The sequence below is a fragment of the Citrus sinensis genome, chromosome 5 (assembly GCF_022201045.2).
Source record: "Citrus sinensis cultivar Valencia sweet orange chromosome 5, DVS_A1.0, whole genome shotgun sequence".
Taxonomy (NCBI): Eukaryota; Viridiplantae; Streptophyta; class Magnoliopsida; order Sapindales; family Rutaceae; genus Citrus; species Citrus sinensis.
This window is the reverse complement of record NC_068560.1, coordinates 19,922,672-19,986,244: the sequence shown is the minus strand read 5'-3', so window position 1 is coordinate 19,986,244 and position 63,573 is coordinate 19,922,672. Positions and strand designations below refer to the sequence as shown.

At 33.9% G+C, this 63,573-nt stretch overlaps 4 protein-coding genes across 11 annotated transcripts; 2 read left to right on the top strand and 2 right to left on the bottom strand.

The window, feature by feature from the left end:
• The first annotated feature begins 19,888 nt into the window (after positions 1-19,888).
• LOC102617931 (extra-large guanine nucleotide-binding protein 3) lies at positions 19,889-28,665 on the top strand. 6 transcript variants are annotated; one of them, XM_006471407.3, is made up of 9 exons: positions 19,889-20,108; positions 20,671-21,843; positions 21,958-22,095; positions 22,863-22,967; positions 23,061-23,240; positions 24,831-25,008; positions 26,200-26,447; positions 27,375-27,547; positions 27,899-28,665. In XM_006471407.3, the coding sequence occupies exons 2-9, from the start codon at positions 20,860-20,862 to the stop codon at positions 28,491-28,493; spliced, it is 2,601 nt and encodes an 866-aa protein (XP_006471470.2). In that variant the 5' UTR covers positions 19,889-20,108; positions 20,671-20,859; the 3' UTR covers positions 28,494-28,665. The 6 variants fall into 6 exon arrangements, with proteins under 6 accessions (XP_006471470.2, XP_006471472.2, XP_052297356.1 ...); XM_006471409.4 differs by lacking the exon at positions 19,889-20,108 and adding an exon at positions 20,136-20,225; XM_052441396.1 differs by lacking the exon at positions 19,889-20,108 and adding an exon at positions 20,239-20,253.
• Positions 28,666-30,616: 1,951 nt separating this feature from the next.
• LOC102617648 (26S proteasome non-ATPase regulatory subunit 13 homolog B) lies at positions 30,617-36,586 on the bottom strand. The gene is made up of 6 exons (XM_006471405.4): positions 36,291-36,586; positions 34,482-34,928; positions 32,880-32,960; positions 32,021-32,217; positions 31,834-31,933; positions 30,617-31,142 (listed from the first exon to the last, which is right to left on the bottom strand). Exons 1-6 carry the CDS (start codon positions 36,438-36,440, stop codon positions 30,957-30,959), a joined length of 1,161 nt encoding a protein of 386 aa, XP_006471468.1. The 5' UTR covers positions 36,441-36,586; the 3' UTR covers positions 30,617-30,956.
• Positions 36,587-41,935: 5,349 nt separating this feature from the next.
• On the bottom strand, positions 41,936-44,967 carry LOC102617355 (uncharacterized). The gene is made up of 3 exons (XM_006471404.3): positions 44,696-44,967; positions 44,404-44,595; positions 41,936-42,344 (listed from the first exon to the last, which is right to left on the bottom strand). The coding sequence occupies exons 1-3, from the start codon at positions 44,759-44,761 to the stop codon at positions 42,135-42,137; spliced, it is 468 nt and encodes a 155-aa protein (XP_006471467.2). The 5' UTR covers positions 44,762-44,967; the 3' UTR covers positions 41,936-42,134.
• Positions 44,968-53,087: 8,120 nt separating this feature from the next.
• LOC102616853 (protein SENSITIVE TO UV 2) lies at positions 53,088-62,869 on the top strand. Of its 3 annotated transcripts, XM_006471402.4 has the most exons (12): positions 53,088-53,716; positions 53,823-53,861; positions 53,968-54,053; positions 55,159-55,253; positions 55,343-55,656; positions 56,584-56,652; positions 57,500-57,582; positions 59,548-59,889; positions 59,983-60,089; positions 60,689-60,828; positions 61,997-62,193; positions 62,279-62,869. In XM_006471402.4, exons 1-12 carry the CDS (start codon positions 53,453-53,455, stop codon positions 62,541-62,543), a joined length of 2,001 nt encoding a protein of 666 aa, XP_006471465.2. In that variant the 5' UTR covers positions 53,088-53,452; the 3' UTR covers positions 62,544-62,869. The 3 variants fall into 3 exon arrangements, with proteins under 3 accessions (XP_006471465.2, XP_024952246.2, XP_006471466.2); XM_025096478.2 differs by lacking the exon at positions 56,584-56,652; XM_006471403.4 differs by lacking the exon at positions 57,500-57,582 and having other exon boundaries at positions 59,534-59,889.
• Positions 62,870-63,573: the final 704 nt, after the last annotated feature.

Here is a 63,573-nt window from a genome sequence, read left to right as displayed (position 1 = left end):
AGAAGTCTTTGAAGCTTTCAAGAAGTTTAAAGCTGCAGTTGAAAAAGAAAGTGGATACCAGATTAAAGCCATGAGATCTGATCGAGGTGGAGAGTTCACTTCCAAAGAATTTTTAGAGTTTTGTAAAGCAAATGGAATTCGACGCCCTTTGACAGTTCCAAGATCCCCCCAACAAAATGGTGTTGCAGAAAGGAAGAACAGAACCATCCTCGACATGGCAAGAAGCATGCTTAAGAGTAAGAGGCTACTTAAAGAATTTTGGGCTGAAGCAGTTGCATGTGTAATCTACTTATCCAATCGATCTCCAACAAGAAGCGTGTGGGGCAAGACGCCACAAGAAGCTTGGAGTGGAAGAAAACCTGGCATCACCCATCTAAGAGTTTTCGGAAGCATTGCCCATGTACATGTACCAGAAGAAAGTAGAGCCAAGCTGGATGACAAAAGTGAGCAGTTCATCTTCATCGGCTACGACAACAACTCCAAAGAATACAAGCTTTACAATCCAAACAACGGAAAGATCGTGATCAGTCGAGATGTAATTTTTGATGAAGAAGGAGAATGGGATTTTGGCTCTGGTGTGGATGACTTCAACTTCTTTCTCATTGAAGAAGATGATCATACACAGGTAAAACAAGTAGACGAACAACAAGAGCCTGCCACTCCACCTATCTCACCAGCACCAACCACATACGGAGATTCACCGTTGTCTTTCTTAAATGAAAGAACCGAAGAACGTACAAGGAGTCTTCAAGATCTCTATGAGGTAACTGAGAGACATGATAATCTCACTCTCTTTTGCCTCTTTGCTGATTGTGAGCCAGTCAACTTCCAAGAAGCTGCACTAGATGAGAAGTGGAGAATTACAATGGATGAAGAAATCAAAGCCATTGTGAAGAATGATACTTGGGAGCTTACTACTCTTCCAAAAGGTCACAAGGCGATCGGTGTCAAATGGGTGTATAAAACAAAAAGAAATGCGAAGAGAGAAATTGAAAGGCACAAGGCGAGGCTAGTTGCAAAAGGCTATAGTCAAAAGGCTGGCATAGACTATGACGAGGTATTTGCTCTTGTAGCTCGACTTGAAACTATTAGACTTATTATTTCTTTGGCTGCTCAGAACAAATGGAAGATTTTTCAAATGGATGTGAAGTCTGCTTTCTTGAATGGATTCCTTGAAGAAGAAGTTTACATCGAACAACCATTAGGCTATATGGTGAAAGGACACGAGGACAAAGTTTTGAGATTGAAGAAAGCTCTTTATGGGTTAAAGCAAGCACCAAGGGCATGGAATAGCAGAATTGAGAAGTATTTTCAAGAGAAAGGCTTCACCAAATGCCCATATGAACATGCTCTCTACGTCAAAGAAAAATATGGAGATATTTTGATTGTGTGCCTGTATGTGGATGATCTCATCTTCACTGGAAGTAATCCAAGCTTGTTTGAAGAGTTCAAGAGAGTGATGATCAAAGAGTTCGAGATGACTGACATCGGACTGATGGCATATTACCTCGGCATTGAAGTCAAGCAAAAGGAAGAAGGCATATTTATCTCCCAAGAAAGCTATGCAGAGGAGATTCTCAAGAAGTTCAAGATGAATGATTGTAAGCCTATAAGCACGCCAGTGGAATGCGGAGTCAAGTTATCCAAACATGATGAAGGCGAAGATATAGATCCAACATTATTTAAAAGTTTGGTTGGAAGCCTACGTTATTTGACATGCACAAGACCAGATATCCTTTATGCCGTTGGACTTGTGAGCCGATACATGGAGAATCCAAAGACCACCCATTTTAAAACTGCAAAAAGAATCCTTCGCTACATCAAAGGTACAACTAATTTCGGCTTGCTATACTCATTTTCTAATGACTACAAGCTTGTTGGATATAGCGATAGCGATTGGGGTGGAGATGTAGATGATCGAAAGAGCACCACGGGATTTGTGTTCTTCATAGGAGATACTGCTTTCACATGGATGTCAAAGAAGCAACCAATTGTCACGCTATCCACTTGTGAAGCTGAATATGTAGCTGCCACATCAAGTGTTTGTCATGCAATTTGGCTCAGAAATTTGCTAAAGGAGTTGAGTTTGGCACAAGAAGAGCCAACTGAGAATTGTGTTGATAACAAATCAGCAATTGCCCTATCCAAGAATCCAGTCTTTCATGATCGAAGTAAACACATAGACACTCGCTATCATTTCATAAGAGAGTGTATTGCAAGAAAAGAAGTGCAAATCAAGTATGTAAAATCACAAGATCAAGCAGCTGATATCTTCACTAAACCACTCAAACAAGAAGACTTTGTAAGATTCAGAAGTTTGCTTGGTGTCACAGGATCAAGTTTAAAGGGAGGTGTTGGATCATAAACTTGACCCAAGATGAATAAATCAAGCCCAACTCATGGAAGGTTCCATGAGTAGGTATGGTTGGTGAGGTTTGAATTATTTGTGTTAGGTGTGTTAGGTGTGGTTGGTGAAGTAGGTGAGTGGTAGGTTTTAATGGATGGTGAGGATGTGTTTATTAGTTGAATAAATGAATGGTTGTGATTAGTTTGTTTCATGTATAAATACCCCCTCTCCCCTTTGGTTTAAACATCAAGTGAAGCAGCAAAATCTCTAAGGTGTAGAGAGTGAAAAATAAGAGTTGTAATTGGTGAGGAGTGTTGTTGAAGAAATAAAATTGTGTGTTTTTTGTGTGTTTTAATTGTTAATCCTCCAACAGTTTTCTCTAGTCAAAGGAGACATAAAAGACTTTTAAAGAACAACCTCTATGACATCTACTTCTATCTTTTGTTTCCTTTATAATTTTTTCTTTTGTTATTCTACATTATTGTTTGGAGTATAACCTCACAACAGTAGCATCATTAAATCTTAGAGATCAATCTGCATTATTTGTGTTCTTATTGCATTAGAAAATTTTTCTAGAGGAGCGGAAATTGACCTTAAGGATAGCACACTACGCACGCCTTAACGAACTTATGACTGTTGCCGGATGAACAGTTCCATCAATAATGCCATGAACATTGTGGAGTGAATAATGCTATAAATAGTATCATATGAACAATGCCTGCGAACAATACCTGCAATAACTATTCATGGAGTTTCTAGTAATTATTTTTAATAAATTAAAAAAAATACAAATTAAAAAGGATTATCTAATATATAATAGGATAGCTACCGTTAACATCATATAAAAATAATAAAAAGTTAATGTAATTATACAAAATTAAAGCATGTAACATAATACAATAATGTAACATAACATATAATAACTAAAACCAAAAGTCTTCGAAGAGTTGTGATTCAGTTGTCCTATATTTATTTTTTTTTTAATTGGGTGACAGATGCATAGGTCATCTTTATTTGTACATGGAAACTTCTCCCACACCTAATCTCAACAACCAATTGTTTGTCAAATAGGGACATTTTGACTCAATAATCTCAGAATTTCTACAAAAAGGAAAGAAAATAAAGCTCGCTTGAGTTGAGGTAAAGTTGATGACGGTTTGTTGCTAGTTTGGGTCACATGGGTGCTGGTTCGGGTAGCATGGATTCGTTGCTGCTATGGTGGGTTTGTTGCATTCGCGTGCTGAGTTCGCTGCTGCTACTTCGCGTGCTGAGTTCGCTGCTATTACTTTGCAACTTCACGCGTTAGTTTGCTGCTGCTTCTTTGTGTCCTAAGTTCATTGTTGCTACTTCGCTTGTTGTTTCGCGTTACTGGATTCGCTCGCTGGTGGTGCTAGCTTCTGAATCGGCAATGGCTCCACTTGTTGGGTGGGTGAATGGTGAATTTGTGATGGCTGCAATTGTTGGGTGGTGTCGGCAGCCTTTGGCTTTTGCTTACTTGCTTCGTTGGTTTGTTTAATTTAGAGTTTGTTTTTCTTGTGACTTGGTTTTTGAAATTTGTTCTTTTATTTTAATTTTTTTAAAATTAAAGCCCAGGCTTAAGTAGAGGTGGTAAAAATACTCGCCCGGTCCGGACCCGGACCATACCTGAGCGTTGCGGGCTGGGTATTGTATGAAGCCGAGTCGGTCTTGGGCATCACTTGATAAACCCGGACTTGGATTTTATTAAAAAAATTATAAAATATATATTATTTTAAATATTTTATATTTATTTGACTCATTTATTATACATATATAAAGTTTTAAACACTTAAGTTTATATTTTCATGTCAAATTTTATTGAAATAAATTTAAAACTTATAAAATTACCAAAAAATAAAAATATATATACATAAAATATTAAAAAATATAAAATTCGGGTACCCGGATTAAAACCCGGCCCGGACCCGGACCCAGACCGGTTGCATCCGGGCAGGGTCCGGTCATGGCAATACCTAGACCCGACCTGAGGTTTTGCCATCTCTAGGCTTAAGCCTGGACTTTATGTAAAAGCCCATGACTAGGCCCATTAGTTGAGGGCTTTAATTTTTTAAGCCCATATTCAGGATTTTATGTTGAGGGCAGGATTTACAACCCTTAAGTTTGAGCTGGGCCAACCCGAGCTTTTTGCCAACTCTAAATGAGAGGATTTCATATACTATCTAGTTTGAGCTTGTCAGATGACAAATGTGATACATGTGTGGAATAAAAAATCCTAGAAGAAAGATATGTAAACTAGTTCTAAATAGAGGAACTGAATTTCTCAGTTTAGTTCACAATGACCTTGATGATTTAAAATAAACCATGAATTAAAGAGGTGAATATGATTCAAGCATATTCAATGTTTATTGTGAGAATCATGGTATCATCTATGAAGTGACACATCTTTATTCACCTTAATCATTTAATGTAGCTCGAAGGAAAATAGAACATTGAAGAACATGATAAATGACATGGTAATCATTTTTTAAGAATTGCTGAATTTGTGGGGGGAAGCTATATTGTTAGCTAACCACATTCAGAATAGAATATCTTATAAGAAAACAAGAAAGACACCCTATGAGTTATAGAGAGGATATAAGCCTAATTCTTCATACCTCAAAGTGTGGGGTGCCTTGCAAAGGTTCTTATACATGATCCCAAAAAAAGACTAGGTCAAAACCTTAAATTGTTGACTATTTATATATAGGATTTCCAAAACAGTGCTACTTATAGATTCTTGGTACTTCAAAATTAAAGACATCCATCATTAAGTCCAAGAATATTGAACTCTTTGATTCTATTTTCTTAAGAAAGTTAACGTTGGTTACTTACCCCTCAAAGAGTCAATTAAATAATCCTCCTAAGAGTTCAGACTTTGAACATAAGAAAAGTAAGAGGACGAGAACGACCATTAGTTTTAGTGGAGTCTTATATGTTTTTCTTATTGAGAATGATCCCTAAACTTTCAATGAAGCTATGGCTTCATGAGATGCACCTTGGTGGAGAAAAGTAGTCAATAATGAGTTAGATTTTGTCATGAGCAATCATATATGAAAGTTGGTTGTTTTGCCTTTAGATACAAAACTTATTGGGTGCAAATGAAATTTTCAAAGAAATTGAAAGTTGATGGATTATTTTGATACTTATGCTCCTGTGATGCAGATTGCATCCATTAAAGTTTCGATTGCATAATTGCAATTCATAACTGACATATTTATTTGATGGATGTCAAAACTACTTATCTAAAAGTCAACTTGAATGTAAAAATCTACATAAGACAATCAGAGGGTTATGCAGTTCCAACTATTGAGCAAAAAGGTATGCAAATTGGTTAAATCATTAAATGGCTTAAAAGAAATACCAAAATAGTATAATGAAAAGTTTAATAAAGTATTAATATCTAATGGATATGCAAGTGAGACTAAGGGAATGCTTGCTTTTATCTTCGATTTAAAGAATATAGGAGAGCCATATGTTATATTAAGGATCAAAATCACTAAGACTATCGATGGTCTCATGTTGTCTCAAGAACACTATGTTGAGAAGGTTTGGGTATTACGATAGGAAATCAGTTACTATATCATATCATACAAATATCCACCTTAAGAAAAATGTAGAACATAGTGTTGATAAATTGAGATATGCCCAAATCATTGTAGCCTAATATACTGGATGAATAGTACAAGTCTAATGTTAGATATGCCGTAGGCAGATTAAGTAGTTATGCTCAAAATCTCAGTGAGATTTGACTGCTATAGACAAACTTGTAAAATATTTGAGAGGCACCATTGATCTTTAATTAACTATAGTAGCTCTCCATAGGTTGTAGGGGTATAGTAGTAAGGCGAATTTAATTTTAGGATAAGATAAAATCTAATTCACTAGTTGTTATATATTCATCCTTGATTGAGGAGTTGTGTCTTGAAATTCTTCTAAACCAGTGTGTTTAGCTCGTTCTACCATAGAGCCTAAGCTAGTTGCTTTAGAGAAAGCATGTGTTGAGACTAAATGGTTAAGAAACCTCTTAAGAAATCTTCTCATTCATGTTTATTCTTCTATTTCTGTGTAAGTATATTGTGATTGCCACACTATTATTGCCATGGGCAAAAAGATAAGATATATAATGAGAAAATCAGATAAATTCATCTGAGATATAATAGTTTTGAGCAACTGCTAGTATCTAAGTTTGTGAGCCTAGATTGTGATGTCAGAAACACATTTGGCCAATTCTCTAATAAACTACTACCTAAGGTTAGTGGTAATTATGTTAAGGGGATGAGACTTCTGTTTATAACCAAAGACAAAATAATGGTAACCTTATCTATGGAATTAAAGATCCCATGAAGTAATTTCATAAGGGTGATAAAAAGTCACTTGTTGTTTTGTGGCCCTATTGTTGAGTGTTAGAAAGTATATATTTATAAAGGAGAAAATCGTCATTTTACACTCGAAGTTTCACTAACATCCCTACTTTTATGTATTTAAGTCTCTTGTAATTTAATTATGTGTGTTGTATTATAATTAAGTATTTTATGTATTTTAGGGGTATCATGGTCATTTCACAATGAACGAGAGATTAGACAGCAAAACGGACATCACTTTTGAATTCAGGATAGTCGAAAACCTTAGGAGGAGTATAAAAGAAAAAATGGCATTATTCATATGTACGGTACTGTCTATGTAACTATTCACGACACTGTTCACATATACGGAACGATGACGTGGCATTGACGTGACATTGACTAATGAGGTGTCACGATCCTATTAGACTAAAATTTTTATGTACTGTTGATCGGTGACGTAGTAGCATGTGAGTGGACCAAAAATCATGCGTATTGTACATGCATATACACGGAATTATTTATAACCAAACGGCGTCACTATTCAAGCCGCATCACTGTTCATACTGCATCACTATGCAAACCACGTGGTCAAACCACGTACTATTGACACATGGTGCAATCCTGAGCATCCAAATTATTTTTAATTCGATGGCCATGATTTACTCAGTGTATCTATAAAAAGGGGATTCCTCCCTAATTTGACACCTCTAAATTCATTTTTGAACTTCATTTTCTGTAATTCCTTCTCCATCTTGTATTTTCTATGTATTTTAATAAATTTCTATTTTACCTCTAATTCAATTATGAGTAGCTAATTTTCTTTTAAGCTTAGGTTAAAGGTGAAGTCTCAACATGTTCCATGGGCTTTATTTGGTAAAATTACTTTATCTTCCCCTCTGATTTTTGTGAATGTTTTGACTTTTTGTCGAAAGATAATAATAATCTTGTCTAGATACTGCACTGGTTTAACCGGCTCTCTAATGTAAGGTTATTACTATTTGACACGATAAATCATTTGTACCATATTGATTAGAGTGTGGTTCATGAGGAGTGGAAACCCCCCCCTCATGATTTAATTGATATTAATAAGGAATATTTAGCTCATGGTGCATGTTGATGCAGATCTAGATACCCAAGTGCTTCATTTCAATAGATTTAGCTTAAGTTATTCCCACCATTCTAATTTAAATTTTAGAATATTCCAAATTATTTTCACCAAAAATCTAATTACCCTCATAGAAAATTGATTCTGCACATAGTTAAAATCAACTCCTTATGGGATCGACACTCGTCACTATTGATATATTCTACAATAGATTCGTGTATTTATAAGTTCAATAAAATTTACACAACACCTATCAATCTATTTATTTGAGTCCTCCCTATTGTGAGATAGTTGCCTATAGGCAGTGATTTAGGTTGAGCAATTGAGCTCTTAACGAACTCCATAGCCCACATTTTGTGTATGGTGGTGTGTCAAAATTGTATGACACACTTGATAGAAATTCACTTATATGAGTGTGGAATTGGGTCGATTCCTATAAGAGTTATACATGCTTCTCTAGAGCACTTGAATCTAGGGGCATAGGGCCATTAAAGTGCCAGACCACAAAACAATAAAAGACTAAAAGAGTTTAATGTGAGCTTCTAATCCTCTACTTTACATAAAAGGCATATTAATTCATAGAAACTATAAGTTTCACCAAGTTCTTGTGATACACGATTAGTTGTTCAATGGCTAGTTCATAGCCCAAAAGGCACTAGTTCACATGCATTAAGACTTTATGATGAATAAAATTGAAGTATTTCAAAATATGTGGAGGATTGTCAGAATTTTATTGATATTTCAAAATACTAAGTTCCCATATTGGAGAGATGTGAGAGCAATCAATTTTATGTTTGATTTGAAATTAGTCATGTGTTTAATTTAATTATAAATTAGAATTGAATAAGTCAAATTTAGACGAGATTTGGATTATTCAAATTGAATTAAATTATGAGACACATGAATGACTAATTCAAATTGAATTAGGAAAAGGATTATAGGGAGTTTTTCTATATAAAGAAGACATAAAAGGCTTTAAAGAACAACTTCTATGACCTCTCCATCTATCTTATGTTGCCTTCATAATTTTTTTCTTTTAGTGTTCTACACTGTTGTTTGGAGTGCAACCTCACAACAATAGTATCATTGAATCCTAGAGATCAATATGCATTATTTGTGTCCTTATTACATTGGGAAATCTTTCTAGAGGACCAGAAATTAGTCTTAAGGACAGTGCATTGCGCACGCCTTGATGAACTTATGACTGCTATCAAATGAACAGTAGTGCCATAAATAGTGCCGCGTTAACAATATCGGAGTACCTGTCAACATTACATGAACAGTATCCACACAAAAAAAAAAAGATGTGGATCTGAATGTTGGTAATATCTACAACGGATACGGGCATATATTATGAATATCTGGATCCGCAAAAATTAAAATTCAATAATTTAATATATATTTTTAAAATAATTCAACATGAATAATATACAATAATCTCATAAATCTACAAATAAATTTTAATTTTTTAATTTTTATTTCATTTTTTATTTAATTTTTAATTTAAAAGAAAATTCAATAATTTACTTAATAATATTAAATATGATTCAATCATAATCCAACAATTAACAATTCAACATGAATAATATACAACATCATAAATCCACAAATCAAATTTATTTTTTTAATTTTCATTTAATTTAATATATTTTCAATTTAATTTTTAATTTAAAAAATTCAATAATTTACCTAATAATATCAAATAAAATTAAATTATAATCCAACAATTAATAATTCAACATGAATAATATACATCTTAAATCCACAAAAAAAATTATTTTTAATTTTTAATATATATTTTTAATTTAAAATAAAATTTATCTGGATCTGATTTTTTGGATGCACGTGCATCCAGATTCGGATCCGAATTAAATTATAATCCAACAATTAATAATTCAACATGAATAATATACATCGTAAATCCACAAAAAAAATTATTTTTAATTTTTAATATATATTTTTAATTTAAAATAAAATTTATCTGGATCTGATTTTTTGGATGCACTTGCATCCAGATTCGGATCCGAATCCGTGCGGATCCCAAATTTCCATATCCAGATCCGCATTTTTTAATATAGAGATCCAGATTTTTTTGAACCTAGATCCAGATTTAATTGTCATCCCTAGGATGTGACCCCATGGATGTAGGAATTTAAACTCTATACTACACAAAAATCCTCCTGTGTTCTTTATTTTTTCTGCACTTTTAATATCCTTGTTACAACTATTTAATTAATATATAGGGAGATTTTCAGTTTCCACTCACTTGAGTCAATATATACTATTTACCCTCTTACTATTTTTATAATACCTAATAACCTTCTGGCAGTACAATTTTACACTATTACACTTATTTTCAAACATACTTTTATTAATATTTATTATTAATTAAATAAATCAAATAAATGAAAATTAAACAAAAATTTAAGTATTAAAAATAAGAAATATATATTAATGTGAATTATTATTAATAATAACATATTTTTCTTATACTTTTTATTATTTTTAAATATTTTTATAATAAATATATATTTCATATTCTCAAGAAAAATTATCAAGGAAATTATTCATTTACCCATCTTTCTTTTAAATTTTTTTTTCAGAAGATGTTTTGGATATATCAAAACAATAAATAAGTGGTATACATTAATTTCGGTAGCAGAAAATTAACAATCAACCTAAATATTTAATCAAAGTTTTTTTTGGTCTATTAAACCATATGGTATCCGAAGACCACATTAGCCCCCAACTAATCTAGATTCGAGTCTGGTAGGACTACTGAGGTGGCAAAACTCTCCCAATAATTATTTAACGCAACTGTATTTTTAATGCCTCGAACCGAGGACCTTGATTAAATATTTAATCAAAGTTGATATAACTATCAAATTCAATCATTCAAACTTGTATAAAATAAAGAAATTAACAAGATGATAAATTCTTTTAAAAATAAAAATCATCGAAGTTTTTAAATACCGAAAATTATCAGCTATATATATCTGAAATATTTTGTCAACGCAATCTACGAAGGAAGAGTCTCACGTTTTCCATTTTCAAGATTATTAACTTAAAAATGATACCGAATGCATTCTCGACTTTTAAAAATAAATTTAAAAGTACTGTTTTTATTTTCATTTTTATTTTATGAAAAATGAAAGCACCAATTAAAAAACAATATGAACGCCCTGCACGATATTCCATTTCTATTTGATTAAAAAAAATCCCTTGAAGACAAATTACGAATATATACGGATTTTAATCTTGATATGCTCATTCAAACAAAGAGTTAAAAAAATAGTAGGTGGTCCAATCTTTAGAACAAATTGTTAATTATTACAGAATATTTTTTTTTAAAGGATCATTATTACGATTTAATATGACAATATGTGGTCCACTCGGAGCTAATTTCGGAAAAGCTAGGCGCGTGTAAAATGTAAATAATAAACTGCAATTGGTAATAAATCAAAAAAAGTGAATTTACTTTTTATACGAGGAGCTCACGTAATCTACTTTGGTTTAGTTGTTGGGCACACAAAAAAATTTTATATAAAAATTGAATTACAATCAATTTAGTAATGTTGTAATTTTTAAAATAATTACTGTTAGTTGTGATATAAAAATAATCAACAGTAAAAAGAATCAATTAAAGATTTGATAAAATTTATAAAGCACTATCAGTTTTAAAAACATTAATATGTTTTCAGTAAATGTATAAATAAATTTTATTCAACATTAAAAACATTAATATGTTTTCAGTAAATCTTACTGTTAAATTGTTGTAAAAATATAAATGATTAAAATGGATATAATGTTGAATAAAATTTATTTATACATTTATCAACATGTATATATAATATCTTTTTACTATGTATATATAATAATTGATAACTAAAATAATTTTTTATTTTATTAATTTTATTTTTAATTTTTTTATCTCAATATTATTATTATTATTATTATTATTATTATAATCTCTTTAAGTCAAGAATTTTATTTCTTAATTAAATAAGGATAATTTTGGATTTTAATAATATATGTGAGGATAAATATGGAATTGTATTAAGTATAAAACTATTTCTCAAAATCTTATTTAATTTTGAAAAGTTACTCCTCTCATACTTTTTCAAAATCTGTTGTAGAATGAGATGAATTTCTCAAAAATATTTTTTAAAAAAATTTACCAAACACTAAAATTAACTTTTATATTTTCAAAATCACTTTTAAAACTCAGAAAAGCAATTCTAAAGGGCGTTTAATGTCTTTTGGTTTAATGGTTGAGTGCCCAAAAGGTTTACTGTGTACTGCTTGAATCATTTTCATTTTTTTTATGTTAGGCTAGTTGTTCAGTTAATATGTTGATATCCTCAAATACATATTCTATAATTTAATGCAAGTTTTGGTGAGAAATTTAGCCCTTACAACATTATAATAAAAGTTGACTAGAAAAAAATGTCATGATTATGAAGGGGTGGATAAGATTATTGGTAAAAAGTCATTTGGAGTGAAAATATTTGATTGCAATTCTCATACAACATATAGAATTATCATAATTTAAAAATTTTACCTTTGTTTTTTCGTCGAAGTAATTTAGGCTCTCAAATCTTGATCAATCACCACGAATTTAATTTGTTAGATCACAATTCATCTCCAACAATCTTTTAGATTATTATTTAAGTTTAATTTGCACTTGACAAGTGTTCTTTTGTGAAAGTATAAGCCTTTTTATATGTTGTCGTTGAAACCTTAGGCTCCTCTATTTTAATTTTTTTTTTTAATTCCATTAAATCAAAAATATTTGATTTAAATTAAAATATAAGATAAAGCCAAAAAGTGGCATATCACTTGTACTTGTTATAGGGGCCAACCTTGTAAATAACACAATGCCCCTTACACATAAGCATATTAAGTGGAGCCTCCCACTAAAAATATATTTAGACTTTTGATCCAAATAGCTAGTTATTTTACTTATCAGTCCAATAGTGATGCAGTCAATTATGTAAGCTAACTCAGATTGGGTACATATAACTGTTGCTACAATAATTAGGCCTATAATTAAACTAGTCTGATGATTTAAGTCCAAACATACTCCACTAAAAGATTGAAACTGATGTCTATAATTGTATGCTATTTATGATAGTATTCTTAAATAACAATTTGACCCATGCCACAATAATTTCTTCATTGAATAATCTTTTGTACCACGTCGTTAATTAAATTGATGTTTCAACTGTCCAATTAATTTAACTACATCTTATTCCTTGACACTTACTGGTTTTCTCTAACAATAATTTTCAATATATTAATTATGTTGACTCACTCTAACTAGAGAATTTTGTGATTAAATTACCAAAAATCGGTCCAGAGTTGCGAAATTCTATTATATTGTTAATTTATAATCTCACTGCTCATAATTACTCTCACTACTAAGATAGCGGGTAATCCTAACTATAAATGTACGTCGCATCCATTTGTAACTCAAATGGAATAACAATAATAACCATAAAATTATAATTAACTCAAGATTAAGATTGTAACAAAATCAATGCCTATAATATTTAATAAATCTGACAGTCATTTCAAGGTTAATTAAATCTATGTAGTTCAATGTAGTCAAATTCTATTAGTAAATTCATACATAACTATGACAAATCATTCAATGAATTTGCTACAATTTAAACATAAATAGAGCGTCTAATTTTATTTATCAACAACAAACTCAATTTATTTAATCATAAGATAACTTATATTTATTTCTTCTGTAAATTCATATGGTGATCACATAAATACATATAAAAATATTAGACGGATCTTGTACAAAATATTTATGCAATTAAGATATTTGAAAAATATCTCAAATATTTTATTAATTAAAAAAATTATTTATTATAAATAACAAATCAATATGCTTTAAAGAACACATAATCCCAACTGAGATTTCATGAACACAAGATGCTGACTAGCAAGGGAGCTAATACGTAAAGGGATTTAAGTTTAAGAGGCACAAAGAGAGTGGGTGACTGTTATACACTTTAGATTTAATTTACACTCGGTTGATATAACAAATGAGAATCTAAAGTCACTTTTTATGGTGATTAAGCTGTGTGTCTGCTAATTAGATGAGGCTTCCCTAAAAAAAAATTATTTTGCCTCTAAAAACTTGAATGAGTGATTTTCAATCAGCTTTATTTAATTAGTATCTTATGTTCGAATTCTATAAAAGTAGAAGGTAAAAAAATCTAATTGCTATGACCTTTACCCAATCCTTTATCTTTTGAAAATAATACTTAAAAAAAGTAGACAATGTTGACCAAACAGAAAGGCTTGGGTTGCATCTTCTCTCACGAGAGCTCTCTCGCGAATAGAGCTTCGTGAATGGAAGTTTTTTTAGGGGCTTTAGGACCCATATGGTCACTCCGAGAGTGAGTGTGTTTTAGTTTTTTTACCAGTAGGCTTTTAGCTGGGGCTTTGGCAGAAATGTAGCTAAGGTGTGAGAAGAGTTGGTAAGGGGTATTAAAGCTTAGGGTTAGACTGGTTAGGTGTTTATAGTATTCTCACCCTCTCATCATTAATATCTCCATGGATACAGAGGAGTTAATTCGCAAATGCAAAGCAATTACTATAAGAGAGGAAGACAGAACCCAAATGCCGTTGGAAGTAAATATGAAAGCAAAAAGAAGGGAAGTATTGGCAGGATGCTTAGTGGGCAAAGTTCTTCTTTCTAAAGGTGTCAACAAAGGACTCAAAATTGCTTTGCAACAAGCTTGGCAAACATTCAAAGAAGTAAAAATCGAGAGTTTGGGAAACAATATATTCATGTTTAAGTTTACAAAGGAGGCAGACAAAAGAAGAGTAATAGCGGGGGGCCCGTGGCACTTTGATAGAGCATTGATTGTTCTTACCGAGCCGAGAGGAATTGAGGAGATCTCCAAGCAATCATTTACTCATGTTTCCTTTTGGGTACAGATCCGCAATGTTCCAATAGCGTGTATGGAGAAGGATTTTCTTCACGAGCTGGGGGAAAAGATTGGGGAAATAGAAGAGGTTGAGACATACGAAAATGGAGACTGCATCGGGGAATTTGCAAGAATAAGGGTATCCATCAACATAACACAGCCATTAAAGAAAATATTATTTCTCAAACAAGAAGGTGAAACAGATATCCCAATACCAGTGGTGTATGAACGGTTGCCCGATTTCTACTTCTGTTGTGGTATCATTGGGCACTAATACAAGGAATGCTCTAAGTACCAAGGGCAACCAAAAGAAGAATTTCCATTCGGGATGTGGATGAAAGCAATCCCGATTGGGGGACGCCTAAAGAAATACTGCAACAAAGAGAGATGGCAGAACGACGGAGATAGAGCTGAGAAATCAGTAAGTTCAGAGCATCATGAATAGTCACAACAATACCAGCAAGAGCAGGTGAACCCGGATGATAAAAATGGGTTAGAACCCGATATGGAAGATATGGGTCAAACCAAAGAGCATGACAGCATCGATGAGGTGGAACGGGTAGTTGAGCAACATTTAATGAAGAGAGTAACATACCTGATGACTAAGAAGCAAGTAGGCGGCATAATGGAAAGAGTGATTACTGGCAATGTAACAACTCTTAGAGATCTGAGAATTTAGGCGGGAGATGAAATGGCAAAAGTGAGGGAAAATTTGAAAGCAGCTGAGGTTGAGATGCATAAGGAGATAATGGGCCCATATGTCACTTTTTATAGCCCAACAAAATTAACTCATGAAGAAACAAAGGAAGCTGGAATAATTTATGGGCCGGAAGTCTCTCAAATTCTGGCTAATAGAAATAAATGGAAGAGGCAAGCTCGTGCCTTAAAAAATGAAGGGGGAATCAAGTTGGGATCAGGTGCTCAAAAAAGGCCAAACAATGAGGCAATAAGGCCAAGCCCGAAGCAAAAGAAACTTAAAGGTGCTAGCCCATTTACAGCAGAAACAAATAAATGTACTTTTTCAACAGCAGCAAAAACCAAACTGCACTGGGAGCCGTTGGAAATAGAGGAGATGGAACTCACATCTTCAATCACAGAAGAGAGATCGGTGGAGGTTGGCAACCAGCCTCGTCGGAAGCCATGATAGTTCTCAGTTGGAACATTTGGGGTTTGGGGAATCCCCGAATGTTTCTAGCTCTCAGGAAAATTCTCCAAATGCATGGTCCTCATCTTGTTTTCTTGTGTGAAACGAAGTTGATGACTTCGCAAATGAACGTGGTGTGTAATAAACTTAATTATGAAAACTATTTTGTTGTAAGTAGTACCAGTAGAGGAGGTGGTCTGGCTATGCTTTAGAACTTAAAAACGAATGTGCAAGTCAAATCTTTCAGTAAGCACCACATTGATGCTGAAATTCAAATGAAAAATGGCAGACAAGTTCGGTGCACAGGGGTCTGTGGTCACCCAGAAATGTGACAAAAAAGGCACACTTGGACTTTGCTGAGGCAATTAATAGGTTAATCTTCTAGTCCTTGGCTTTGCTTCAGTGATTTAATGAAATCCTTCACCCATGTGAAAAGAGTGGTGGTAATGAAAGACAGCCAAGTTTAATCTATGATTTTAGAGAGGTCTTGAGGGATTGTGACCTCCTAGATGTTGGATATAAGGGCTACCCTTTTACCTGGAGCAATGGGAGGTATGGCCCTACTTTCGTTGAACAAAGGCTAGATAGATTTGTGAGTAACAGTGCTTAGAGGGACATATTTTCAGACTGTGCAGCTACCAACATTGACACATGGACCTCTGATCATTGTCCTGTGTTAATGGAGGTTCAAGAAAGGGGCAACGGGATAATCAATAACAAAAGGCGAGCCACTCAAATCCATTACGAAGATATGTGGAGCCTTTACTATGCGTGTAAAGAGATTATTGAGGAGGAATGGAGCTGGCAAGGAAGCTGGAATAATGAGAACCCTGTGCTCTTATTTCAAAAGGTTTCCAAAGAATCTATGTCCAGGCTGCTGCAGTGGAGCAAAGAAGAGTTTAGAGGAAGACAAAAGAAGCTGGAGAAGCTAATGAAACAACTTCAAAGCCTCAAGCAAAGAAGAGTGCAGTATGAAAATGAGGATAAGATTAAAGATGTGGAAAAGATTATGCCAAGGCTGTCCCTTTTCCCCGTACTTGTTCATTATATGTGCAAAGACCTTTTCTTCTCTTTTACTGCAAGCGAAGCAACAAAGGCTCATCCATGGTCTGTCATTTGGGAAGGATTTAAAGATCTCTCATCTCTTGTTTGCGGATGATAGTCTGGTCTTCACAAGAGCTTCAGTTGTTGATCGTCAAAACTTGAAAAGGATCTTTGATTGCTACTCAATAGCCTCTGGTCAGCTGTTCAACTTCGAGAAATCATCTATGTTTCTCAGTGGTAACATCCAGGATGGGCAAGCTTCAACGATTTAGGGAATTTTTCAGCTCAACATTGTCTCAAGGCATGAAAGATACTTAGGCTTGCCTTCTATGATCGGAAGGAAGAGAAGTAATTTTTTTAATGACATCAAACTAAAGATTTACAACAAGGTATCAAGTTGGCAGCATAAATTCTTCTCCTGTGGGGGTAAAGAGGTCTTGATTAAGGCTGCAGCTCAAGCCATTCCTGTATATGCAATGAGTGTTTTTAATATTCCCATGGGCATTTGTGATGACATCCAGAGAGTAATAGAAAACTTTTAGTGGGGCTCAAAGAAGGATAAGAAGAATATTCATTGGTCAAGATGGGATAAGCTAAGTCAGGCCAAGTGCAGAGGAGGTATGAGATTTAGGGACTTTTCAAGCTTCAATCAAGCGTTATTAGCAAAGCAAGGCTAGAGGATATTGCAGTTTCCAAACTCTCTTGTAGCAAGAATATTGCAAGCCAAATACTTCCAGAACAATGACTTTTTGAAGGCTAGGCTAGGCTCCAAACCCTCCTTTATTTGGAGAAGTATCTTATGGAGTCGGCAAGTAATTTCCAGGGGATCAAGATGGAGGGTTGGAAATGGTCAAAGCATTTTGGTTCATAAGTCGAATTGGTTACCCATGCCCCTTACTTTCAAACCAATTTCTAGACCAAATTTACCAGCTGATGTAGTAGTTGCTAAGTTAATAGATGATGAGCATAGCTGGAATGAGAGATTGATTTACAGCCTTTTTGACAAAATGGATGTGGAAGCAATTGTTAAAATCCCAATCCCTAGAAGACCAATGAGGGATGAAGTTATTTGGCATTATGATAAGAGAGGCCAATACACAGTCAAGAGTGGTTATCAAATTGCTCTAAGCCTGAAATTTCCAGTCATTCCATCAAGCTCAAAAGCTTCTAATGGCCAATGGAAGTTTATCTGGTTGCTCACCTTACCGGAGAATATCAGAATTTTTGTGTGGAGGGCTGCAAAAAACCTTCTCCCATTAGCTGAAAATCTGTGGAAGAGGAAGGTAATTCAGGAACCCTTGTGTAATCATAGAGCGCAACATTGAGCAGGAAGTACAGAAAAAACATTAATTATTCACTGCAATTTGTTATTTTTTTGATAACCTGACCAGACAAGACAAGCTCAAATTATTGTTAATTTCGGTCGTTTTTTCATATGGTTTAAGAATTGATATGGCACAACCGTGGAACAAAAAATATCAAAAGTTTCGTCCAAATTAAGGCATTCAATGATGCAAAATATGCACGCAAAGCCCAGAACGAAACATTAAAACTTCATTTCAAACACTTACCCGAAAAAGAAAGCTTTTTAAACATATAGTCTTCCGATGCCCTTTTTTCTAATGAGATATATAAATTAATATTAGAGAAAATTGAAGTTGTATATGAAATAAAATAAAGATTTCCATACCTTTTGCTAGGGATGGCAGTTGGACCTATGTATATTGGATGTCTAGAATATTCATTGATATTGGATTGGATAATATCCATCCAAAATTATATGGATATAAATTTAGATATTATAAAATAATATTCAAATAAATATGAGTGGATTTGGATAATTATTTTTATCCGATGGATACGCTGATGCTCATATCTAAGTTTGCAAGAAAGAGTAAAAGGAGACAAAATTTTGCCATTATTTTATGAATGGTTAAGAATCTAATTATTTCCCTTCATTTAGATAAAACATATGAAGGGAAAATTGGTATAATTATTATAAAACTATTATTAGTTTTATCTATAAAATAATTAGATAAAACTAATTATTTTATAGATAAAACATTTGGAACTTTTAACTATAAGGAGGACAATAGGGGTGAGCCAAAAAACCATTATCCCTAGAAAATTGTTTCTATTTGGCTTTTAAAATTGAAAAAATATCAATCGACTTTAAAATTAAAAAAATATCAATCGATATCAATCGATATCAATCGACTTATATGATAAAAAAAAGCCAAAAGAAAATTAAAAAATACAAAAGAAACTACAGTTTAAAACTAAAAAAATCAAACCGAATAATTCGGTTCAGCTCGATTCAAATTATTATTTCTAAAAAAATCAATAGTTCAAATTTTACATTAATTTGAAATCGAATTGAACCGAGCCGCTGTCCGCTTCTAGGGGATAGTAATGGATGAAAATGGCAAAAAAGCTTGGGTCTGGTCCGACACCACGTGCAAGAGTTCAGGCGGGGCTTCGAGTGTGCAGGCCCCTATGAGGCTGCGCACGCAGCTGAGCTTCCATCAAAAGCCCAGGCTGGGCCCAGAAACCCAACAAAAGTTTTTAAAAATGTAATTTCTTTATGCACCCAAATGTGTAAAAGGATTGATTCAGTTCCATTACATTTATTACAGCCCGTCCATTTTCAGGCCACTAAGACAGAGCATTAAATTCATCAGGAGCTGGTCGTAGTTATATGCGTCCACAAAAGAGTAGTCACACGAGACTACCACGCGCGTGACAACAACAGTTTCGTATTCAAAATATCCTGAACGTACGAACTTTTTAAAAACACACTTAAGATATCCGGTACGCCCCAGAGATAGCGCGTGTAACACACGGCCGCACGAGCTCACATGCGTCTATAGTGCAAGGGCCACCATTATTTGATTTATCATCAGTCATCACGAAACACAGAGCAATTTGTAAAGTGAAAAGAACCGCGGGCCCCACATAACTTCTTTCGTTTCAGGGCACTTCTAGCTGTTGTTTTCACCATATCGTCAAACTTTTTGGCTCACCAGATTTTATTTATTTTGCAGCGAAATTTTTATTTTTATCTTTTTTATTTTTAGTTTCTATTATTAATAGATTATAGATATTTGAAGCTGATTGATTTGTCATCGGATTCAGTTTAATTTTGTCCCTTACTCAGGTAAATTCTTTCTCTCACTCACTCTCTTTTAGCTTTAATCTCTCTAGAAAGTCCAAAGCTTTATTCAAAAAAGGGGTTTTAAAAAAAGACATTTTCTTTTGATGCCCTTTTACTAATGTAAGCGGTAAAGTGGGTGGGGTTTTGAGTATGTTTCTTTGTTTGAATTAGTCTTGGATTTATTATTATTATCACTATTTTGGTTTTTTTCTTAACCATTTGTTTGACTCTGATTTATTCAATGTTGGTTTGGACTGTCATAAATGGCAGTTTTGGTGTTATGCTGAGGGTTGTCAAGTGGTTTAAAGATTGAAACTAATGTAATTTACAAGTGGGGTTGCATGATTTTTGACGGTGGATTAGCTGAAAAGCAGATAGGTTTGAATTTTCTTACATGGAGGTTGTGCAATTTGTGTTTGGATTGATTTTTTCCTCTATTTGACTCTGATTTCATCAGATTTGGTAATGGGATTTGTGTAATTTTGCTAATATAAATATGATGTCATCTTTGACGTTGAATGATTGAATTTGATGAGTTTCTAGATTAATTCTTTTAATTTTGAAGGCATTCAAAGGATGCGGCAGCAGCTTGATGACCACTTCTGCTTTTGATTGCTAAGTCTACATCGTGGGAAGTTCTTAGAGCACATAGTTGAACTTTCATTGGGATGATCCTATCTTGATCAATATGGGTGGAATTTAACTAGTTCAGAGTTTGATTCTATATTTGAAGACATAGTGGTTGTTATTGTGGATGATGGAGCAAAAGGGGGGAGAGAGCTGGAAGGAGTTGGTGAGAAAGATGCTTCCACCGGGAGCTCCTCTCCCGGAAGAAACGTCTGAGCTTGATTACTCGATAGCCATGGAGTACAAAGGTCCCCCAGTTTCTCATGATGTCCCTCGAGTAGAACCTCTTGACGTAAATTCTCGTGCCATTCCAACTGCAGAGCCCCTTTCAGAATCTCAAAGATCAGTTGCTAATGTAGGTGCCCCGGTGATCGAACCAATTCCTTTGCCAGTGTCGCGTATTGCTGATGGTGTCACTGATTCTCCTACTCAGAGTCCAAGGTTATCAGCAAGCTCTGAGTCTGTAGTGTCGGTCTTGCAGAACCCTGATTTTTCTTCAGCATCACCTTCAGCATCTCCAGGTTCCATCCAGAATCGTCCAAGTAATCCTCCAAAACCAGTGAATGAAGGAAGGAGAGTGCCTGTTGTCACATTTAATACTGTTGACAGTACTGTTGACAGATCGGAGAGGAAAGAGGTGGATGTGGAGACACCAACTTATCCCAAGTATGTAGGGGTCTCAAAAGAAAAGAAGAGGAGGAAAAGTAGAGTTTGTTATAGGTGTGGTAAAGGGAAGTGGGAAACGAAGGAGTCATGCCTGGTTTGTGATGCCAAGTATTGCAGCAATTGTGTGCTTAGGGCAATGGGATCCATGCCTGAAGGGCGTAAATGTGTGACGTGCATCAGTGAGCCTATTGATGAATCAAAACGCTTAAAATTGGGTAAACATTCTAGGGTTTTATCCAGATTACTGAGCCCATTGGAAGTAAAGCAGATAATGAAAGCAGAGAAAGAATGCTCTGCTAATCAGCTCCGGCCAGAGCAGCTCATTGTTAATGGTTTCCCTCTGAAGCCTGAAGAGATGGCAGAGTTACTTGGATGTCCTTTACCTCCACGAAAGTTGAAGCCTGGTAAATATTGGTATGACAAGGAATCTGGTCTATGGGGAAAGGTGGGTTCATGTATATTTTGATGCCTCAACTGAGATCTTTTCAACTTGGCATTCTGTAGTTGCACATACGAGAAGCAGGAAATCATTGATTATCTGTGCTTCTTGATTTGACAGGAGGGTGAAAAACCAGACAGAATTATTAGTTCGAACTTAAATTTCTCAGGAAAATTAAGCCCTGATGCAAGCAATGGGAACACACAAGTTTTCATCAATGGCCGAGAAATTACAAAACTAGAAAGGAGGGTGCTAAAGGTGAGGCCTTTCATCGTGTAAACTAATATGCAAGATCATTGATTCTTGTGAGCGTACGTATGAATAACATCCACTTTATTCAAGATTGTTCTTCATTCCTTGCGTCGGTATGTTGTTTTACGCTGTACCTGATGTTTGAGCCTTTAATAAATTTGTCATAGGTTTTTCTGGTTATTTTCTTTGTACATATTCTTGGATTTGTTAACATATAGGGATGCATCTTTTTGACTCAATCAAAGTGGTCTCAGTTTTAGCAACCCAGCAGACAGTTTGGTGACATGAATTTATTGTAATGTGCTAACTATTTGTTTTCCTTCTAAAATAATGTATCCATACAGTATGACACGAGTAAAGTTCTATATCTTTGCTCATTGGGCATTTTCAATGCACCTTGAATGTTTGAAAACCTTTGCAGGAGACTTGCTCACACCAAATCAGCTCCTGACCCACATATTCACTTTCCTGATGCACAGTCATACGCAAAGCATATTCCAGTGATACTATTTCCATAGTATTGGACAAACATCTAAGATAGTGTAGAAAAAATAAAATTGGTTTCCCATGGTTGTATGACAGTCACTTATTTTCAATTAGTAGGGCATTGCGTTCAAACTATTTCCAATGTGCTTGCACATAAAATAATCCCTTAACTTGGAGTTGGAATATTTGTCTTGATAAGTGTTTAGCCCTGTTAATGCTACAAATTTTGCTCTTAACTTGTCTAATTAAGCCGATGGATTTATTGCCTATTTCATTTACAATTTCAGCTGGCAAATGTACAATGCCCACGTGACACTCACTTTTGGGTTTATGATGATGGTCGTTATGAGGAAGAAGGTCAGAATAACATCAGGGGAAACATCTGGGAGAAGGTATGTACTGTCAAACTCTTTGTTATCACAAAATTTATATTGGATCATGGCTATCCTATGTGATGCATTTTGGATTTGCTATCTGCTAGACAGGCAACAACACGGTTTGTCTGTAGCTTGCTCTCTTTGCCTGTACTTCATGGTCAACCGCAGGGGCATAGAGATGAGGCTAGCAATTATACAACCGTACCAAATTATCTAGAGCAAAAGAAAGTTCAGAAGCTTCTTCTACTTGGTCTTGAAGGCGCTGGAACCAGTACTATCTTCAAGCAGGTTGGTATTTTTAAAATGATGCTTTTGATGGCTTGTGGTTTTGACAGTTTAGTAGTATTGCAACAATCTAAATGGAACTTTTATGACGTGCATTAATTAACTAACAGTATGAGAAGAAAAGCTGCACCATGCAGATTTTTTCTTGATTTAAAACTCCTCTACAAACTTTGTAGTTGTAGCTTGACAAACATTTCCGACAATTTCTCTGTCTGGTCTGTGGAATCCTCCATGGTTTTTCTTCACAGTGTTTATCAAAATTACGTTCTTTTACTGTTGTTAATTTGTAATGTTAAATAGGTGTAGCATATGCATGGCGAGTTATTTATTATTACTTCAGTATATTTAGCAATTAGATATCGTTAATTAATTCATCTAATTTTATCTGTTTGTGATGATGCTATGGCATGGCCAAACAGGGTTTTTGATTGGACCCCAAACAATTGGGCTAATGCTATTTTCTTCATCTGAAAGCATGTAAAATGCATTTTTTTTTTTAAATTTTAGATTTAGCATCCAGTATCTTGTAGGCTTTATCTAAAATAGAAACCATTGTGGATACTGGAACAATCCTAATGAAGAGAAACAATGCTAGACTTTAGTATTCAACTTTTATTGTAATTGGGTTAAGGTAGAATGAAATCCAATCCTAGACAATTGAGAAACTAAATTGTGTACCACAGACATTTTCTATTTGCTGAATAAAATCAAATCTGATTCTTGCTAGTTACAATTAGTATCCAGTATCTTCATGAACCAGATTATGGTGCACCACTTGCTTCAGAACTTTCCTTTAATTGATAACATTTGTTGCATAAACCTGATTCATTTGAGAGAATTTATGTTATAGTACTTTTACACTAAATAAAATATCTCCAGAAAGTAATACAGAATATCCCACTATACTGAAAGCATTGGAACCTCCTTTCAATTGAAACAGGATTTAACCGACAATACAACCTTAAAATCAGTGGGTGGCATCATGCCCTTCTATTATGAATGATATTGTACGTCTTCATGCTACTCAGCCAGTAATGGGCTTGACACGATGCTGCTAGAGCCACAAAGGTTGATAGCTAGTGTCACATATTTCGATTGGGCTATGACAGACTAGGGTCACCAACAAAACTCTTCAGTTTCTACTTTAAATACTAGGTGAATAAAAGCAAGAAAAATAGATGGTGGAGGTATCAACTTTGAGAATTATCAGATCATTGTATAATTCTTGCAATCGAAGCTTACTTGTAAGCACCCTGAATCAGAATGTCTAATGGAGGGTTTTACTGGCCGAAACTGTTGTGTGCAATAAAAAGTAGCCCAAATCCCAGTTGTCTAGTGTATAAATTGAGTGCAGGTTGAAATCATTTTAACATATGCTACATTTACTTCCCTGCGATACATTGACTGAATTTTTGTTTGCTCTTGTGGGTGCCAAAATATATTTATTCACTTTTAGTATATTCATATTCATCTACTGTATCCTTCATTGATGATGCACCATCCTGAAATTGTTAGACTTCTGAATGAGCATTTACTCAACATTGCCCCACTATTAGAACTTTTTCCGAAATGATGTTGTGCACTATTTGACAGGCCAAATTTTTGTATGGGAACAAGTTCACTGCAGAAGAACTACAGGATATTAAGTTGATGATACAGAGCAATATGTACAGATATCTGAGCATTTTGCTTGATGGACGGGAGCGCTTTGAGGAGGAGGCCACTGCTAGGATGAACGCCCAGGGCTCCCACGATCAAATCTCTGAAGCAGGTAACATTTGCAGATATTATATGTTTTATATTTGAATGTTAAAATAATTATGTTTTCAGTAAAAATAGTTGTCTGCGTTTATGAATCAAAACTTGTTACTATCTGGCAAACCTGCTCAATATCTGTTTTTGGATACATGACACGACTGTCTTTTAAGTGATCAAATTATTGGGTTCAAATGTTGTATTTTAGAAATGTATTTCTTATAATAGGAAGTTTGTTGGCAACAGATAGAAAAATAAGTTTTCTCTTCCAAATTATATATATTGCTGATACTGTTAGATCTTGCATCTTAGTTGATGTATAATGATTGAGCACTCCATAAACAACATAGTGATCTGCAATTTATATGTACATAAGAGTACCAGAGTTACTAACCAATACTTCTAAAAGAACTTAATAGGCTAAACATGACAACTGAACTAAGCCATTACTTTCTGTATATCTAACCTTAATACAATAGGTTTTAGGCTCTGTGGCTATCAGAATCTTGATGGTGTTGGAGGCGAAGATGTTTGGTTTTCTTGGCTAATAAGTCACTTAAGTAACCTATCATGATTGTCTTCAAATAGCTCAATGCATGGTCTTTTTGTATTCAGCTATTTGGATACATATTAAGCTTGCTTACAGTTAGTGAAAGCAGTTGACTCGAGACTAAACTATTAGGGAAATGCCCAACATTATTTTTATGTAAAGTCTTGGAGGTCGGCTCACTTGGAATATGGATCCAATGATTACTGGGTGAGACTGCAATAAATGTGCATTGCATAAGACCAAGACCAGGATTTGATTTGATTGAGACAAGTTTTAAAATTGACTGAGATTGAGTGAGAATGTGGGGGTTCAAGTATAACAACTCAGCTTTTATGTCATGTTTGCGAAGCCACTTGATCAAAAGCTTAAACTTTGTGGTCTCGGTCCACTATCAGTATTTAACAGTGGCATTATTACATCACAAATTAGGAGCCCATTGTGAGTCTAAGTTGCAGGTATCTTGTGGCTCAATCTCCTAACTATAATTATGGACTAGAAACAAATCAGAGTTGTTCGCTTTGCAGATTGGAAAATATAGGGAACCACGATGAACCAAACTAGGTCGTGTGACATTATCAAAATACCATATACATCTCTGCTGCTTGACACAGAAAAGTGGATTCTATATGTAATGTGTATCTGGAAATGCTTTTTCAGGTGGAGAGGCTGATCCCAGCGAAACTACTCAGTGTATCTATTCCATTAACCCAAGGTTGAAGCATTTCTCTGACTGGCTGCTGGACATTATAGCCACAGGAGATCTGGATGCATTTTTTCCGGCAGCAACACGTGAGTATGCTCCTTTAGTTGATGAGGTGTGGAAGGATCCTGCTATACAGGAAACTTATAAGCGAAAAGATGAGCTCCACTTCCTCCCTGATGTTGCAGAGTACTTCTTAAGCCGGGTATTTTTCTAGATCCTTGTAACATATCTGCTTATTTTACTCATATAAGCTTACTATTGCAGAGTTTCCTAGATCTGATGTTCAACTTAATATTACTTACCTTTGATGGGACAAGTTGTGCTCTTCCTATACTCCCGACCTCCCTTCTTTCTCCTTGGCCAATAATTCCCAGGCATCCAAGAATGCTAGAACATGGAGGCTCTTCCCCTAGCTCTAGCTTGTGATTAGATCATATGCCACTGGACCAATGGCACATCAGCCTTCATGGAAATCAATTTGCTCATCTGTTGCTGTTCCTAGTTGGGATATTAGTTTTATGTCTCTTGGGGTTTCATTAAGTTGTATGTTTCTTGGGGATTCACTAAGTTTATTTTGGGTTTTTTCCAGGGTTTCATTAAGTTAAGCTTAAGGTTTTGGTTTGAATTGTAGTAAGCTAGATATTGCCTGTTATCATTCTTTCCTACAATTCTATTATCAACATACTTGTCTTGTAAAGCATTTCGGTGACTGAATGGTTATTCATGTCCAATTAAGTTGATGTTCACCAAGTTATTATCTTCTAAAAGCAAGTGGGGGCATTAGAGTCATTTAAATACAAGATGTTTAGCTGCTTTCAATGATTCCCTAGGAAGCTTCTTCTGAATTTTGTGCTTTATTTACTTTGTGGTGCTCTTTAAAGTATTAACATTGTGCTTCCATGTTGGATGTTGTTGCCCAAAATCATGATTTTAAGGTTGATATTTGTAAAATTGCATTCATTGAGTACACAAGATGTCCCATTTTTGGCACAAATGATATCCCCATTGTCTATATTGAATCTAATATATGGCATCTTTCAACAGCCATTTGAACAAGGTGTTAGCCTTGATAAAACTTGAATTGTTCATTAATCTTGAATGGTATATCTTGTGATCTTGCTTGTTCCAGGCTGTTGAAGTGTCGAGCAATGAATATGAACCTTCCGATAGAGACATTCTTTATGCAGAAGGGGTTACTCAAGGAAATGGCTTGGCCTTCATAGAATTTTCCCTTGATGATCGTAGCCCAATGTCTGAAACCTACACAGACAATCTGGAAGTTCAACCTCAGCCTCTGACAAAGTGAGTTTTCGTATCATTTGATTATAGATGCACAAAACTTCTGCTAATAAAAGGAGGCCCAAGCTGACATTTCATTTGAGTTGGGAATCAGTTAAAACCAGTCCTTTGATTAGTGTAGCTTCTGTATTGAACTAATGCTTATGGCTTCTGGCCCCTGTGGCCTGGTAAAAAGAGTCTTATTAGATATGAATCTTATTACAATTATGAATCATGCCTATATTAATTGCAGAAAAACATGCCCCACCTGTTCTTTACATTTTAGCATAACCATTTTGGCATTGCTTTGGTTTCAAAATATTTGATATTTGATTTTAGGATTCTAAACAATTCCTGTATGGTATTTTTTTATAGATACCAACTTATAAGGGTCAATGCTAAGGGGATGAATGAGGGTTGCAAGTGGGTGGAAATGTTCGAAGATGTTCGGGTGGTAGTCTTCTGTGTTGCCCTTAGTGATTATGATCAAATGTGGATTTGTCCAGAGAGTAGTGGCAGCGGAACCCTACTTCAAAACAAGATGATACAAAGCAAGGAGCTCTTTGAGATGATGATCAGGCATCCTTGCTTCAAGGACACTCCTTTTGTGCTGATACTCAACAAGTATGATCTCTTCGAGGAGAAGGTCAATCGAGTGCATTTAAGTACTTGCGAATGGTTCAATGATTTCAGTCCAGTCCGGACGCACCATAACAACCAGTCGCTGGCCCACCAAGCCTACTACTATGTCGCCATGAAGTTCAAAGACCTATATGCTTCCCTTACTGGACGAAAGCTTTTCGTGTGGCAAGCCAGGGCAAGGGATCGAGTGACAGTTGATGAGGCATTCAAGTACATAAGAGAGGTCCTTAAGTGGGATGATGAGAAAGAAGACAACTACTACGGTGGAGCGGAGGATTCATTTTACAGCACAGACATGAGCTCATCGCCCTTTGTTAGGCAAGAATGATGTGCTTTTTGAGCCTTCTTTGTAATTTTTACGCCAGAATCAATGATGGAAATTTCATGTATACTGAAGCTGGCCAAATTTAATGTATGTCCTAAGTCTCCCTCACTCTGTATTGTGTGTGAAATTTGTGGTTTTTATTAATATAATAAATTCTCAGTTTGTCTGGCTATAAGATTGCATTGCAGCTGCAATGTATGAAGGAAATTCTAAGTTTATCTCTATGAGGACGGACGCAAGGAATAGGTGCACGAGTATTTATTTGGATTTTGGAGGGATTAGACAAAAATATGCCAAATTTTTTTCTAGTTTCATCTTCATCCGTTTGAACAGATATTATAAGGTAAGTTCTTAGGTAGCAGTTTTTTTTCTTTTATTTTTTTTTAGTGGTCTGAAATTTAATTAGACTTGAATTATTTTGAATTGTTAAAAATAAATATTAAGTTGTTTATTTTGTAACTTAAAAGAGGGTAAAACTATGGTACAATTGTGGTACCATACTACAGCTGTACCTAGTCATTAGATCCAGCCCACTGTTGTCACCATACTTAAATTAATGGTAAGGTGCAGCTGTGGTACAATACCGCAGTTGCACCATAGTTGGACCCCTTAAAAGATATGAAAATTATATTTTTTACATTTGTGCCTTTACAAATTATAAATGTTAAACAAATAATAAACATCCTAAAGAACTTAAATAAGATAATATGTTATCATAATATAAATCGTGTTCAATTGAATATAATCTTTTATATTCTAAATTAATATACGCTAATCAATTTTATTGTAGTTCATGATGTCTTTATATGGAAAAATTTTATAAAAAAGTTATGAAATAAAAATGCTAATTTGAAGAAAATAAAAAGATAAAATAATAATAATCTTCCACGATATTATCACAAGTTATAGAGATGAGTAATAATACTAATTATTAAATTTTTATTTAAGAATGAAAATGAATTAATTAGATATGGATATTTTGGAGAATATCTCTTAATGATATAACTTAAACTTTTTAGATTAAACAAAAAAGTTAAAAAATGATTTAATAACTTAATGATTGAAATTTTTTATTAAACTTGAAAAACAAAGAGACTTAATAACTTATTTGATTGAAATTAAATCAATTAAATTATTAAATAAAAAAACAGATAACCCTTTTAATGTAAGAATTTTTGCTTGAAAATAGATGAAAAACCCACCAAGGGCAAATAAATTTGGCTGAAATTGAGAAATTCCGAAGAAAAATAAATTGACTGAGCAAGGGCCGGGGGCAATATGTGGCTTCAGCATAAGATTGGGGATAACTTCTTTTTTTTGGGGAAAAAAAATAATTGACATGTGTAATCTAACACCAATTATAATTAATTTACTAAATTCAACAATTAATGCAATAAATCAATAAAATAAAATAAATGAGTAGATTAAGAAGACCAGAAACTGCAAAGTGTTTGGGTATCGGCAACTTTTGACCTGTACATTCCACTGCTGTGGCCAGAAAAAGATTATCAAATGAAATATGTTAAAGTGTTATGAATTTATTAAAATAAACATGGATGTTCATAATATATATCTCTTAATCTTCTCATTATCTTCCATTAGTAATTTTAATAGGTCTCAGTCAAAGCCGTAAATAGTATAATAACGATAATATTCTCTTAGGGTGAGAAAAGACCACAATAATTTTAATTGGATTCCGCTCCCTTAATTAATGATTATCAAAGAATTTAAATACAAAAGAAATTAACAACTATTTCTAATTCCTAGATAATATTCCTAAGAAATAGAACATTAACTGCTAGTAAATAACAACAAAATAGCCAAAGATTATTCAAAACAAAATAATCACTACTCAACTTTTCTAACACAGAAAATTTTTCTCTTTAGCATTTCTCTCTCTTTAGTATCTTTCTCTCATCTTTCTCATCTTTAGCATTACTCTTATCAAATTTATTAAACTTTTTTCAACCATTTGACGATATGCAGGCGGACAGATACAGTACCTTAAGTACCAAGCTGGGCCTACATTCCACATACTAGAAGCCCATTGGATCACACACAATTGCTGCACTCGCGGGGAATTAATGTAGATTTGACTTTCTCAATTCTGATTGTACGTAAGAAAATTCTCAAATAAATAGTTCGATAACCACTTCAATTTTAAATAGTGAAAAGCCATTATCAATTTTCAAGTGGTCTCAAAGAGAAACTACCATAACAATGACACTAAATTGAAGGAAAGCACATGAGCTGCTCCTTTCAGAAAAAAAAAATGATTCAGGAAAAAGGGATAAAGCAACAATTAAAGGATTTGCATACAAAGTTGGCTCTGAATGACCTAGTAATTTCAAACTACCGTCTCTACCTCCTCTTTGCCGCCATTGTCATGTTTCATTTCGTTTTCTCAAAAGACATTGTTACAAGGAGCAGAAAGGAAAACATGGAAGGAAAAAAAATAAAAATAAATCATGATGCAACAAGATCAGGTGTTTCAGCTTCGATGGATAACAAAGCAGTATGTACTTTGCCCAACCAACTGTCCAGCCGATCACGCAAGGATTTGATCTGGGGGATTCCCAAAACTCTTGGTTGCACCCAGGACACATGTACTGTGCCCTCAACTTGATCAATTATACCCTCTATGAGGTGAACCTGCGGCAACATTATCCCATTCTTTAAATCATTGAATGCACAAACTTCAAAGGCAATAGATTGCACATAAAGAATTTCTATTTATTTTTAAAAAAAAAAACTAATGGCAAAATTTTCCCAGTATTTAAACCATTTAATATATAAGCTTTGAATAGATTTTTAAGATATATACATGACATGTCTAGAATAGGCAATATAATTAATTACCAAGTTTATTCTCACGCGGCACATCAAATAAGAAGTTCTATAACTACATACCAATAGCAAACTTGGGAAAAATTATAATCCCTTCATAAATGAGTCAAAAGTACAATCATTAATTCGAGTGTTGCTCAAATTCTTCAGATAAGATAAGTCATTACCATAATTGTAACTGAACTTGATATTGATAGATCTTATAAGTGCAAAATAGCAGTAATCAAGTTGCTAATGAGGAATTATAAGACAACTTAAAATATGATATGTTTTACACGGGCTTAAACTGAGCATTTTAAAATCTGGTGTCATGTCAGATGAATTCGTCACCAACAGATCATTTCTCATTAACCTATAAATAATATTAAATGGTAATCATAATCATAGGCCACATCAAGGTGAACAAGGAGTTCAAGGTACTTTAGTTGCCAATCAAAGAGGGTGCTTCTCCAAAGACTAGAATAATAGCATGCATGTAAAAAATAAAGGGACTTACAGAGAGAGACTTCATGAGAAGATGCTCAACATCCTCAATAGAAAGTTTTGTGCGCTCTGCAATGATGCTTAATGGAATAGTTCGGTCCTCAGAAGGCCGGCTAGAAGGAAAGGCATGTCAATTCAGGTCAGCAACAAAGCATACTGAAATTATTAAATATACCAAAAAACGCTAAAATGATAAATACCTAAAGATGATTTCCATCAGGCAGAGAATGTTAATCTTTTCCAATAGCTTCTTCTCGTTCTCAACTAGTGCTGGTTGAGCTCTCAGAGCAGCATTGTGTACACGGCATAATTCTTGATAGCGAACTAAGTCACCAGAGTTGAATGCCTGGAGAATATAGTAAAGCCACTCGACCTTTGTTCCTGTAAGACTATTTATCTGTAAAAACAGTTGAAAGCGTCATCTCAAGCACAACAATAAAGATTATGGAAATCACCCCAAAGCACCACAAAATGATTATCAGAAATGTAAAGTAATTCCGTGATAACAATTCTCTTTTTCTTGTGCAGCTGTGTTAACAAATTTTGGCAATGTTGTCTCTAGACAATCATAAAAGCACTAGCCACTAGGCCACAAACACCCCCCGCCCCCGGGCGCAAAGTAAAAAAGAAAAAAGAAAAAAGAAAAAAGTACCCACAATGAAACAAATAGGACAACCAATCAGCCCAGAAACAGGACATCGTAAGAACTATATTTACCAATCACTACCTATATAATAATGTGTACATATATATCGTGGTTCCCATTTATGAGTATAAAACTTAAAAAACACATCGACATCAGTCATACTGTGTGTGCAAGTTGACAACCAACAATGGCATTACAGCAACTTTTTAAAATTTCAAATAAATAAAATAAACTGCTGAGAAGTTTGAGAATGCACAAGCAACATTACGTGAAGTGATCGTTCAATGCCATCTACTTACGTTGGTTGAGAGACCACAATTGCAGTCGAATATGATTCTCATCTAAGTAAAACAGTAACAAATGAAAAGGAAAACTGCACGAAAAACCAACATCTTTAGAGAAGGTATTCTTACAATAGGGTGTGCGAGCAGTTCCCCAAAGTTGTAGATGTTATCTCCCAGCAGTGCAGAAAGGGAGAGATCAAATGCCAAATCCTAAAATAAGTTATAATAGCATTAAAATGTTAAAATTGCATGATGATGAATAAAGCAAAGTACCGTGTAACCATTAATATCAATGATTACAAAACAAACAATGCCAAAAAGGTTGTTGTTCAGAAAATACAATTGAAACACAATTACATTTTGCATTTATTGCTACCATATGATCAACTAAATATTCATTCATGTCCAAACTTTTTGTATTCTCTGAAAGACTACATTGAAAAATAAATAAATAAAATAACTCCATTATGTTTAGCAGTTTTTCAAAGTAAATTCTGCTATAAGTCTATAACCATCCATACAATAGTCAAAATACAAGAAAAATTAATAACTGAAGCAATTCCTCTTTTGAAATTAAACATACCCTCGTTATTTGCCAGCGTAACAAGCTGAACCATGCTTGCCTAACAACAACTACTCTGAGCAGGAAAAAGTCATTCCTGCTCTTTCAACCGGTTATGTCTCAAGGGTTTGAACTCTAAGCTAATGAAGTGCCAATCATGTAGACAGGTTATTGCAGAGTACTCCTCCCTCAGCCTCTATATTATTTTTCTTTAGCCATACTATGGGCTCCAATCAAATCTTTCTATTTATTAGCATTCTAAATCTCAATTCTCCAGCATAAAAAGTCACCAGTATCATCATTGAAAAGGGATGTGGAACCTGAAGTATAGCATGCTAAATCACCCATCTAAATTGGGCACCACTTCCATCAAACTAGCCCCTTAAAGAAGAAAATCCTATAAAACTGCTACCAGTTTGGTTTGAAGATTTCAAGGACTTAAAAAAAAGAAAAAGAAGAAGGATTGAAGCACCTACAGATCCTACTTTACACATCTCCTGTTTCACCAATTATCATCCTAGGGTTTAAAACAACTAGGTGATGTCATTCTAACATCTTCCTCCTGGTCAGCATCAAAAGTAACACTTTTTTCCTTTTTAGTAAGAAACTGTAAATTGTGTTAACAATGAACACTCTTAACCACATAAGAACTAATACCATGACTCCTTAATGGCATAAACTGAAAACAATTTTCAAACTCGCAATTTTAAACTTAGGCCTATATGTCTTCTCCTAACTTCACCAACTTCAACAATTGAAGGTGAAAAGTTTGAATCCCTAAAGAAGTCTAAAACAAGGCAAGGGCTGCTATCATCATCTGATGTTACAAACTAATTGAACCAAGTTCTTCCTAATCATAATCATTTTGTGTTAGCATGGAGAATACTGAATCAGTAATTTGGCAGAGCTAGCAGAAAACATTTTATTGCTAAGAGTAAATGTCATTTCAGAAATCAAAATAATAAATAGAGAAAGGATTATAGAAACAAGAAAGGCAAAGTCCTGAACAAACTAATAACGCTCAAAATCAGGAAATAACAGCATGCAATATCACAACAAATTCAACATGACCAGACAAAGTGAATTGTAACAACGCTCAACAGAAATAAAAGTATTAAAGAAGGCATTGCTCTTCTCTAGCAATACTCAACAGAAATAAAAGCACATACCAGCTTGAATGAATCTGAGAGAGACTCCACAGATGTGTATGCCAGATAAAGAAGAGCACATTTGTAGAACTCTGCAAATTCCTGGTGAAATTTATGGTACTGAGATGACACCCAATAATAGTTGGCATATACAGATGGATCAATGTCAGTCATGCTGTCAAGTGTACTCTTTCCATCTTCGAGAAGTTTTTTGCACTCCTTTCTATCTCCTTGCTCAAGTTTGAACATGGCTATTTGCATCTTAATGTAAAGGATTGGCTCCTCTTTACGCTGCTCATTAGTTGCTCGGAGTTTTTCAATCACACCCTCAAGATAACTAATTGCAGCTTGCTTCTCAGGATACTGCCGAGAAACTATAACAGCAAAATGTGCAAGCTTGAGAAGATTGATCTTTGTCTCAAAATCAGTTATGAAGTTGTGGTACAACTGAATCAGAGCATCACCAGCCTGAAACTTAAAACGAAAACATATCACCAAAAAGGCTAATTGCCTATCAAAAATTACCAAATGAAATTAAAATGAAGTAAAATGAAGGGAACAGAGCAAAGCAAACCAATAGATCACATCACAATCCAAGTAAAAGACGAATCACACAAATAAACACACAAATGTTCAGCATCAGATCATGACACTTGATAGAAATTAATAAGTGGTCCATGTATAAATTGATTTCAACAAAAGATCTGAGAGATATAGCAGTCCCACATTTTTGGATGAAGTGACCAGGGTATATAAATCATAAAGTGCAGTCCAAGAATACTAAAATGCATATGAAAACTTGGAGATCTGTAATAGATAAGATGCTCCAAAAAGCGCCACCTATGGTAGTTTCCCTGCATTGGCTACTAGAGTCCAAATAAGCCAATCATATGATCTCCAGTACATGGTCCCATTATCAGAACCAAAAGAATAAATGGTTATGTCACCTGTAGTATATTTCCTGAGCTAGAAAAAAGGAAATTAGCCTCATTTGATTTGAATTTTGATGCCGACGTCATTCAGATAAAAGGGCTCCAATTATGTCATTGTCATGTTTGCATAGATTAGTTTCCATATATCTTGCACTAAATATCATTGCTATTATAATCAACCAAAAAAATAAAATAAAATTCTGTACAAAAAGTTATAACTCCCTTAATGAAACTGGAAAAAGCTGAATTATTAAATTTAGTTATTTGAACGAAATAACTCCTCCTTTACGAATTGCACTAGGACTATAAGTAGCTTAATCCAAGGAGAACAACCTCACTCATTTAATATCTTACTCTATACAAAACTCAACATCAAGAAAAATTTTCAAAACTTATTGTCGCATTTATATAAACAAAACATCCATTGGACCAAAACCTGACCCAAGACAATTTCACACTCAAGCCAGGTATCCTTCAACTGCATAAAGTTGAATTAAATCTTCATTTTCTGAAGAACCTAATAGCCTTAAAACTTGAATACACAAGTAACAATCAGTCAACCTTTATTTATCATCTGTAGACCCAAAATTCAGTGGCCACAAACACTTAAGCAATTTGAATTTGTTCCGTATGCTCTGAAATACTAAAGTTCAAAACCACCAAGCAGCTCCTTATAAGACATACAATCTAATAGGTTCCTTAGAATATCAAACCATATTATATTTCCCCTAAATTCAACTTTACAAAGCCCTAGAACTCACATAAATTGTAGTTATAATTTAAGAATTTGAAAAACCCCAATTGCCCAATTAAAAACCCTAACCGAAAATTGGACATAAAACTCAACAACCGCCTCAAGATCTAGGAAACCAAAATTGAAGAAAATAGAAGTTGTGACCTGAAAGACGGCGTGAGCGACGAACTGTTCGAGCTTGAGGGTGAGCTGGTGCCACAGCTTCTTCTGGTACAGATCTGCCAAAGCATTGTACCACTCGCCCAGCTCCGGATGGTCGTTTCGCAAAGATTCCAAGTACTGAAGAGCTGCCATGGCGAAGCGACAGTGCAAGATTTAGAGAAAAATATGATTTTTTTTCTCTGTTTATTTATTATAATATCAGAGCAATCTCAAAAACCCTTCTCTCTCAGTTTCTCGTTGTGCCTTTTTTATGTCGCTTTTCTTGAACCAAAAGAAAAGAATTTTATGTAATTTTGAATAAAATTAAAACTCAGAACCCGAACCGATCCTAAATGGGTATGCTTCTCGCCGTTATGTCCAGCCCCGGTTTAAAAGTTGGTCATGGGCTTAGGCTCAAACTCGATTCTGTTCATTTCTTGGGCTTTGCCAGTTCCCCGTGGCCTCATACACATAAAAATGCAATTGTCGGACTCCTGGCTCTAGAGGTGGTAACGTGGGTCTGAAATAGGGATGGCAATGGGGAGGAGAGGGGAGGGGAGGGGACCAATCTCTCAGTATCCATCTTTGATATTTTGTTTATGTCCCTGTCCCCATCAGAATTATTTGAGAGAATCATCATCCCTTCCCCGAATAATAACAGGGGATCCCCGATCCTCGAATAACTAATATATTTTTTTTTGTTTTCGATTTTGAGTTAATCATATTAAAATAAAAAATTTAAATAAAAGTAAAGTTCGAAATATATCTTACATTAATATCCATTACAAAAGTCACATACATTAAATTAGTAAGTAACGCAGCATGCAAGGGATACAAATTTCTTTTACAAACTATCAAGAAAAAATCAATAGTCTAATACAAAATTGTTACAAATAAAATCGAATTTAGATTCAAAATTAACTTTTTCAATAGTAGCGTGGACACTTTATAAATGTGGATTATTCCCTTTACAACACAATAGTTAAATCAGAATAAATCAAGAGCAAATATTAGATTAGATATTAAAATTGTGGTTCTCTGTGGGCAATTATAACATCCAAAAATAAATAAAAAATAGATTTAAGTTTAAAATATTTAAAGAATATTAAAATTAAAAACTTTTGGGCTAATAGAATCTACTCGGTCTTTTTAATGTCCTAAATAAAAATTTAGGACTTTAATTAGTTAATTAGGCCTAAAAGTTTAATAATATAAATATTTTGATATTTTTATTTTTACCAATATTTATAATTTTATAATTTAAATTTTATTATTTATTTACTAGTAATTTTAAAAAATTAAAATAAAATTAAAAATTAAAATGAGGAAATTGGTAGGGGATGGGAATTCCACCTCATCCCCGTTCCCTCCCCGAATAAGAAATTGAGTAAAAAAATTTCTCCGTCCCTTCCCCGAATTAAAAATTTGGTATGAAATTATCCCCATACCCTCTCCGAATAGAAAAAATTCCCGAGGGTACCCGTCCCCGTGGGGATTTTTGCCATCCCTAGTCTGAAATGATTACATGATACGGATACACATGACTTTTTGAATTCGTATTGACATAAACAAACACCAGTAATAAACAGACATATGTCGTATCCATGCTGAACCACTTCAATACATTTATCTATTTTTGATACGATTATCATTTAATATGTGGTAATATTATTAAAAGAAACATCTAATGTATAGACTTAAAACTAATCAAATATTTGTGTCATATTCGTAGCACCATAAAGTTATTTATGTTAGAAAACCTATTTTTAACTTATTTAATAATAATATTGACATATTTGCCATATTTTAAATTATATTTTTATTTTTTAATTGTATTGAATGTGTTAAATGAGTAAATACGATTTGACACAATTAATAAATAGATTAACCTCTGCTTTGATATCTCAAGACATTAATTAATGAGTGTTAACATATATGTTTTCATAATATTGATTTTGATGATAACAAACAAGATTAAGAATGATTAATCTTTTAAGCTCAAATTATTAAAAAATATATTTTAAATAAATCATTATTTTTACATTATAAATATTTTATATTTAATGGAAAAATGATTTTATAAAATTGATTATTTTTATTCTTTTTAAATAAATCATTATTTTCACATTATAAATGTTTCATATTTAATGGAAAAATGATTTTATGAAATTGGTTGTTTTTCAAAGTTTATGGTTTAATTGAAAGAATTTTGAAAATTTTGAAATAAACAAGTATTGCTTGAAATTTTGGTGAAGGACTTATTTGAAAAGTGTCATAGCATTGTTGGCTATATCATAATTTCAAAAAGTTTTGGGATAAACAAAGCATTACTTATAAATTCTGAAATTGGACTTATTTGCAAAGTTTCATAACTTGTTGGGTCGTAGTACAATTTTGTAAAGTTTTGGAGTCAAACTATAATTTCAAAAAATAGTGCACTGTGCAGGTTACTGTAGCAAGCGGCTTACCGGTTATAAAAACTGGAAAACCGAATTCGAGGCAGAATACATCCAGAACTAAAACGGCTTATTCCGAATCCGGCAAGCCGGATAGGCAAAATTTTTGCCTTAACGGTAACATAAATCCGCCCTACCGGATTCCATAAACAACAAACCAGATAAGCCCAGAATGTGCATAACGGCTAGTTTTTGAGTTCAAACTATATAAACTCAAAACCAATTCATTTTTGGAAATCCAAGTAAGCAAGAACAAGTGCACACAACATATATTGAGCTTTAACTTCGTGAATCATCATTCATTAAATCATCTTTGTTCTTCAATTTGTATATCCACTCTTAAAGAGAGATTTATTGTTGTATTTTTCATTTCACATCAAATTGTGAGAGTACAAGTGTGAGAAACACTTGGGGTGAAGAGATTGGAGATATAATCTCTTGTTGTAAAGGTTCATTGACACCTTGAAGTCAATTGTAATCGTTTGAAGCCTTGGAAAGGCTTGGATAGTGAAATCCTCAAGCCCGGTGTGCTTGGAGGCGTGGAGGTAGGCGGGGATTGCCGAACCACGTAAAAATCCTTGAGTTTGCTTTCTCTTCCCTTGCTCTTTAATTATTGTACTTTGATTGAACTTATTGCTTTCAATTTTTATTAAGACATTAGATTGCTTGTTGTGTGGATTTGCTAGGATAATTTTTAAAATTCCAATTCACCCCCCCTCTTGGGTTGCACACTTATATTTCAATGAGTTCGTATTCATATTAGATTAAATTTGACACGACACAATATCACAAATTACTAACTCTAATTGGCACTCTTTAAATCTTTTCATAAAACATCTATTTCGATTATTCTTACTTATCGAAATAAATTGAAATCAAAATGAACCGAAATTAGAATGAGGAATAAGATATAAAATAAGTTGTTAACTTAAACTGAAGGAATCAGAATTGATATGAGTTGTATTATCATTAATGTATTTACTTTCTTTTATAATTACAATGTATTGTTACAAGTTACTAAAATGTCCTTAGTTATTTGTACACTAACAAAATAAAAAGTAAATATTCTTATTATAAATATGATTACCATTATTATCATTATTAATATGAATAAACCAATTATAATATTGCTATTACTATTATGATTATTTTAGTCATAACTATAGCGATTATGTTTTAATATTTTAATGGGACAAAAAAGGAATTTTTTATTTTGTTTAAAGATAAAAATGTCAATTTATTTTTCATTTTCATGCTCACCTTCCTTATTGGAATGTGATTCTCATTTTTCATTCTCAAATTTATGGATCCCACCTAAAATTCTTTCTCATTCCATTATACTTTTGGTAAGTAAACACTAACAATGAGGAATGAAATTCATTCTCATTTCCTGAAACAAGAATTAAATATACCATAATTTAAAAAATGTCCTTTAAAAAATAAATCACTCTTCTATTTTTAACTTAATTTTTGTATCGTTAAAATTCAAAGTAGTACTCTATTTTTTTCTCTCTTTTCTTTTACAATCTTATTGTTTACCCTACCCAAAAATTAAAAAAAAAATTGGTTAATTAATTTTTTAATATCAATCATTGAGTTAAATTAAACATACTTTAAATAATAATTTAAAAGTAATCTTAAGTAAAAAAATGTTTAATCAATAAGATAGGAAAAGAATTATAGATTATTATAAATAGGTGCAATTTAATTTTGGTTAGATAGGAAGAGACAGGTAAAGAAAAAAATGGATTGATTATTAATGCAAATAATTTGCAAGGAAAAAAAACTAAGAATGTATAATTAGATTAATATTTATTCTTAAACGTAATTTTATCTTAAGTGAGATTTCATAAGGATTATAAAGGTGTCAATAGTTTCACTCAAAATGTAAATCACCTCTTATTTGAGTGGTGGTCACCTCCTTCCCTTATTCTTAAAGTTGAGGAGTCGAGTGCTCAAGTAAGTGTTTTGGAAGTTGATTTTCTTCTGAATATTTAGACATAGATCTAGCTAATTTTTTGGCCTAAAAATCCAGAATGCGCCATCACAAATATGATTTAAAAGGTTCCAGTAGACTAATGATTGTAAACTCAATAAATTCTAACATAATTACAATAATGATAATAATTATTATAAGACCCTTGTGATAATTAATGGACAACCATATCAATTATCAATCCCTTAATTTATTTTGTTATGACTTTTGTATGTGAGTGTACAGCTCTTACATTATTAATCACATATCCCATTTAAGTAGTAGGCCTAAGCAATCATTACTTAAAAAGCATGTTAATATTATACCTTATAATATATTTTGCCCGTATGGTCATGTATTTGAATCTTTCATATGCCAACCCCACCAACAAAACCAAAGCCACCAAAACATTGCAGTATCACTGCTCCACATGGAATTGGAGTGGGTGGTGGAAAAATCATTCCCTTGTGACTTCCAAGCAAAGCAAAGTTAAAAAGTTCACTCTACATGACTTTTTTAGTTTATATATCAACTCATTGTTGTCCACACTGCACGGAATAGCACAATTCGAAAGCTTCTCATAATGAAGGCCTTGTTTTATACATTTCTTGCCCTTATCTCCCTCGTTCTCATCTCCTCCATAACAGTTCATCATTCTGAAGCAGCTGCTGCAGTGGTTGGAGTTCGTGCAGTCGCTGGAGCAAACCATGTCTGGCAGCACAAACCACAGATGAATCACGGCAGCTTTCGGGGGCCTCGGAAACACCTTGTTGATCCCACAGCAGCAGAAGAGCACCCATTTGAAGTTCCCAAGTTGCCAGTGTAGATAGATAAATAGCCCTTTCATTTTCATATGTTAATAAGTAATTGTGATGTTTCTGTGTGCCTCTCATTATATTCATTGAAATAACTACAACTTTCTTTAGTCTCTTGGTATTTTGATTATATCTGTGTGTCTATCATACTATTTCTTGAAACAACAACAAACTTGATCTTATACTCCACAATCCAGGTCATTTTCATCACCAAAATTTCCAGGTTCTGAACTTTCACATTCAAATTTGTTAGGTTACACAGCATCTGCTATCACATCGCTTAATCCTATCCAGTTTCATTAGAAAATATGATAAGAATGTCCAGTCATGTAAATTCTTAACTCACACAATCAGTTACCACAATGATCTTGACAAGAAAGTGCTTAGAAATAATAACAGCAATTGCCGGCCCAACCACAATGATCAAATTTGAAGGAAGCTGTGATTTGATTTATTACATATTACATATATATACGCTTTTACTATGATTGATCAAAAACTTTATAAATCCAAATGAGTGAGTATCCACAACGGGAAAATAAGAGAAAAAGAACACGAAGAGTATGTAATGATGAATTCCATGCTGAATCAGTAACAAGTTTCAGATCCCAGAAGCATTACATTCTTCGAGTAGCTTTAGTAAATTGTGTTCAGGAGCGCTAAGAGATGGTAGAATCAAGCGATTAGGTCTATTTGGGGGTGGTTTTGTACCCACAGCTTCAGATTCAAGGGCTCCTCCTTCTTTCATAACTGGTAAGTCGGCTCTCCTTCTCATGCCTGCTGATACTCGCTCCTTCCATATTCTTCCATCCTATTAAAATAAAATCTCATTATCAGAATCATAAATTTAACGGTTATCACCCAAAAGAACAATAGATGTGAGAATAGATGTGAGAACAGAAAGAAGTAAGCCCTCTATGAACACAGACCCATCCACAACAAAATGCGTAGAAAACCCACTCCACTTGTAAGCAAGCATCATGTATATCTCATCCGACTGTTGAGTTTCAACAAAAGCCATATTCTCTGGTCCATCCAAAGTAATTTAGTATTCAAACAGTATGATTTACATACCCCTTTCCACTATTGTAACATTGATAATTTTGTTCATACCATATTTCCAACTTGCATTCCGCTTTTGCAGCCAAAAAGAGAACTTATCAAACAGTAATACCAGCGTGGTCTATTTCAACTTTTAATCATTCCAAATACACACACACACACTCATCATGCAGTGATTTCATTGCCAACAAAAAAGGGGTGACCTCTAACATGACAAAGCTTCATCAAATACAGCATCATCAATCATACATACTCTGACCCAGTTATTTACATCTCATAGACTGCTAAGGGAGGGACAGAGGTATGGTGAAGAAACTTAAGTAGACAAATACACAATCAGCCATTTGGGATTTGTCATCAACTAAAATCACTTAACATCATCATTGAACCATAAGCAGCAGTGAAAATGCAATTTGATATCTGATGATCTGAATAATTGGGACTCTCTTCCTACAAGAAAGTTAATATGTAGAAAATCCCTATTATGCCATGGTAACCAGATAAAATCACTTATCAACAAATTTTGTATCACATACTTGGAGAGAAGGATAATAGAATCATATGATTCTTACCCATTTAGGTTATAAAGCTGAAGAGACATTCTTGCAATTCAGCTTCTTAATAGATAGACATAGGAATGGAAGTCAATAAGCTTCTTTGGCTTCATGAGCCTATCCTTTTAAGAAGCAAACTATGTATAATGGAAATGACGATCTTAGATTGTCATAGTTAACCACAATAATATCTCTGACTGCTCCATGTTGAAATTAATCTGTTCTCTCATATTGGCAATACCTTGTCTGGTGTGCTTAAGTTCCACACAGACAACCAGGGATCTGCAGTGATTGACATCATGAATCACAGACCCTACCCTAAGAAGTTGCAATTAAATCCAACAAGCTCATGAGAGAGAGCTATTTCAGATTAAACAGCACAAGATATAAGCCATAGTGACATGTGAAAACCTGATGGCTGTACAAGTTATATCCCTATATGCTGACAACATTCCAATCTGTGTTCTTTCCTTTCTTTTCAGTTTAGAGCAATCATCACTATTCAAAATTTTTCATTTTTCTTTATCCTCTAAAATTTGTATTATATAAAAAGTCAGTAAAACTAATCTGAACCCAACTGGCCCAATCCCAGTTCATGTTAAAGGATAGAATATGACACAAAATACTGTGAACCATCCAGAGTACTTTGCTGAATTCATGCTAATGATATCAACTATTAGAAACGAATCTACACAAGTCTGAAACCTCTATAATCTGGCACCTATCTGAGTAAACGATGCAATGGCCATTTTGAAAGATCAAATTACATCCATTTTGAAAGATCAAATTTCTTCTCAAAAACAGCTTTGGAAATTACAAAATGATTACTATTCTGTAAACCCAACAGGCAAAAGCTCTATCTATTATGCTTTACTCTCAAATCAGAACGGATTCAATTCAAGTAACATTGAAAATTCTATCATGCTAAAGAATAGTGGAAAGGATAAACAGGAAAATCAGGTTTGAGCATAAATAATCCAATGATGATAGCTGAACGCACAAAACACGGCGTAGAGATGAAACATCATGGGTCCAGGTACGCCATACAAGTTAGCTTCAGTCGTAGACAGACCAAGAAAAGAATAAAGAAAGATTGGTTTACATTGTGTATCAATGGTTATTATCACAATTGACCACACAATGTTTGACATTTAAATACACACAAGACATTTGCAGATCCATTGAGAAAATAAATCACATATGAACACACGGTTATAGAATCTCGAAAGAACAAACAAGATTCTTCAAACTTACATTGAGAATAGAGGGTTCTGGAAGAGGGCATTGAATTGGGAGATCATTATCAAGAGGTTCAATAGGGTGTTCGACTGGCTTAAACTCCACTGCTGCTTGAATCCCATGAGCACCTGCAGCTGCAGCTGTTGTTGCAGTCCCAGGAACTGCACCTGTAACCGCAGGATTTGGTGGCAACACTTCTCTTTCATCCTACATATTGCACAAATTAAAAATAGACTTAACTCTCAATCTTATTGAAAAAAAAAAAGAATAATAAAAAGGCAGAGAGAGACAGAGTCTGTGTCCTTACAATGGCACTTTGAGTTCGTCGATGGCCAGCTCTCCCCACAGAGAATCTTGAGAAAATACCCACCATGTTGTCTCCTCTGTCACTGATCCTTGATAACTTTAAAAACTCCTTTGACTCTCACACTACTGTATTTGTATTTGTATCGAAAAAGTCTTCTTCATATTATTTTGATCGTCCAATAAACGTCTGTCACATCCAAGATGATAAGGGCAGAGGCAGGGGAAGCTGTAAGCTAAAGCTGTGGCTTCTCTTGCTTGGCGTATTGGGTTTTGCCTGCATATAGATTCTGTCAATTTTTTAATAGATCTTTCATGGTGTTATCATCTGGTCCCCGTGGTTTCGTAGCATTACATGTAAGGATATATTTTGTAATATTTTTCATGAGTATTTCTACCGTCTTATTCTATTCAAATTCAGTTCATTTGAGATTTTTTTTTTCCAAAATTTTTAAGGATAATGTTTAAATAATTGATTTTCTTGGAATTGTCAATGTCTGAGACGAATAAGACACTATTTAGTAAGTCTAAATTGACCTTAAATGATACGGTTAATCATGTCAAACTTGTTTCATTTATTTATTTTTAGATTTATAGTTCTCGACTGATGGAGTGGCGTGGCGGAAGAGAAAATTGATAGGGTAGGATAACTATATATCGTTCTAGTAGTGGATCAAACCAATGCGGTTAGATTACGCTTTAATCGAAGCGTAATTAAATCTCGTTTTAATTCAAATGACTTAATGAGATTTTTAATAACGGCTTAATGAGATTTTTAATGCAAGATTAAATGATGCTCTAATCCAAACGATTTTACAAGAGAGATTTTGATAAATAATACCCAAAGGAAATTATAAAAGAAAGGATTTTATTGAATAATTGAATTTGAGCTATGAAAATAATTACAAGACCTCTTTATTTATAATAGAGTAAACCCACTTCCTTAAGTTCAATTAAAAAAAATCACAATTATAACGGAAATAAAATATAGTTTCTTAAGTTAACTAAATCACATACCTTAATTGACTCTGATAAAAATAGAAAGTCCTACAATAATAAAATATCATAATTGACTCTAATTAAAATAGAAAATCTTAAAATAATAAAATTGTAAAATCCTAAAATTCCTAAATTAACTTCCTACATCATCGACATGCAAACTAGTATATTATACAATTAATTTTTTGTTTTTTATATTGTGTTGATTCATTCTTATGTTTGTCATATATTTGAAATTTATTTGTGTAGAGTACAACAAATATTTTAGAAAATCTATTAAAAACATGTTAAACAGGAGAAATTTTAGAAAAATATAAAGATTTATATTAAATATGTGAAACAAATATGATATGATTAATAAATAGATAAATTAATATCTGAAGTTCCTCACATAATCAATAAATGGATTAAATCTCCATGCCAATTCAGATTTAATAAGATGTGAATAAGACACGACACATTAACTCAAATTGTCACCTCTGTTTTACATGCAAACCAACATTGTGTACTTAACTGTGCTTTTGTAAAAATTTAGGGATTAGAAAGTTATTACCCAAAAATATTTTTTGAAATGGGTGTTATCACCTAAGCCCTGTATTCGATTATTTAATAAAATATAAAAGGTTATATAAGATGTGGATGATAAAGTCCAATTATTAATAGAAGCTTAATTACATGTTGTGGTTACTTATAATTGAATTATAATTAGACTTTTGAAGTGAACAGTGAAATGACTTTAATGAGAAGAAAAGGACCGGCTGAGTGTTGACAAAAATCCACTAACGAAGAGATGAATTAGTTTAATTATAGAAACAAATCTAAGAGTGAGCAAGTTGCAAGATGAAAACTAATAAACAAAGTGAAGCCAATTAATTGGTTGCTTAAGGTAAGCGGCCAAAAGTCGGCTTCAAAGCTGGTGGCTTCGGTTGATCGTAGACATGTGTTGGTTTGAGAGGTTGGACACACGTGTCATGTTTGCCGTCAATGGGGATGGGTGGGGCCCACCTCCACCAGCCGTTTTGTTAGGTAACTGTTTGATGAACTTCATTAACAAAAACAACTGCTTCTGTGCATTTTTCGGTGGTTCATTAATTTAAATTTATATTATTAATTGTCGAATTTAATATTTAGCATTTTGTAAATAATTTTTTTTATTTTAATCTTGTATTAAATATTAGTGTAAATAAATCATTAAATTAAAATTTTGATATTTAATATAATATAAAATGTTAGTTTAAATAAATTACGAAATTAATTTTTTATTTATATGAATATTAGTTTAAATAAAAATGAAAAGAGTGATAAAAGAGATTTTACCCTACTTAAACCCAAGTTGAAATAAGAATTAATTGTCCCATTTCTTTTGGATAAATTTTTTTGGACTAATTAACTAGTCCTGACAATCAAACTTGTTTAAGATTGGAATAAATTTATATGAATTTAATATTTTTGGAAGATGAAAATATTGGATGTAATTATCGTGCATCTGGTACAACATGCATTTTAATCATTTTCTCTTTTTTTTCTTTAGTGGTAATAGCTGATGATGTCGAAAAAACCACCTCTACAATAGAATTTGAAAAGAAAAGGGTAAAATGCGTTTGGTAGTCCTTATTTTTCTTCCATTTTAATCCATTTTCAACTCACCGACAAAATCACTTTATTTATTTTATTTTTGAAAAGGAAAGTTAAACATTCTACTAACTCAAAGAAGCAAATAAGTACATCAGTTCATAAGGGTATAAACCCATCCATACAACATTCTCGCAAGTCTCCAAAACTAGCTTAGTTAGAGAGTGAGCAATTGCATAACAGGATCTAGGTATTTATTGGATTTTAATTTGATTAAAACCCTTCATTAAGTTATGAATTTCTTACACAACCCAAACGATCTCTCTCATATTGCTCTACTTGTTGTTAACATCTATCTAGTTAGGGCTTCCAACTTTGTTGTGGGACCTTTCCTTGATTATCCATATGTATGTATGCTAATAATTGAGTTCGTTTGTAAGCATTCGTTTGTAAGCATGAACAAATAGCTTCAACCTTGGCTAGCACTATATGTGGATCTTCCTTTTTATTTTTAAATAGCAGCTGATTTCTTGCATTCTAAATCCTCCAACAAATAGCCACTAACATTTCAGCATCAACTTTACTTCTCACACTCATCCTCCCCTGCCGCAAGCTTATTATGTCTTGGTCATTTGTTCCATTTAGCTCCTCTGCAAATTGAGTTAGCTTCCATATTTTCATAGCTCTCTTACGTGTTACCAGTGCATGAAAAATATTCTCCTCCCCATTTTTACAAAATTGACAAATGGGTTCTTGAACTACCTTCCTTTTCCAAAGATTTTCAGTAGAGGGGAGAAGGTTTTTGGTCGCTCTCCATATAAAGATACTCAGCTTTTCAGGTATCACAATAGTCCAAATGATTTTCCATTGGCTACCAGAATTTCCAGAGCTTGTTGGAAGTGTACAACATTTCAACCTTAAAGCAACTTGGGATCCACATTTAACACTGTAGTGTCCTCTTTTCTCACAATGCCAATAGAGCAGGTCCTTCCTTGGCTACCGAAGTAGTGGAATGCTAATAATTTTATCTACTTCCATCTTATCGAAATGGCTATAGATTTTATTTACATCCCACTAATTCTCTTCATTAATCAAACTTGAAATACAAGAGTCTATTGGTAATATTGGTTGTGAGATAGGTCAGAAAGTCAAAGGCCTAGGGATGCATTTTGCCTTATATATTTGTATCTCATCATCGTGCCCAATCCTCCATCTTGAGCCAGCAGAAAATGACTTGTCTTTCCTAAAGAATGCCTCTCCATATAAAGCTAGGAACGAACCCCGAATTTGCTTTTAGAAAATCATTTTGCCTGAAATACTTAGCCTCCAATACTTTAGCTACCAAAGAGTTTGGGAATTGTAACACTCTCCACCCCTATTTAGCCACCAAAGCTTGGTTAAAACTGGAAAAGTCTCTAAATCCCAACCCTTCTTAACTATTTGCCTGACTTAACCTTTCCCACCTTGCCCAGTGTATACCCCTCTTTTCTTTTTTTGATCCCCACCAAAAATTAGCAATTGCTTTTTGAATATCATCACAATTTCTCAATGAAATCTTGAATACGCTCACAGCATAGGCTGGAACAACTTGAACCACTGTTTTAATCAATGCCTCCTCACCCTCATAAGAGAAGAACTTATGTTGCCAATTTGAGATCTTTCCCATCACTTTAAGTTTTACATCATTAAAGAAACTACTCATTTTCCTCTCAAGCATTAACGACAATCTGAAGTACTTTTCATGCCTTGAGACTACTTTGAGCTATAATATATTCTTGATAGCTTAAGCATATCCCTCTTAATGTTTTTGCTCAAGAACATTGATAATTTCTCAAAATAAAACAGTTGACCTAATATAGCAACATAACAATCAAAGATTCTCTTCAAATTCTAACAGTATAAAAGAGAAGCTCTAGTAAAGATAAGGTTGTCATCTGCAAAAAGAAGATGCGAAATCTTTACATCTTTGTCAAAAGATAGGCCACGAATGAGTTTTTTTTTTTTTTTTTCCGTTTCGCCTACATTAGTAAAGAAGGTTGGATTGGACCTCTTGGTACTTCTTCAATGATCACGGCAAAAGAGATTGTAGTAATGTATATCATAATTAGATCCACTCACTTTTGGGAAAAGCCTAGTTTGATAATTGTTTGTTCTAAAAACTTTCACTTCGCTCTATCGTAAGCTTTACTAATTTCAAGTTTTTAAAGCCACCAAAACATTTTCTTTTCCCCTTGCTATGTCTAATTTTATGTAAGCACTCATAACATATAATGATATTATCTATTATAAGTCTAGTAGAAGTGAATGCACTTTGTGTTTGAGAGATTACTTGGTGGAGGAATTGTTTTAGCCTATTTGCTATGGTTTTGGTAACAATTCTATAAATAATATTACACTAACTTATTGGTCTATAATCTGTAATTTTTCTAGGCTTTCCAATCTTAAGGATCAATGCAAAGTAAATATGGTTTAGAGAAGCTATGGTACCTTGCTTGTTGAGGATATGCATGCAAGTTGTGAAGACCCCTATTTTCACCATTCTCCAGTGATTTTGGTAAAAAATTGTTAGCAACCCATTAAGTCCTAGTGCTTCTGTTGGGCATATTTGAAACAAAACTTCAGAGACTTCTTCCACAGTAAAAGGTTACTCTAGTTGCTAATTTATGGCTTCTGTAACTCGTGGAGTTATCCCTTTTAAGGCTACTGTTATTTGTGCTTGACTTGGTTCAAATGTGGCGAAAAGCTTTGCAAAATAGTCACAAAACTCATGCTCCACCTTCCCAGCCTTTTCTATCTAGCAGCTCATTTCATCTTTAATTCCTGAAATTCGATTTTTCTTCTTTCTTTTATAATGGAATTAATTTGTGTATTTGTCCCATTCTTTCAACTAATCCACCCGTGATCGTTGCTTCTAAAAGATTTCTTCATCAGCAAGCATATTATAAATTTGTCTTTCTACTCGTTTTATTTCATCCCTATTTTCATACTGCACACAATTTTATCTCAACCTCTATAGTTGTTTCATTAATTTCCTCCAACTTATTTTCTCTTATACCAAATTCTTCCTTACTCCACCATTTCAGCCTAGCCATCAATACTTTAATGACTTTCTAAAATAAAGCTATGGGATTGCTTTTGTTACAGCTTCCATGGATACTCCACTCCCTCTCAATTATTTCTTTACAAGCTTCATACGAACTTGTCATATTCTCGTAATGAATTCTCATGGATATTTTTTTCTCCATCATAATCCAATGCCTCTTTTGTGAACTTCCATCAGTACCGGACAATGATCTGAGGTCCAGGTTGGAATATGAATGGCTACACAATCATAAAATCTATCACTCCACTTTTCATTGCACAAAAACTTGTCCAATCCAACCATTCCTCAATAAATTGTGACCCGTACCTTCCATTAGCCCAAGTAAATAGGTATCCTTTATACCCTGCATCTACTAGATTGTAATCTTGTAGAGCTTCTCTAAATTCACTAATCATGCTTAAATCTCTCACATTACCTTTTATCTTTTCACAAGGGTGTAATATTTCATTAAAATCGCCAAAACATAACCAAGATGAAGAGGATAAACCTGCTAAGTGCCTTAGAAGCATCTATGTATGCTTTCATTGCCCCATTTGGGGTGACTATAAATACCCATGCATCTTAGGTGCTTCCCATTTTCATCTTGCACCTCATCATCAATATGATGTTTGCTGAAGGATTTGATTTGCACTTTAATCTTCAAAGTCCATAACATCGCTATGCCACCTTTTTTACCACTTCTGTCCACCCCAAAGCAATTATCAAACTTTAACTTCCTACTTTTGTTTTACATAAAAATAAGAGTTGAGGCCTGTGCAATTGGAGAATTTTTTGTAGTGCTAGAAATGTTCGGGTATTCCTTAAACCCTGACCATTCTAGTTAATGATTTTTATAGCTTTCAGTGGGCTAGTTATCAGCCTTCGTCGATATCTCTATTGTAGTTAAAGTTATCAGCTTCACTTCCTCCATTGCCAATGATTCCTAGTTTAGCTTGAATTTATTGATGGAAAGTGTTGTTGCTTATGCTCTATTACTGGTTTCAAAGGGCTAGATAATTTTGCTCTCTTATGTCTTGGGCTTGGTTCAACTGGATTATTTTTAGTTTGTTTGGAAGCAATTTGGCTAAATTTATATATTCCTTTAGTACTTATAGCACGGGCTTGCAGCTTCCACTTTCTTCTATTGGGCCTTGAGTGCTTTGTGCACAAGCCTTTATCCACTTCTTCTTTGTTTAGACCTTCGACTTTGGTTTGTTTTCCCTCTTGGGTTTGATAGTCAAGGCCCACTTCCCCTTTATAAACTTCAATTGGTGCAGCCTCTTCATTTTCTCTCTTCTTTGTATTTTCTTTTCCTACTTGATTGCTCGGATATTTAGAAACTTTCCATTGCCAGTTATTGTTGCTTGTTGCTTGCTTTGGCCTTGCTTCTTTTTTGGCTCTCCCATTGCTTGCATTAAATGATCCTCACATAACTGCTCTCTTTTAGCATCGCTTACTTGTTTTGCTACTTGACCCACCATCTCATTAACGAGTTTTGACCCTGTTACAATACTTAAGTTCATTTCAACATGCCCTTGCTAAGAAGCTTCATGATGATCCCGCTGTACTAAGCTTGTTCGTTTATTTTCCACTCTTCCAAAGTTTCTGCTTCACCACTCTTTGGCCTTGCTTCTTTTTTGGCTCTCTCATTGCTTGCATTAAATGATCTTCACATAACTGCTCTCTTTCAGCATCGCTTACTTGTTTTGCTACTTGACCCACCATCTCATTAACGAGTTTTGACCTTGTTACAATACTTAAGTTCATTTCAACATGCCCTTGCTAAGAAGCTTCATGATGATCCCGCTGTACTAAGGTTGTTCGTTTATTTTCCACTCTTCCAAAGTTTCTGCTTCACCACTCTTTTTTTTTTTTCGATTATGTTTAGCTTTCTCACCTACTTTGATTGTCTTCATCTAAATACCATATGACAACTCTATTTTTAGTTGTCCCTTATACTCACCATATTCCTAAAAGTTATGCCCAATGTGTCCATAACAAAAGCAAAAATCTGATAGATGTTCATAGCCCATTAGAATTGGGATTTTTTTTTTCACTATCTTCTTGTTTGAGAAAAATCATTTTAGTAAGCGACTATGTTATATCAATAGATATCCGTATTCTCGCGATTTCTCCAATGCATTCTCCATTCTCATTTGTCTCTACTTCCTCCATTGTCCCAATCTGCTCTCCTAGTATCTTGAGTGTATCTCTTTCTATACATATAATGGATGTATTCTTGAGCTGCACCCAAAATAATGTATGTGTGAAAGTTTGTCTTGTAATCTCGCCGATACCTTTTGGCTCTGTGAGAACAATCGATACTCTGTTAAAATGCCATGGACCTCCTAACATTATTCTTCTTTTATCTGGTTCCAGAGTGAACTTGAACATAAAAATATGGTTTCCTAAACTATCAATCCTTACTTCTTTAAGTGTTCTCCACACTAGTTGTAGTTGCTCTTTAATCATTTACACTTCTTGTGTGAAGTATTTTGCTCACCAAAAAATCGACCTTTAGTTTTCATGCTTCCTTCAAAATTTACTACCTTTTCTTTGTTTTGCCCTAAAGCGCGGATTAATTCTTGTGTCCATAGTTATAAGGACTCTTTAAGGGCTGAAAAAGTCATTCTACTCACCTAACAATTTACTCCGTGTTCAAACCCTTCACCAACTCTGTCTCCCCAAGTTGTAAGACTAAACTAACTACAAAGCTTTAAAAAGGAAAAGAAAAAAAACTAAACCACCCGACCAGTGAGTTAACTTCTAAAAAGTCATGAAGACCCCTTTACTCATCCATTCAAAGTTCTCTCCAAGAGAGTGAGAGAGAGAGAACTTACGAAGGAGACCCGTTAGTACAAAATCACTTTATTAAAAACATTCCGGGCTCTTATTTTATTTTCCCCATTATGAAAAATAGAAAAGGTATTTCAAAATTCAAATAGAATAAAAAAATTAAAAAAAAGAAATTTTGTCTGGCCGCAACCCTACGTTAACCGCGAAGAAGGCGCACTCGAAATTCGAAAAGCACTGCAATTTCAGCTGAGGGGGAGAAGAAGAAGAAGAAAAGAAAGAAAAAGAAAAGGAAAATAAAAAAATAAAATTAAAATGAGCGGAGAAAATATGGAAGTATGGGACGATGATTTCTTAGAGGAACTGAATCAAGTAGAACAGTTGGCTCTCTCTTCTTCTTCAACTGCTTTCTTCTCGCAACCTCCTCCTCTCATTTCCAGTGCCATGAATAATAATAATAATAACAATAGTAATCCAATAATCAGTTACTCGCCTCCAAGAAACCTCTCTCAGAGAACCACCGCCGCCGCCGCCGCCTCCGCCGTCGAAGCCAAGGATCTTGAAATTCAGCGTCTCAAGGTTAGGTTTTTACTCTCATCTCCTTTTCTAAATCAAGAATGCGATTCCTTAATCGTAATACTCTTTTATGAAATGTCTTTTTTTCCCCCTTAATTGTGATTTACAGAGGGAGCTCGGACTTGTATCCAAGCAGCTCTCAGAAATGGTATGGATTCTGAATTTTTTTGAAGTTTATTTAAAAACATTTATTTTTAGAATCCAGCTCTCAGAAATGCGATTCATTGATTTTTTTTTTAAATGCGATTTCTCAGGAACACGAATGCTTGGAACTTAAGAAGGACAAAAAGGAGAAAGAGAAGCTGATTGCTAATATTCATCACTCCAAGTGTCAAAAAGTGTTAGTAAAATTGTTTTCTTTTTTGCGTGTCATTTTCTCAGTCTTTTTTAATTTTACTTTTTTTAATTGTTCCATTTCTGGTGGAATTTATCTATTTGAAGGTTTTAATGAAGCTAATGGTTGATCTTTTTTCATAATGAACTATCCAAGATTTTTTCTTTTTTTCTTTTTTTCTTTTTTCCTTTTTCATATAAGCTCGTATATGATTGAGATGGTCCATATGAGAGATTCCCCATTGCTAGTGGGGCAGTTCCTGAGCTAGTATATGTGATCTATTTTTAAATTAGTTAAATTTATCAGAAAATCTTTAATGTTTGCCTTGTGTAACAAGAAGCAGAGAAGGACAAAAACTCCTTCAGAATGTGGGGAAACAGCAGAATCGAAATTAAAAGCAATACAAAGCACACTGGCGTAGGTAAAAATGGCTTTAAAAATTGTCTATGGTGAGAACATTTTTTAAGACTAAGTCACCCTTAATATTGCCTAAATTAACCACCCTAATTAGCCTTATTTTGAAACCAAAGAATTATCAAGGTAAAACTTTCAGCACTAAGATGACGGCACCTTAATATTTCTGACTTACTAACTCTAGACAATACCACTTAAGATATTAAGCTTTGTATATGTTCTTTTCCAGGGTAATTTGGCTTTGGATTGGTTGAAGTTTAGCTAATGCTGAAGATTTTCTAAATTTAGTGTTTTGAAGTTTTGAAGTTTATCGTCTCATACCTAGAGGATTTGTATTGCAATTGGTTAATGGACATGTGGCATATACCACATTTTATAATGAGAACTTGTACCGAAGGATATCTGAAACTGAAGTGCCTCCAAGCAGTTATAACTCCTTATGTTCATGTTTTAGCACGTATAATTTATTTTTTCATTGGAATATGTAATTGTAATTTAAGATAAAATTCGAAGTGCCTCCGAGCAGCTATAACTTCTTATGTTCATGTTTTAGCACATAGAATCTACTGTTTCAATGGAATATGTAATTGTAAATTTAAGATAAATTTAGGTAATTGGCATTTCCATATGTATATTTTGCTTTTGGTTGTAGTGTTAAAAAAAAAAAAATTGTGAATGATATTGGCTGTCGCAACAGGAAAAATGGCGTTCCTGCAGTGGATCATCATGAGGTTTTCCAACAATTTCAAAAGGCAAAAGATTCAGATCAGGTTGGCAATCAAATTAATTCAGGTAAGAAATGAGTTGGAGGCAAGAATGTGTTGATTTTTTTTAGCTGTTTTTTTTTTATATTTCAGTGCTTTTTCCTTGTTGTATGTTAGCCAGCTCAAGCTGTAAGGCTATAGGAATCCAAGTGGATCAAGCTTCCCATTCTGATCATCTGCAAAAGTTGCGGGCCATTTGGGGCTCCCCAGGAGACCAAGAATTGGGAAAAACTATGATATCCAAGTTGTTTGTGGATTGTTCACAAGAGTTTCATGCCCTTTTTGGTTGTATGAACATGAATACATCATCGATAATGAAAGTCTCTCTGCCAGTTAAAAGTTCTGTTGGAGCTTCGAAGTACCACCATGCAGACACTGATCCTAGTTCTGAAGCTGCAAATATAAGTCATCTCTATTCTGTGTTGACAAAGGTACCTCTCACTGATGCTGTTTTATATACTTGTTAAGACAAAACATGTTTGAAGACCATGTTCTTCCATCTGCAGCGCTAATTTACGTGGCAAGTGACAGCAATTTGGAAACGTTCGGGAGGATTCGTCCATGTTGATAAATATTTATTTTCCACCACTAATTTTCCATTAGTACACTTTTGAAATGCATTGAATATTGACCCTTGGTTGGTTATTTTTTTTTTTCTTTTTTTTGTTTCCACTTGCATTTCCCTTGTACTATATGCCTGTGGAGGTTAGGACATGGAAACAGAACAATGGATTAGATTATTGTTGTGCCCTGTTTCCTTTTCACAGTTTGTTGTTTTCTCTTTGAGTTATAAAAGGGAAATATCAGTGCTTTCAATTGCATTTCTAGTGTAGTACCAGATGACCTTTGCCTATTCAGAATTCAATAGCAGCAAATGATTAGAGTCTTTATTAACATCATATTAATATGTATCAATATCATATGACAATATCTATTTTCCTCTACGGTTTTTTATTTTTAGTTCTACTATAATGATGCCAACTATCAAACTTCCCGGTGCATTTTGGCGATTCCTATAGCATTCGACCCACATTTGTTTAACCATTCTCTATAAACTATATTATCGATTGGGATTGCTGTGGACAATAATATTTAAATGTTTGGGTCCATGTGATACAATATTACTATTTATCCATTATTCTTATTTCTTGCACTTTTAGTACTTGGTGCCACCGATTTTGTAACTCTCTAAAGAGTGGCCAAGTTTGTTATATATAGTAACTCAAGTAGCATTAACCACTGTTACCTATCATCTTCAGCCTAGTCTGATTGGTACCCTGATATTTTTACCTGCAATCCTAAACTGATTAATACTAGTAATATTGATTTTTTTTAGTTTGATTCATTCCTAAATTCAGATCGGTAATGGAGTGATGCAGTTGGAGACTTTGCTTGAACCCTTACTTGGTCTTTGCAATGTTAATAATGTGAGTAGTTTTTTTTTTTTGGTTTGCTACTAGTATGCTTAATTCCCATAAATGCGTTATTACTTTTTATTTGGATAATGTAGATAGGAAGGGGAAATATCTATTTTTGTTTTATGATGTTTATATGAAACCCAGGCTCAGCATTGGGTGCTCACTGAATTATTTATTTATTTTTAACATATGAGCAACACAATGTGATTAAATTAAAAAGTAATGTCTATCTCCAACATTACTATTTGTATGCTTAGATCTCAAATATGTATTCTCTATTTTGCTGATAATAGATGAGGAAAGGGACATATCTATTTTTGTTTTATGATGTTATTTGTGCTTTTGAAGAATGAATCAACAACTACAATGTAAGAAGCTCTAGCTCGGCATTTGGCACTCGCTGAAAATTTCTTTCTTTTTCTTTTTTTTTTCTTTGAACATATGAAATAACACAATATGGTTAAATAAAAAAGTAATTTCTGTCTTTGATCCTAAATTTGCTAGAGTAAAATCACTTGGAATGTATTGATGTCCACGAGAATCTCTTCGATAAATGGTACCAAGGATTACTTATCTGCCGAGCCCTAAACTCTTGGCTTGAGAATCTGCGCGTGCACTATGGAAATTCACTATTGAGTCAATATTTTACTCTGTGATATTCAGTTATGTAAGCCTATCCATAAATGTTTTGCCGCAAGTATGTTTATCTTGAACTTTTGAATGTTCTTAAATCTCTCTCTCTCTTTCCGGTTTCCATTATTTGTTTGTTTTAATTTTTTCACGAGTCTTGGTGATTTCCATTTTTTTTTTTAGAAAATCTGTGTTGTCTGTGCTGAGGAATTTGTTCCTTTTTTAGGTGGTGGTTGTTAGCAATTCTTTGCGTGTACTAAAAGTGTTCTTGAAGCATCTTTTGACTTTGAAAAATAAAGCTGGAGAAAGGTATTGCTTCATTGGCATGACATACACACTTGTAGACTTGCGCTCTTATTTTCCTTGTTTTAGGTTGATCACATACTTTGAAGTTATGGGATTGTTGGTTATTGAGTTCAGGGTTTCATTTGTTCGTTACCTTTAATTGTGCCATGATCATATATATTCTTTTTTGCTCCTTGGTAATGGTTTATTACAGCTGAAGTACTCCTACTGAGCTGTTGTTTAAGCTTCTAGGTTAATGGTAACCTTGGTAGGTTATTAGAGTTGAGATGACCATGTGGTCATGTGTCAAATCCTCTAATTTTATTTTATTTGTACCATTATTATGTCATGTTTGCATTTATAGGTATCCTATAGATGTGTTCGTGCTTGATGGACATCCTTTGCGTGTGGCTACAATTGTTACATTTGACAATATCTAGTGATTTAAAAAAGTGGTTGTTAACAACAGAGGAACTACTTTGAATTAAAGGTGTCAAAAGGTTGGGCAATGCCCAAATGTTGAAGTCCATTTGAGGTTCTGGACCAGGCCTAGCTTGGGCCCACTAATGTAAGGCTAGGCATTACCCACTTGCTGGCTTGGCTCATCAAATTGGCTAAATTCAGATTTACCATTTTCTGATATGAAACAAGTTAATATTCTTCAAATAAACTGAGTAATAAATGAGGCATGGAAATACGACTATGATTCCTTTCCTTATGTTTTCTGTCATTATCAACTGAGATAATGAACAAAGTATTACAACAATAATGGGTCCACTTCAAGTTTACTCCTAGTGATAATGACTTGTGTTGGTCGATAATTGCGAGAAAATGTTGATGGTAGAAGTTCCATACCTGATGAATTGTTTAGATTTAGAATTGATTTAGCAAATATTTTAACTAGACAACAATGAGAACCATTAGACTTATTGAATTAGTGGAAACAACCTTTGAAGACCTTCACTATTTTTTCTGCAATGGCTTGTGACAATATAACTTCTCATGTCAACAGTAATTTGTGGTTAGCTGGTAATTAAGGTGCCTAGATATTGGTTGATTGAATGCTTGAATGCCTCATGTCATAATAAATGTGATTTTATAGCTGATAAAACACAAGATGATGGTGATGATGTGATTGAGAAAATCCAAAGATAAATGATTTTTACCAATGTACTTCATTTGTTTTATTTTTGTATTTAGAGTGGAGCATTGCATATGATTGACGTTGAAGTGGGTGCCAACTTAATTTGGTTTGCTAAAACTATAGTGATGCAGTTTTTACTCCTTATTATAGGTTTGTAATTAAAGTGTATTTGTATCTTAATTTTATTATTATTTTTTAATTAATAGAAATAAAGCACTTTATTTTAAATTTATGGTGTAGCTATCTTCGTTCCAATGATCTAATTATAAATGCAAAGAAACTTGAAGAACTTTAATTTTTTATATTAAAAAAAAAGATAGATTTAAGCGGGATTTGGTTGGCCTAGAATTGGCCTGGAGCACAAGCTAGCATTACCTGCAACCTTTTGGGCAGTCCCACCTGCTTGCCACCTCAGTCCTCAATTGAATTCCTCATTCTAAGGTCCCAAGGAGGATTTTACCTAGGATATCATGGATACAGAATTTAGTTATGATTCCCTTTAGAGCAATGATGATACACCTACAAACGCCTTCGTACAAAATAATATATACAAACTGATGTGCTATAACATGAGTGGTTGAATGAAAACATCACTTGGCCCACATTTTTATTTTATTTTATATTTTAATTCAACCAATCATCTAATGTGATGTCAGTTTGTACAAGAGTTTGTAGCTGTAATATTACTCTTTCCCTTTATTAACTTCATTTTGGGAGTAGACTAGTTAATATCCTTTTCATTCACCAGTTGCCTGATAGCTCGTGCTCAGTAATGTTATGCTTCTAACTTTTATATTTGCGTGCTTATGAACTTTGATTTGATCTTTCCAGTGCACTCTACTCAGGGAAAATGTCATGGTCGAGGGAGTTCTTTCTAGGGACAACGTCCGAGATCTTCATGGATCCTACACTGCAGAAAATAGACTGTTTTATTTAAGACGGGATGAGGCTTCTTCTTCAGGCTGTAATCCTTTTGGAACAAGATTTTCTGATGCAGAAACTCTACACAAAAAGGGAATCTGGAGTCCTGTCATGGCAACTTCTCTTTCTCGTGTAAATTGGGTTTCTCTCTTTGAACTGATGCATCAAACAACTATGAGGGTTACTGATGAACATGTAAGATCAGAGGCAATTTCTATCATGAATATGATTTTGATGAGCAGTTATTCTTACATGGAGAGAGAAAAGTAAGTTAACAGTATTCTTCTTGTTAAATGTTTTAACATGACATGGTGCCCTTTTCTAAAAGAATTTCATCATTGAAATACTGCTTAAACCAGATTTGGCCAGAAGCTGGTATTTGAAAATATTTCACAGCTGCTAAATAAAGAAGCTGGCGTACAAGTGCAAAAGGAAGCTGTGCACCTTCTGTATCTGCTGCTGAACTGTAAGCCCACATCATTTTGTTCTCCCATTATTATCATTATTATGGGTGTTAGTAAAATTGAATCACACGCAGATACCGTTCTAGCCACTTATCTGTTTTCGTATTGACTACAGGTTTGCTCTTCTTTTATTTTAGTCTAGTTAGCTTCAATGTTTTGTTAGATTATCTTGTATATAGTTCAAGCATGTTTGTCATAACATTATCAGAAAGTTTTGTCAATCTAAGCGGCCAAATCAAAGTGAGGGCAAGAAGAAGAACTAGATGTTCAAACCTCGTATCAGATTAACCACTCTAAGTTTCTGTCCATACATGATGCAATATAGAACCAGTTCCAACCCTTTTAAGTTGTAGTTTTCAGACAAGACCTCTAATTAGTGCTCTCTAATACTTTGAACTGTTGTTTTTTATTTTTATTTTACTTTTTACTTTCAAGCTGACTAGCAGAGCACTTTGAGTGATCTTAAAAGTTACTGCTACTCTCATCTCCTCTCTGATAACCCCATTCATTCGTATGTTTGAGATTTAAAGTTGGCGTGTATAGATTTGCTCATAGTTGCAACACTTTCCTAACAATTTTTGATTTCTTGATTGGATAAAAGGTCCGAAAATATTTTGTAGATTCTGCTCTGGTTATAAAGAGGAGAATGCTGGTGTTGCAGATGACAGTCATGTAAATCTTTCGCCTTCAATCTTGGAGAGCTTGGCAGACTGTATAGGTTGTTGTGGAACCAGTGTACAGGTAGCATGCTATTAGATGAATTTCAAATTTTCATTTATTTGATATAGTATCACTATTATCATTATTGCATCGAGTTATTGTGTCTCTAGCTGCTTGATTTTATGCCCTTGCTTATGAGTTTACTTTATAATAACAAACAATAATAATAACAAACTATTATTATTCTTTGTGTTTGTTGCATAACTATTCATCCCAAAAACTTTAAATTTGTAGGGATGCACTATAATATTTTAAAACAATCCACAGACAGTTAATGAAAATTTAATTAATTGACATTGCAAGGATTTTAATGGAGGGTCAAGTTTCTCTGTGCTATCATTTAACTAATAAAACAGCAGATTCAAACACAACACCACTTTGGTAAGATAGACTTAGAGACATGTGGAGGCACCATTAAACCTAAAAAATCTTAAGCTAGTAGTGTGGGCCTAACAAAAGTGGTGGAGCTCTTAGTATTTATCCCATGGCATTACTTGGTGCTTGTCAACAAGCTATCGCTCTCATTAGGCATTGTAAGTTCAGAGCCTCCTCTCTTTCAACTCAACCTCTTGTTTCAAGTTGTCTATCAGTAGTTTTGATATGCTAAAATGATAAAAGTTTTGTGAAATATCAGTAATGTGCGCATCATTGCAGGTTAAATATGATCTAAAGGCATTACTCCTGTTTTTTAAATTCTCTTTTCTTGTTTGATACGTATATGCCCTTATTTATGTTTTTCATTTTTAGCATTTCGACCTATTTTCTGTTCTCTATGCACTCTACGTTCTTTCTTTCCCTCTTGAAATCTTCTTCTTCTGTATGAAAGTTTCATTTTGCATCTGAAACCTAGAGCAGTTAAAGATGTCACTGAAAAGTTTAGGACCTAGTGTATGTTATTGTATAAATATTGCCTTTACTAGATGTTTAACTCATTTCCTGGATCTAAACAATTGTGAGCACATAACTTGTCTGTACAGTTGTCTCCACTTAAGGGTTTTATCTGTGGCCACTGTCAATTGTTGGTCCGTCAAACTCTCAGTTGAATAATCTTCAACCTGGAAGTGGATCAAAAAGTTGTTGCCTTTTGTCTTTTCTGAGTTAACTGATTCCGTCTTAAATCCTATTTTTCTCAGTAATAACAGCCATAAAATTATGTCTGTTATACTATCTAAAATAAATGGACTTTCAGGACTTGGAACTTCGGAGAAATGCTATTATTCTGTTAGCTTTGATAGTATCATATGGGAGACCTGGTGTTGAAATTCTGGTGAGTCAAAAGCTACCTAGAGAGGCAAACTTCCTGATGCTAATTTTGCAAGTATTAGTGGCGGAGATAGACACAGAATCATCAGCTTATACCGTGCCCGCAGACTTGTTTAGAGCAAGGTAATTGATAGCAAAGGGGTGCCTAGCTTCTCCATAATCTTTGTGTATTCATAGCTGCTTATACCAAGATCACTTTTGTATGTAGGACATTGCTGATACGGGAAACTCTTATATTACTCAATCGGCTTGTGTCAAATCCTTCATACTCTTCTATTGTATTGCAAGTATTAACAAGCAGCAGAGATATGGCCAGTTTGACTGTTGATGTTGCGACTAGGTTGTCAAGGAAAGAAGAAAGACGGGGGCAATCTGATAGCATAAGTAGGCAGATGAGGGAATCTGAAATTTTGGACTTAGGTCGGAAATTCAAAAAAAGGGTTTTTGCTTATTTAGGCGATAGCATATCATAGACTAGTACTACATAATATAGTTCAAATGATCTGTAAATTTTGTGCGGTGTATGATACCACTATTGTATAATGACTGGAAGTAGTGCGGAAGATTGGGTATAGGAGAGGCAATCTCCATTTTGGTGGAAAATTACCCTTTAACTGGCAGGACAGAAGTCGACATTTTGACACTGCATTCGTCTCAAGCGATATACAACGTTAGGCAAAGATAAAAAATCTCAACTGTAGAATTTTACCATGACCTTGCCTTGTAATAACCCTCAAGAAGTATTAACCATTTTTGTTATCAAACTTATAAGAACAACTGTGCTAACAGTACTTCGTCATTTGAGGTGTGAGTTGAATGATGATCACCACTCTTGCATATCTTTGCTAGAACTTCTTCTTTGAGATATGTCGAGGCAATTTCCATGATTTTTCTTGGAACTTTTCCTTGATAGTTCTCTTGCCGAAGCCACACGCATTGCCATGAGTGCGTCAACGGATGACCATTGCTGGACTTTCAAATTGTTCAAGGGGTTTTGCTGCTGATTTGGAAAAATCTGATTTTGTTGTTTGTCAATTAGTCCTAGGATTACAATAATGTTCATCATCTGATTTGTTGTTTATCAATAAGACCGGATATTTTGTTTTGCATTTTAAATTTGCAGTTTGAATGAACTCAGTGCAGTGCACAATATTTGAAGGGAAGAAACGCACGCTTTTGTTGATCAAATCACAATGCTCCAAGATCATGCATTACATAGAAAATGTGATTTCTATGCAAGGAAACAAATCCAAAGAAAAGTAGGCTAAGAAACGAAGGTCACTTTCATAACTAAATCTAACAGAATCGTATTTTGTCTGTTATACACGTCAGCACACTTATTGTAAATATTTTCACAATGATCCAGAACTTTTACCAATTTTCAAATAAGTCCGAGAACTTTTGCAGATCAGCCCATTAACATCATTGCTATAGTCTTATAAATATTTGTATGTCATCATTTGCCATTCTTATCGAGATCATAGAAAAACATCGCGTAGGGGT

Excerpts from the sequence above, each read along its gene's own strand:
- LOC102616853 (XM_006471402.4), top strand. The coding sequence starts at position 53,453 with ATGAGCGGAGAAAATATGGAAGTATGGGACGATGATTTCTTAGAGGAA. Across the intron at positions 53,862-53,967 it reads CCAAGCAGCTCTCAGAAATG|GAACACGAATGCTTGGAACT; the intron begins GTATGGATTCTG and ends GCGATTTCTCAG. Across the intron at positions 60,829-61,996 it reads GTTGTGGAACCAGTGTACAG|GACTTGGAACTTCGGAGAAA; the intron begins GTAGCATGCTAT and ends ATGGACTTTCAG.
- LOC102617931 (XM_006471407.3), top strand. The coding sequence starts at position 20,860 with ATGATGGAGCAAAAGGGGGGAGAGAGCTGGAAGGAGTTGGTGAGAAAG. Across the intron at positions 22,968-23,060 it reads GGGGAAACATCTGGGAGAAG|GCAACAACACGGTTTGTCTG; the intron begins GTATGTACTGTC and ends TCTGCTAGACAG. Across the intron at positions 27,548-27,898 it reads CAACCTCAGCCTCTGACAAA|ATACCAACTTATAAGGGTCA; the intron begins GTGAGTTTTCGT and ends ATTTTTTTATAG.
- LOC102617355 (XM_006471404.3), bottom strand. The coding sequence starts at position 44,761 with ATGGTGGGTATTTTCTCAAGATTCTCTGTGGGGAGAGCTGGCCATCGA. Across the intron at positions 44,596-44,695 it reads GACGAACTCAAAGTGCCATT|GATGAAAGAGAAGTGTTGCC; the intron begins GTAAGGACACAG and ends TGCAATATGTAG. Across the intron at positions 42,345-44,403 it reads CAGAACCCTCTATTCTCAAT|GATGGAAGAATATGGAAGGA; the intron begins GTAAGTTTGAAG and ends TTATTTTAATAG.
- LOC102617648 (XM_006471405.4), bottom strand. The coding sequence starts at position 36,440 with ATGGCAGCTCTTCAGTACTTGGAATCTTTGCGAAACGACCATCCGGAG. Across the intron at positions 32,218-32,879 it reads AACTGCTCGCACACCCTATT|ATAAATAGTCTTACAGGAAC; the intron begins GTAAGAATACCT and ends CTGTTTTTACAG. Across the intron at positions 31,934-32,020 it reads CTGATGGAAATCATCTTTAG|CCGGCCTTCTGAGGACCGAA; the intron begins GTATTTATCATT and ends CTTTCCTTCTAG.